The 69665-nt window shown below is 33.1% G+C and overlaps 8 protein-coding genes and 1 non-coding gene across 15 annotated transcripts in view; 4 read left to right on the top strand and 5 right to left on the bottom strand.

Moving 5' to 3' along the window:
- LOC112736401 (probable 2-carboxy-D-arabinitol-1-phosphatase) overlaps nt 1-2882 on the top strand; it is a 3118-nt gene extending 236 nt beyond the window's left edge. The window contains exons 1-9 of one of the 2 annotated variants that reach the window (XM_025785840.2): nt 1-261; nt 593-698; nt 818-1034; nt 1140-1258; nt 1397-1495; nt 1709-1762; nt 1831-1929; nt 2081-2188; nt 2347-2882. The exon at nt 1-261 is cut by the window's left edge and continues 236 nt beyond it. In XM_025785840.2, coding sequence (XP_025641625.1) covers nt 1-261; nt 593-698; nt 818-1034; nt 1140-1258; nt 1397-1495; nt 1709-1762; nt 1831-1929; nt 2081-2188; nt 2347-2718 — 1435 coding nt within the window. In that variant the 3' untranslated portion in view covers nt 2719-2882. Of the gene's footprint in view, nt 305-483; nt 699-817; nt 1035-1139; nt 1259-1396; nt 1496-1708; nt 1763-1830; nt 1930-2080; nt 2189-2346 lie in introns of both variants that reach the window. The other variant, XM_072211017.1, reaches the window with a different exon arrangement.
- Nucleotides 2883-12510: 9628 nt separating this feature from the next.
- Nucleotides 12511-14327, top strand: LOC112736400 (uncharacterized). Its single transcript, XM_025785837.3, has 2 exons — nt 12511-13241; nt 13332-14327. The coding sequence occupies exons 1-2, from the start codon at nt 12992-12994 to the stop codon at nt 14087-14089; spliced, it is 1008 nt and encodes a 335-aa protein (XP_025641622.1). The 5' UTR covers nt 12511-12991; the 3' UTR covers nt 14090-14327.
- A 5656-nt stretch (nt 14328-19983) lies between these two features.
- On the bottom strand, nt 19984-20716 carry LOC112736399 (uncharacterized). Its single transcript, XR_011869286.1, has 3 exons — nt 20580-20716; nt 20109-20248; nt 19984-20002 (listed from the first exon to the last, which is right to left on the bottom strand). It is a non-coding gene; the product is annotated as an uncharacterized protein (transcript).
- Nucleotides 20717-24005: 3289 nt separating this feature from the next.
- On the bottom strand, nt 24006-27447 carry LOC112736396 (tRNA dimethylallyltransferase 2). Of its 2 annotated transcripts, none has more exons than XR_003168753.3 (10): nt 27136-27447; nt 26974-27053; nt 26818-26886; nt 26444-26516; nt 26229-26350; nt 25957-26031; nt 25237-25647; nt 24856-24931; nt 24599-24778; nt 24006-24243 (listed from the first exon to the last, which is right to left on the bottom strand). XR_003168753.3 is itself a non-coding variant. In XM_025785834.2 (10 exons), the coding sequence occupies exons 1-10, from the start codon at nt 27350-27352 to the stop codon at nt 24094-24096; spliced, it is 1437 nt and encodes a 478-aa protein (XP_025641619.1). In that variant the 5' UTR covers nt 27353-27447; the 3' UTR covers nt 24006-24093. The 2 variants fall into 2 exon arrangements, 1 of the variants encoding a protein (XP_025641619.1); XM_025785834.2 differs by having other exon boundaries at nt 24599-24762.
- Nucleotides 27448-28927: 1480 nt separating this feature from the next.
- LOC112736394 (uncharacterized) lies at nt 28928-31641 on the bottom strand. The gene is made up of 4 exons (XM_025785831.3): nt 30383-31641; nt 30033-30143; nt 29332-29412; nt 28928-29203 (listed from the first exon to the last, which is right to left on the bottom strand). The coding sequence occupies exons 1-4, from the start codon at nt 30638-30640 to the stop codon at nt 29129-29131; spliced, it is 525 nt and encodes a 174-aa protein (XP_025641616.1). The 5' UTR covers nt 30641-31641; the 3' UTR covers nt 28928-29128.
- Nucleotides 31642-32563: 922 nt separating this feature from the next.
- LOC112736395 (uncharacterized) lies at nt 32564-34005 on the bottom strand. 2 transcript variants are annotated; one of them, XM_025785833.3, is made up of 3 exons: nt 33858-34005; nt 32968-33124; nt 32564-32823 (listed from the first exon to the last, which is right to left on the bottom strand). In XM_025785833.3, exons 2-3 carry the CDS (start codon nt 33121-33123, stop codon nt 32776-32778), a joined length of 204 nt encoding a protein of 67 aa, XP_025641618.1. In that variant the 5' UTR covers nt 33124; nt 33858-34005; the 3' UTR covers nt 32564-32775. The 2 variants fall into 2 exon arrangements, with proteins under 2 accessions (XP_025641618.1, XP_025641617.1); XM_025785832.3 differs by having other exon boundaries at nt 33850-33985.
- Nucleotides 34006-40125: 6120 nt separating this feature from the next.
- LOC112736393 (histone deacetylase 9) lies at nt 40126-44686 on the top strand. Of its 2 annotated transcripts, none has more exons than XM_025785829.2 (14): nt 40126-40414; nt 40691-40803; nt 40923-41040; nt 41558-41632; nt 41725-41944; nt 42349-42412; nt 42577-42669; nt 42748-42856; nt 43004-43053; nt 43135-43225; nt 43347-43417; nt 43616-43714; nt 44253-44319; nt 44405-44686. In XM_025785829.2, the coding sequence occupies exons 1-14, from the start codon at nt 40378-40380 to the stop codon at nt 44485-44487; spliced, it is 1290 nt and encodes a 429-aa protein (XP_025641614.1). In that variant the 5' UTR covers nt 40126-40377; the 3' UTR covers nt 44488-44686. The 2 variants fall into 2 exon arrangements, with proteins under 2 accessions (XP_025641614.1, XP_025641615.1); XM_025785830.3 differs by having other exon boundaries at nt 40186-40414; nt 40994-41040.
- A 648-nt stretch (nt 44687-45334) lies between these two features.
- On the bottom strand, nt 45335-47713 carry LOC112736392 (uncharacterized). The gene is made up of 5 exons (XM_025785828.3): nt 47236-47713; nt 46883-47018; nt 46365-46432; nt 46180-46266; nt 45335-45591 (listed from the first exon to the last, which is right to left on the bottom strand). Exons 1-5 carry the CDS (start codon nt 47704-47706, stop codon nt 45511-45513), a joined length of 843 nt encoding a protein of 280 aa, XP_025641613.2. The 5' UTR covers nt 47707-47713; the 3' UTR covers nt 45335-45510.
- A 165-nt stretch (nt 47714-47878) lies between these two features.
- LOC112736391 (DNA polymerase epsilon catalytic subunit A) lies at nt 47879-69111 on the top strand. Of its 3 annotated transcripts, none has more exons than XR_003168752.3 (49): nt 47879-48185; nt 48404-48469; nt 48572-48631; nt 48791-48886; nt 49192-49352; nt 49512-49600; nt 49688-49905; nt 50428-50514; nt 50679-50813; nt 51584-51706; nt 52411-52494; nt 53210-53374; nt 53467-53643; nt 53940-54053; nt 54295-54399; nt 54934-55052; nt 55148-55289; nt 55359-55453; nt 55707-55812; nt 55910-55989; nt 56097-56273; nt 57235-57322; nt 57493-57573; nt 57661-57804; nt 58169-58264; nt 58418-58618; nt 58713-58767; nt 58855-58997; nt 59080-59549; nt 60132-60261; nt 60353-60550; nt 60689-60763; nt 60861-61051; nt 61219-61399; nt 62273-62337; nt 63193-63325; nt 63519-63620; nt 63888-63971; nt 64248-64322; nt 64846-64905; nt 64997-65259; nt 65335-65383; nt 65692-65818; nt 66219-66285; nt 66489-66584; nt 66749-66919; nt 67016-67228; nt 67549-67655; nt 68578-69111. XR_003168752.3 is itself a non-coding variant. In XM_025785826.3 (49 exons), exons 1-49 carry the CDS (start codon nt 48024-48026, stop codon nt 68939-68941), a joined length of 6624 nt encoding a protein of 2207 aa, XP_025641611.1. In that variant the 5' UTR covers nt 47879-48023; the 3' UTR covers nt 68942-69111. The 3 variants fall into 3 exon arrangements, 1 of the variants encoding a protein (XP_025641611.1); XR_011869282.1 differs by having other exon boundaries at nt 65658-65818; nt 66489-66588; XM_025785826.3 differs by having other exon boundaries at nt 65658-65818.
- The last annotated feature ends 554 nt before the right edge of the window (nt 69112-69665 follow it).

The raw sequence follows: 69665 nt of genomic DNA, 5'->3' as shown, positions 1-69665 counted from the left end.
TCGATGCTCCTCCAGCGTGCAGGAGATACAGAAGCCTCCCGGAGAAGGGCTCAGCTCGGATCTCCGGGCATCGGAGCCTTTGCCTCCGTTAAAGGTAGCGAAGAGGGTTGTTCTGGTGAGGCACGGGCAGAGCACGTGGAATGCAGAGGGGAGGATCCAAGGGAGCTCTAACTTCTCTGTGCTCACCAAAAAGGGCGAGTCTCAGGCGGAGACTTCCCGCCAGATGCTCATTGATGACAACTTCGACGCATGCTTTGCAAGGTATCACTTAGTTACGGTTACGGATTCCTTCAATTTGTTACAGGTTAGTTCAGATTCTGTAGTTAGTTCATATAGTTATTACTAGCCACTGAAGTAGTGGTTGATTCCTGACAAAGTTGTATGCATATAAATATAGTGAAGTCGACTTTTGAGCATTGAATTTTTTTATAGGTGATCTCTGAGTAAACTTAAGATTTGTTTTTTGGTCCTCAATTTTTTCAGCTCACTTGATATTGGATGTATTTCTCAACATGAAATGTGAACAATTTAGCAATCGTCATTTGCTTGAGAGCTGTGATAAAAGGTTTAGAGTGGTTTTTGGTTTTTGTAGTCCTTTGGAACGGTCCAAGAGAACAGCGGAGATCATTTGGGGAGGACGTAAAGAATCAATAATTCCCGAGTATGAATTGAGGGAGATTGACTTGTACTCATTTCAAGTATGGTTTAGAATAATATAATTTAGTCATGAAAAACATATTCAATTATTCATTATCTGATTGTTATTTAGTCCATTGTAGATTGATCTAGGTCAGCTTGTGTTGTTATTGTGATCCAGGGTCTGTTGAAGAATGAGGGGAAAGAGAGATATGGTTCTGCTTATCGTCAATGGCAGCTGGATGCTGCGAATTTCATCATCGATGGTCATTATCCGGTGAGAGAGCTATGGGAACGTGCTAGGAACTGCTGGACTAAAATCTTAGCACATGATAGCAGGTCCGTTCTTGTGGTTGCTCACAATGCCGTTAATCAGGCTCTTGTTGCTACAGCAATTGGTACCTGTTTTTCTCCTTCTAAGAAAATTTTGATGATGGAAAAAAAAGGAATCTTATCAACTGGAACATTGTTCTCACCTTTTCTCCTTTGTTCCAAACAATTAGGTTTAGGGGTGGAGTATTTTAGATGTTTACTTCAGAGCAATTGTGGTGTAAGTGTGCTGGATTTCATTCCCAGGCCTGAGGGCGGATCTCCGGACATTTGCCTCGATCGCTTAAATCAGGTATGTCCGAGTCTTGACTGGCTTTGGTTGTGGTTGTGGTTGTGGACTTGTGACAAAGCTTTAAATTAGAGAAAATGTGAATTTCCTCACATTTGAGATTGTATTTAGGATTGTTATCAAACTATTTTATTAATGCAGACCCCTGGTTCACCAGTGGCTGGTGGAAAATCTGGAGGCAGAGATACAAATAAGCGGATCATACTTGTTTGTAATGGATCTACGCAGGGAAATACGGAGGTATGAACCATAGGCTAAAATTTATCTTGATAGAGGTAGCTGGCCAAATGTTATCAGTGAATATCCCAAAACTTTGATTTTTGTATTTGTTCCAATTTCTATGAAAGCTGCAGGTGATATGCAGAGGAATAAACTTTAAAACTTTGCAATAAACTTTATTTTAAGTACGTTTTTCATGTCAGGTTTTGTAACAAACTAGCTTATTTTGAACAGAATAGTTTTCCCTTTGCTGGTGATCAACCAATGAACATGCTTGGTGTTATACAGGTACTATATTTAATCATCAGAACTAGGTGTTAAAAAGTTATTTGTCTGACCTTTCAAATATTTAACAGTCCCAGAAATCTGCAGAGCTACTTCTTGATTTGAAAGTGAGTTCCATAATTAGCAGTCCTAACAAGGCTTGTTTTGAGACTGCCATGACCATCTCCAAGGTATGCTACGGTTATTTCCTGTTTAAATTGATTTATTGAAAGTATATATATCTGCTTATGAACCGACTTTAGTTATAAGATGTATATTGCATTGCATTCCTGAACTAGTCCATCTCGATTTCCATTATTAATTCGTTTGATACAACTTTAGGTACAAGAAGCTGCAGATTGCTTGGGTGCTGACTGTGTGCCACGCTATGTTGAGTTGAAGCAAATCGGTAACCTAGATGTTGAAACAATCTTTCAGCAATCCAAAATGGTAAGCAATAAAAACCTCACCAAAATACCAAGTGTTTGAACTAGCAAAGTATTTTACCAAATGTATGGTACTGATGGTTGCTTCTAATCTTGATGTACATAATTAATAACTATGCTTCATTATCGGTATGTTCTGTCTAAAGTTTTCCTTTATTGCAGGATTTATCCAATTTTCCCCCAATTCAGCCTGGATGGTTAAATAGGATTGATGATGGGTTGAGAACAACATTATGGGATCAATCTGGAAAGGCATGGCAATCCTTGTTGGATGAAATATCCGATGAATCGAGCGAAGGAGTCTTGGTAGCGGTTGCTCATCCAGCAATCCACATAGCACTAATGGGGCACTGCCTTAACTTGACCAAGGAATGGTTAGGGTCATTTCATCTAGACGAAGGGAGTGTTAGTGTCCTTGACTTCCCTGATGGCCCTAAAGGAAGAGGTGTCATAAGGTGCATAAATTATACTGCACATTTGGGGAGATGGTCCATCCCTATTACAAGATCAACAGAAGATGGTGAAGAGTTTTAACTCTATAATATTGCAAATGTATCATTCCATTTATCAAGCTGAAGTGACCCCATGTCCCTAGCATCCAAATTTTCAAGCATTATCATGGTGGTTAAATATTCAAAATAATGTAAAGACTCTTCACCATCTCCAAACAGGAAATAATATTTAAGCGTTTGCAGTGATGGACCTAGAAAAATTTAGCTATTGGGGCAAAAATATAATAAAATTTAGGTATAGATATTTTTTTTGGCTTTCCACGATATCCAACAAGATAAGGACCAATCCGTCGTGAATTTGAGTTCCATTTAAGAGTCTGCAATTGGTCGACAATGAGTTGCTACACATACGAGACAGAATTCAAACTTCCAATACTTACTTAAGTAGATGACTAAGCTGATCACTTGATCAATCCAAATTGGTTTAGATATATTTAAAATTTTAAATTAAAACTATCTATACATATTAATAAGAACTAGAAATATATACACAATCACTTATTATAATGTTTAAAATAATAAAAATATAATTTCACACACAGTATAATATTCAAAATAATGAAAAAAAAATTATAATATGACTAAATATTATTTTTCTATATATATTCTTAAACAATTATTTTACTTTTTAGTATCTCATATTTAATTGTCAAATCTACTTTTTATAGTTTTTATGGTATAAATAATTTTTTTAACCAAAATAATTACAGTATATTAATATATAGATAATATTTGTTTGAAAAATCACTAATAATTTAAGTTATATTTAATTATCAATTAATTAACTAATATAATGAAATTAATTATCACTATTTTTTTAGTTTATTTATTTATTTTTATACTAAATCAAATTTAAAGATATAATTATTATGTGTTAAGTTTAACAAAATATTTTTTTAACATACAACATGAAAAAATTATTTTTATATTTAATTTTAGGACAAACATAATATAACAAGGTATATATATATATATGCACTATTTTATAAAAAGAAAATTGATTGATTAAAAATAGTACATATGTTTTGAATAAAAAGAATACCATATCTGAAGAATTATATTTGAGCTTTTGTCTGCAAAATATTAGTACAAAAGTTTGCACGATGAGTGCTCAGCTCAGTGTTCCAGGTCAAAACAAACTGCTATTTTGTTTTTGGTGCTGAAAACATACGGCTGTTGGATTAAATCCAGAAACTTGAAAAGGAGCTCAAAATAAAAATTTGCATAATGACTTGAAATCTGCAAAGATACTAAGCATTAACAAGGTGAAGAATAATATAATCCCATAGTTGAAGACTTGAAGAACTTGATGGCACTGTTTTCCCCCTTTTATTTTAAGATATGATATTGTTGCTCTTTTATGGTGGAATAGTTATATTAGCAATTCCATGCACTCTTTTAAAGTAAAGCTGATAAGGCATCTGACCATCTTATCCACTAGCTCTTCATCTGTTTATCCCAGCACTAAATTTATCATGTACTATACACAGTGCTACAGCAATTAGATGGTGAGCATGGATCTTCGATTAATTAAATTTCTAATAATAAGGTTTGGACTTTGGATAATAGGGGTAGCCATAGGATTTACTAACCAACCATTTATATAAAATAATGGAATTATTTGCCATTGATGCTGCATGTGAGTGTGGCAGAGTAGACATGATGCGCAAATTGCGCATCTCCTATTATTATTATTAGACGTGAAACATCTTCATTTACTTACGCTACAATTGTTCTTTCAATTTTAACTGCTAAACTTAGAATTTCAGAGGAATTCACTTCAACTATATATATGGTTGGCAAGTTCACACAAACTCAGTGATCAAGCATATCTATCATTTGATCTATCCCATCACACGGAACTGGTTCTTGAACTTGCCGACATTGTCAGCTTCTTATTACATGTAGATTTTTTATTTCTTTTTGTGCTGACACAATAATTTGTACAAGATATATCAATTCAAACTCAAAATTTAAATTTTCTTTCTAATGCTGAAATTGGACTCTTCAACAAACTTCCAAGAAGCCATGCCAAATCTCGTGTCATAGTTTTAAAGATTATGTTTCTTAAATTTTCATATTTATAGATTATGTTAGTGCATATAGCAGTTTTCTACTCGTCTACTTTGTAAGAGATTGAATTAAAAGACCAAGTAGTCGTTGTATTGTACATGCTATGCGGTGTGCTTTTGCTTTTAATTATTTGTAAAGTTTTTTAATTCAAACTTATTTAAATTTTATGAGTTTATTTGAATTTTGAGTAAAGTATCGTTTTTGTCCCAACGTTTGGAATAAATCTTATTTGTGTCCCTAACGTTTAAATCGTCCTATTTGTATCCCTAACTTTTGTAAAAGTTATTCAATGTTATCTTGCCGTCAATTACACATCATGAACGCTTTAGTTTGAGTTTTAAAAATCTCTTCTTGAAGTTAGAATACAAATGTCTGGAATTGATGATCCACTCCAAAAAATAGCTCTATCAAAAGTTGAAACTAATTCCTAAAACATTTACATAATTCATTTTTCTAGGGATATAATTGAATCTAAACACAAATAGTGGGTATAATATTAAAATCAAACATATCCAAATGAGACCTAATTGAGAATAAATACATCCAAGTGAGAATAATTGAAAAATATAATCTGATTTATTAGTATAATTGATAGTAGGATAACATTGAATCACTTTTATAAACGTTAAGGATACAAATAGGACAAACAATTTAAACGTTAGAGACACAAATAAGACTTACTCTAAACGTTGGGACAAAAACGATACTTTACTCTTAAATTTTTTAGTTTAACAATTTAGTAATTACAGTTAAGAAAATACATATAATAAAGAAAATAGAAAAATTAGTTTAAGAGATTCAGGTCAATTGACTTTATATATATAATTTTTGTATTACCATATATCTTTACTCTATCTATTCCTTTGTCTGGACTTAATATTTTAGGAAAAGAAAATTTAAAAGACAAAAAGAAATTATTTGTCAGTCCTTAGTTGGCTATAAGGTCAAAAGCCTTATGTATATCCATAAATAATGAATACAGCAAAATCTCTTGTCAGGATCACCAATTGCAAGCAGGATTAGAATAATGTAATTGTCAAATAGCCATATGTGCCCATATGCAAACAAACATGCATTAAATTTAATAAAAATAAATAATCAAAAGAAATTGCTCTGCCTTCTTTTGTTCACCCACATCCATTTAATTTAATTGTTTATTTATTAATCACATGTTTTCTCTCTGAGAAATCATATTCATAAGCGCTGTTGGCTATAGTATCCAAATTATGTCGGTAATATCCTTCTGACAAGCGTATAATAGAAGAATGAGATCAAGAAAAACTTAGCAGTTAGCATTATTATTGACAGCATAAATAAAGAGTTAGTTTCCTTCAAGTTTTACTTTAATATATATTCCACATACACTAATGATTAGACAAAAATGATTGGTATATATGATCGGTAAGAAATCTTATATTCTAAAAGGATGAGAGTTTGGTTTTAATTATTAGTAGTAGTATGTGAGTTATTCTGGTAAATAACAGGCAAATATATTTGTAAAGTTTTATGTAGTAATTGTTTTGGGATAAAAGTATAAAGATTTTGAAAGTACAGCTTTACCCTAATAATAAAATTGCCAACCTATTATTTATATAGATGATATTATATTTACAAATTTTTTTAATCAAATTTAATTAAGTTGGTACAAATTCAAAAAAAAAGTGTGTATATATTATTTTTTTTTTTGTATTTTTTCAGCATATAAATTTTTATTGAAGAATACACAAATTTATTGACATAACACATAAATTTTTGCACAAAATATAAATTTATCAATATAGCATAAAAATTTTCACACATAATATTAAAACTTTTGCACATAGTACATAATTTTTTGTTACAAATGTGATTTGTTGGTCAGATTAGTCAATATTTTAGACATGTAATTCTTTAAAAATTTTGTGCAGTGCATAAATATTTATGTGTTGTGCGTAAAAAAATTTTATATCATACACCAAAATTTTTTAATATATTTTGTTGGTTGGATCTTGAATATCAATATTTTAAACATATACTCTTTTAAAAAATTTTGTTTTGTGCACCAAAATTTTTATATTATATACTAAATTTTTTGAACTGTGTATTAAGGTTTTTGTATTATGCCTATTTTTTTAGTTGGATGTCAATATATTTAGGTATGTGATCTGTTAAAAAATTATGGATTGTGTATCAAAATTTTTATGCTCTAATTTTTTGAATATATATAGAAGAAGAAAAGACGACGAAGATGATGATAATAACAGATGATAAAAAAGAAAAAAAGAAATTAAATAAAAAAAGACGTTGAAGAAGAAAAAAAAGACGAAAATAATACGTTGAAGAATAATAATTAAAAAAAAAAGGAAAAACATGCTATGACTTAGTTAAATAAATTTAAGAAAACTTTAACGCCTAAGCTTTATTGAATTTATATATACTTCAATGAAAGAAAAAAGCAGGCATCATATATATAGACAGGTAGATTAATAATACTATAGCTAGTTTCATGTACTATGGATATTGTTGGCCACCTGCGACCAAAACCTTCGTCTCATAAATTAAAAGAATGTGGTCCATATAGCAATAGTGGTGACATTAAATACTATGCATATTTATAATCTAAGTTCATTTAAATGGAATATTAATACTGAATTCATTGGTAGTCGTCTAGGATTGTTAGTTACATTAATTCAACAACCATACATATCAAAATAAACACGAAACTGGATTATTCAATCTTTTAGGCTGCGTTTGTTTTCGAGAACAGAATAGGACAAAACATTGAGGACAGGATAAGACAAGACACTGATGGACAGAGACATAAAATTTTGTGTTTTTATATTTTGTTTGGTGATAGACTAGAACAAATTATAAAAATTTAATTTATTTTTATTTTTTTATTAAAAAATTTGTGATGAAAAATATAATAATAAAATATATAATTATAAAAAATTAACAAAAATAAAGAAAGAAAAAATAAAAAATAAGTTGTGTCCCTTGTTAGTGTTTCCGTGTCCTTCCTGTCAGGATGAACACAAAATACACTAATTCAGTGTCTCTGGACACACGGTCTCTGTCCATGTCTCCTTTGTCGATCAAACACAATTTTGTGTCTCTGTAAACAAACGCAGTATTAGTTCTCTACCATCTCAAAACAAAAATGTTTGGTAATCAAATAAAATCAGCAAAAAACAGTCATAACTTGTCTTATTTAACATTCATTAATTATTGTGATAATTAATTAATATTAAATAAGGCAAGTTCTGTTTTTTTTTTCTACCTAGCATCAATTACTTCCACAATTATTTGTGGTTTTGAAATTTTAGTAGTAATTAAATATTACTACTAACTTTTTTAGTGTCAAATTTGTCTAACTTTTTATTTGAAGTAGTTTGAATTGAACAACATAGGCCCCTTATTAAAAACAAAACAATTAATAAAAAGTAGAAAAAGAAAGAAAAGATTAATTATTATTGATTGTGAGGATGATCTATCTATCTAGCTGGCTGGCTGGTCCAACATGTGATATTTCACATTCTCGCGGTAGTACCAAGCTTCCTTCAACTTTCATCAACAAAAGGATTCTAAAACTCTCATGGCCACATCAAAAAAGAATTTAACCAACCTTTTTTTTTTCTCTTTCAGTAAAAGATAATATGCTCCCAGTTTTTGTTGTGGAGAATTTCTTGGGTATTACATAAGGCCAAGACACAAAGAGTTTCACTTTTCAGTTGGATTCCATTCTACCCTTTTGAATTGTCACCCTCACTTTCCGTTTCAATTCTAATCCATTAGAACTAATCAGTTTTGTTCTCTACACCAAGAGGATGGAAAATAACATTCAAAAGATGAATAAATTAAAGTGAAGGGACTGGGGTCTATATCATACAAGTTAAAGTTGTTTTTGTAACGGTATAAATTTATGTGACATTCTTGAGTTTTCATATTGATATTATAAGATAGGTTAATATGATATATATAATTAAAATTTTAAGATCATAGTACGTTAAGTTAATCATGGTAGATGTATTTGATTTGATTGCGGTTTAGGTCCCAGTCCCTACCATGGATCTTTAGTCTCTATCGATAATATATTAGTTGCTAGCTAGTTGCACCACCACGAACTTTCGTAATATGAAAAGGGTGAAGGAATGAATAATTCATGGTTATTGATGAAGTGAAAAACATATACATGTGTTTGTTTGCCATCAGCTACAGCTATTAGCTTAGCTATGAAATTATGAAATTCTTATATGTTATTGATTATGCATGGTTTTTTGTTTTTATTAATTTAATTTGAGAGAAACATGTTACTACTTGGGAAGGAATAAGGAATCTAATTTATTCCACTTTGTTTGGGGAAAGTTAAAAACTGTCAATTATATTGAAATGAAACGAAAAGAAGAGTTGTTAGCATATGCCTTCTTTTACACTCCAGGAAGTTTCACAAGCAGCATGCATTCATATTCACTTTTTTCTTTTTTTTATTTATATGTGGTTTTTCTTTTTATTTCTACCTCTTCTTAATTTTTTTTCTTAAAATAAAAAAAAAATCAATTTTCTTGTACATAGGAGCACCGACTAATTTCAATGTTCAACCTCAAGTTGGTTTTTAATAGTGCAAATATAATTAAAACATAACCACACAATATTATTATTAGCCACTTACCCCTCCTCTTTGTCTCTAATTAGTTTTATAACTAGTGTGATTATTGGTACTAGATGCAGTTACGTTTAGCATAAGCAAGGGTGAGAAATGAATAATGAGGAAGGAGCATGCATGCCCCATCAAGTGGACCATAAGTCCTTAGTTTATGGGGTCCATGACCCAAACAATATGCCCTCATACACTGCTTTGTACCTCAAAAAGAGAAAGCATTCAATCAATAATAATAATAATAATGATAACACCTTGTGTGCTGCTCTTTCATCACCATCTTCTTCTCTCTCTGGATTATTTTTTATTTTCCCCTCTAATTAATTTAACGTACCACTCCTCTCTAACAAAAAATATTGTTAAGTAAGATGAAATTTCATTATTACTTAATTAATTCAGTCTTGCCAATAAAATTGTCTAGTACTCAATTTTATTTATGCGAAGAAGTCATGATGTTGGATCTATATATATATATGGTTTTGGTTGGAGAAACTACTTAAAATAGGGAGAAAGAGGGGGACTTGGATCTGTTGACCTAAGCTTTTAATTAATAATTCATGCATGGGCATGTCTTGTTCCAAATGCTTTTCTTTTATTTTTCTTTATCTTTTTCTCTACAACTGCAACCACATGATTTTTCTTTTTATGTATTAAAGAGTGTAACGAGAGCAGACCGGAAACCAATTAAAATAGTCACACCTCTTTAGAATGCATCACATTAAATATTGAGGAGTGTTAGGGGTCAATAAAGAAATAAAATGAGAATAGTAAATACCCTTGGAATGAAATTATTTATTAATTTATAATGAGTGAAATATGCTCCCATTACTAGCTATTATATGAGTTTGCATTGGGAGGAGGGGGGAGTTAGCAAATTTATTTTGTGGGACCAATATTCAGTATCACATATTCATGGCTTCCCTATTGCATTGTGTTGGTGGTTATTACAAGAAAGAGGTAAAGTTTTTTTAGCCACCAGAAAGAAAGAAAAGGGGATGACAAATCTATATACCCTATCACATTTTTAGCTTCAATTCAATGGTCCCATAATGAAATATCAACAAATTTGAGAGAGTTTTATCCACGGTTGATGACTTGAGGGGCCCCTAGTAATGGCAAATTTAGCATATCTAACTTCAATATCTCTTTTTTTCTAGTTTCTTCATTCTTCACCAAACAAGTATAGAAGTTTAGGCTTGAAGTGATGGTGTGAGCTAGACTCACACTTGGAAGCACAAAGAGTTTTAATCACATTTGGACGTACAAAGAGTGGTGTTATACTTATCCTCAAAACACTTGTTTTTTATTTATTTTATTTTATTCTGAATTTTGGTATTAATAAGAAACGTCCACAAATACCCAACAAACTAATAATTGTAGTTACGTACACAAGAAATACTTATAATAGTTGTCATTCAAAATTCCATATTGAAAAAAGAATAATGATATGGTATCATACAAACCTTCCGAAATATTTTTTTTAAATATTGAATGAAGTAAAGAGTATATATATTTAAGAGTCCGTGCTATACATTTAAATATTTTTATTAATTAAATTTAATTAAGTTGACCTAAATTTAATAAAATTGCTTTTAGACATGTGCATAAAATCAGACACATTTTTTTTTTTTTTGTAAAAAATAGCACTGAAATTTTATAATCATGACATAAAAATTTTTTAAATTTTGACACTAAATTTTTTTAAAAATAACACATAAAACAGTGTTATAGTTTTTTTTTTTATTTTTTTTTTGAAAGAAAAAGAAGACAATAACGACGTTAAAGAAGAATTGTGCAGAAAAAATAACATATAAAACAAAATATTGTAATTATTTTTTATTTTTTTAGAAGAAGAAGACAATAACAATGACTACCTTAAAAACTAATTGTTTAGAAGAAGAAGAATGAAAAAGAAAAAGAAGAAGTAGAATGCCAAAAAAGAACAAATGATAATGATGATCATGACGAGAACTATGACAGTAATAAAAGAGAAAGGAAAAAAAGAAGAAAAAAAAATTTACAAAAAAAATTATGCATATGTAAATTTGATTTTGTTGGATTTGGTTAAAAAAAAGAATTGATTGCCTAGTATTTTTAATATCTTAGAATTTTAATAAATAATGATTTTTCTACTTAATAATTAAAATTATGTTTACAGAAATGTCTCTTTAAATAATTAATTGTTTCTCATAAAAATAAGAAGGAAAGTAGATTGAGTAGTAAAAAGGTAAGAAATAAAAAGGATTTTTTTTTCTTTTTAATTGCGTTTTCCCTTTTAAGTTGTATTATTCCCTTTTTTTTTTTTTTCAAATCTTGGCCACTAACCAAAGCACCTAATCACTAATGATACTGGTGATTAAAGTTTCTCTTCAATTGCGGCTCTTAATACTGCAAAACCTAATGTAACACATATTAAAGCCAAAAGTAGAACATTTATATGGTATTACATATAGTGATAATTCAAAATATAAAAATGTAGTGTGTACAAAAAGAATTTATCGAATGAGTTACGATAAATTTATTTATATAGACTGTATTATTTTACATGTTTTTAATATGTATTTAATATATATTTTATATTATTTTAGTGACATATAAGATAACTAATGTAAATTGATTATATTATATGTGTATTAAAATTAATTATTAGTATAAAATATATATTAAAGGAAAAGTATATAGAACCAACTCTAAATCAGCTAAAAATAGAACAACTTAATTAATTTTAAATATAGTAATTAGTTTTATTTATTTATGATTTAAAATATTGGTTATTAAATATTTCACCACATTCAAATTAGGAAGAGATACGTTCAGTATCATTGCAACGTGAATAACGAAAACTGATTCAATTAACTTTTGTCTCTTTACCCTTTTTCCCTCTCCAAACACCTAAAACATCATAAATCAAAAAATAGATTCAGAACCATCCAATTTATAAAAAAAAGAAACATCCTAATGTCTAGCATAAACACCATTCACATAGAGATTTTGGATTCATCCAGAAGTATTTGGCTAATTTTTGGCTGATACTCTCTTCTTCCCTAACATTGTTATATATTAAAATATAAATATAAATTAATATGTTAATAATTAATTTTAATGAAAATTTTGATATACAAATAGTATTACAAGGAGGATCAAACTTTTTAGGCATCCCTTTTTGCTTTTGCTTCCCTTTCTTTTACATTTTTAAAATTGTAGTATTAACTGGCATAACACAACAATCTCCTAATCTTTTTCCCTTTCCATAAATAAATGAATAATAAGATGCAGAGTGATGGACACAAGGGAGAGAAAGAGATAGGAGAGAGAGAGTTTGTGTCATGTTAAATGGCATTAGACCTGTCAGGACCAAATAAAATAAAATAAAATAAAAAAAACCATTTCATAACCACCTTCTTCTAATTCACCTTCCTCTGAGTTCCCCCCAAGGCACTTAGAAAGAAAAAAAACGAGAAATGTACCTTTGATCTCACTTTCATGGTTCTTAGTGCTCATGATTCCTTCACAGAATCCAAAAAACAAGAAAGACCCATAATTTGCTTCACAAAAAAGTTCAGATCTTTGTGCCTTCCCACACAGTATGAGGGACATAGTATCTTGTTTCAGTGAAAACGCAGTGAATGTGTCTAATTACACTTCATGTTCTTCAAGCTACGCATCAATCAACAACCCTTGCATCATTAACCAAACAACACTTTCTTCTTCATCACCTTCAATCCAAAACTCAGTTTCCAGTGTCTACAAATTGGTCCTCTCCACCTTGAAGCAGCTCTTGTTCACTGTCACATGGTGCAGAAGCCACTCCAACCAAGGACTCACCATAAGCTTCGGTAATCATCTATTCATACACATACAAAATTGTTGTATTTATCTTTTTTTTTTTTTCATTTAGTAATTATATTTGTATTTGTGTAAGATAGGTAGTAATGAGGTTCATGACCCTTCATCAGCACCACCAACGTTTAGGCTCAACACAAATTCAAGGTTCTTTAGGAAGAAGAAAGGAAGCAAATTGATTGAGTTATGTGATGAATCATCATCGAAGATTGAAGTGTTTTGGGACCTGTCAAATGCAAGATATGAATCTGGGCCTGAACCAGTTGAAGGTTTCTATTTGGTGATCGTTGTTGACTCAGAAGTAGGCCTAGTCCTCGGCGGCGACGCGGCGGAGGAATTCACCTCAAAAAAGCTCAAATCGAACTCCATGGTAACGAAAACATCGCTGCTATCAAGGAGAGAGCATTGTTCAGGGACAACACAGTACACAACAAAGGCTCAATTCTGTGAAACTGGAACATTTCATGATGTGTTGATAAGGTGCACCATGGAGAATGAAGAAGGGGTGCACAGTAAGAATCACCACCACCACCATCCTCACCCTCACCCTGTTCTCTCTGTTTGCATTGATAAGAAGACAGTGATCCGCGTGAAGAGGCTTCAGTGGAATTTCAGAGGAAACCAAACAATTTTTGTTGATGGGTTGCTTGTGGATTTGCTTTGGGATGTTCATGATTGGTTCTTCAATCCGAATGCAAATGCAGGTTCTGGTTATGCAGTGTTTATGTTCAGAACAAGAAGTGGCTTAGATAGCAGGTTGTGGTTAGAAGAGAAGACACCACACAAAGATAAAGACAGAATTGAATTCTCCTTGTTGATCTATGCCTGTAAGACCTCATAAGCTAAGGCAAAAACACTAAATTATTTCTTCATCCTAATTAGAACTTTTTTTTTTGTTTCTTTTCATTTTTGTTAGTCGGATCCTATTATCAGAAATTCGACTAATGCAATTCAAAAATTGGAGTCACTTTTTAGTACAGGTTTTTAATTTGAAATCTCATCACTTGACTTACCCGGTGATGTTGGATTTTTTGTTTGTTTAACCTTGTTAATTTTTATCAAGTTCTTCTTAGTTCTTACTTCTTAGTGAGTTGTTTGAAAAGGAAAAAGAGGAACTTGCTTTAACTCTAGTTTTGCCTTTCAATCTTAAAAGGGTACACAGTCATTAATGTTTTCATGGGAAAGAGGAAGACAACAGTTTTAAGAGTTACAGAAAATTTAGTTAGTGTTTATGACAACAGAACTCAGAACAGTTGGCTATTATTCTGCAGTAAGTCTTCTGTTTGTCTATATTTGTTTTCCCTTCTGACATGTGAGATAATGATTCCCTTGAATGTTGCAAGATATTAGAGTTCTGTCATTGGAGAAAAATGTCCAAATTCTTAATATTATTTTACTTTTTTACCTCTGTTTTTAAGAAAAAGAGAATGCATAATGTAGCTTTATTTGGGGATCATGACATGATGAATATCTATGAAGATTTGTCAAAAAATTTAAAAACACCATGATGAACAATATCTTGACCATGTAGTTTGCAATTTTGTTTGTAACTATCTGTAATGTTCACCTTAAAAAGATAGAGTGATTTTTTTAATTTTTTTTCCTTTTTAAATAATTACTGTCCACTAAAGAAGCCAAGTACAAGACAGGTATAAATTATAGAAAAACTTTTAAGTGTACTGATATACTGGTGTTTCAGTAATTTTTAACCGTTGATTTTAATTATAAAAAATATAAATAATATATATGATTAAGATCAACGGTTAAAAATTAGTGAAACATTAGTGTAGCAGTATACTTGAAAACTTTCCGAAATTATAATGCATTGTCATTGGCTTGTGATATGAATATATAGTTGAAGTACCATAATCAAAGGCCATCCATAAGGTAAATTAGAGGGCCTTTACGCTTACCATGATATGATATGAATAAATTTAGAAGCAAAAACAATAAGCTAAGGTTTGGTCTTTTTGGGGGGTGTCATTTTCACATTGAGATCATTGAAACGAAACTCCAACAAATTAAAATAATAGTCTTGTCTTTAGTGGCGTGGTGGAACCTTTGATTACTTATGAATTATGATGGCCCTATTCCTTTGTCCTCAGATACCTTGACATGTGTTTATGACTCTCCGGTCCCTTCAATTCTCTTCTCAATCTCAATTATTACTACTCACTTTTTGTGCTGACATGGTAAAATACGGGTAAATTAACCATTATGCACGTTAAAATAAAACACTTAATTTAACTAAATTGGATTAATTTACTGATTAACTTACTAGTCCGCTTAATTATGTGTTGAGATTCGAATCCTGCTTTGTGCATGCAACAGTCTATTGCTAGCAACAAACTTTTAAACGGAATTTCAATCTACGACAGATTAATCCTTAATCTATCGAATTGGGAGATACCGTAAAAAACCAATGAAACACTTAGATGAGTGCATCTATAGTATTTCTCACCTAAGAGAATGCTTCCATTATGCTTTGTAATTACAAGTTAAGAACTATATATAGAATGCAAGTAATAATGAAAATGCCAGAAATTAAACAAGTCTTGCATCTTAGTGCATATATTTCTTTAGTATTTATGTTTTGGTTGGTGGATGTTTGTTTCCGTGAGTTGAGAAAATTTGTATATGTTCTTAAGAAGAGCGTGTACGCTAATTAAGTTGGGTGAATGATTTTGATAATTTTGATTGTATAGGTAAAGTAGTGAAGCATGCACATTGCATCATTATTAGTGTTTGCTATATTTTTCAAATGTTGATTTTTTAGCTACTCCACTAGACTTAGAAGAAAATCTATTTAAGTTAGGTTTGTTATCACCTTTAAGTTGAAAAGGATCCGCAATATTACTCAAATCACGTGGCTCTATGATTTACAATTAAAATAATTTCCTTTTCTTAGCCTGGGCCTAATTATGGATATAGTATCTCAATAAAAATAATGGAGGAAGTAAATCCAGCAAGTTTTGCGAGTTATTTGTTTCTAACTTGATTTGTTAGTAGTAATATTTTATTTTATAAGTTTAAAGTAATTTCGACCGAATTTTGTGCTTATTATAAGCAGTAGTTGAAGTAGTTGGTATTTGAATTTGAACTCGTATGACATGACAAAAATATGATAAAGTTTAACAGTGACGTGCATACAATCATTTGGATTGACTTGAATCATGTTTCACGTTGTCTTTTCTTATCAATTCGTCAAAATCATAGGTGCCAATTAATGTTGATTAACTATACTCAAGTCTTGCTTTAATTTTAAATTAGCGGAATGTATTTGTTAAATGATATATATGAAATCAATGAATGTTGAATTGTGGTCAACTGGGAAATGAATGTTGTATGATTGAAAACTTAAATTGACATTGTTTTTTAGAGCGATGGATTATGGAAATTATGGGAAGAAGAAGAAGAAGCATTTGTGAGAGAGTACGGAAGAGGATGAATGCGTGCGTCCAGCTCAAATTAGATGGCATGTGAAGGTGATGCGAGATTTTCAGTCTATTAATGATGCCAATAATAGAGCATGGAGTGTGTCTTAATTTTCACACTCTAGAGGAGATTCAAATTTTTGACATTTATTTAGGTTCATTTTTTTTTTGTTATCTACGGTATCCCCCAACTCGACAGATCAAGGACAAATCCGTAGAGTCTGCTGCTGGCCAATGGGTTGCTGCATGCACAAGGCGGGATTCAAACCCCCAACACTTGTTTAAGTGAACGAGTGAGCTAACCACTCGACCAACCCAAGTTGGTTAACCTAATTTCATTTTTATTGGCTAATATAATACACTCTTGCTTTTGCTTGGGCCAAATAGGGATATGAAAAAAGAGTGATGGGGGTAATGGATCAAAGCCCAAGCCCCAAGCAACTTATGATATGATATGAATGCTTTAATGCAAAATGTTGACCAAGGGATATTCAATGATGTTTCTCATGGTACGATGCACATTTCATTCAAAGTGCTGTTGAAGCACTTACAACTTACAAGGACCTTAAATGACCACCACATGCTTGTTGAAATGAATGAACATCTTTTTAAGCCAAACATGGTGGAAGCACCTTCAAGGCTTGGTCACTTTTTCCTTGCAAGATGCAACAACTCTATCAGAGATGCTGCGGCAGCAAGAGACACTGCTAATAAAGGATTACAAATAACAATTTGATCCCCTTTTTTCCCGGTACTTGTCATGTCCTTGCTGCATTTATGTAAAGGATAGGCTTACTTCAAAGATTACATGTTTCAATTAGATAATGGCATCATTTATGCCACGTATTATCGTCTAACTGAAAAAAGGATCAATGTGATGCATGATGAAGAGAGGAAGTGGCACTCGAGCTGTTATTATGGTTTTAAACTGCAGTTGCAGGTAATAGAAGCCCTCCTAGTCACCCTTAAATTCTGTTATGTACTAGTTACATTCAATAGATGAGATTAAAGTATCATATAGCAAATAATTATATAAGAACAGAGCACTCCAACCTAACTACCTAAGTACTCCCTACTCACTCCTTACATATAATCTTGGTTAGACATACCATAAGAAGAAAGCTACTAAACCAATGAGAGAAAGCTAACTAGCAAAGCCAAATAAACGGTACCAGTAAATGTTATGGATCCAACCTCGGATATGACCTTGTCTTCTGCAAAATCATATAGCACCAATAAATGAATCAAAATTAAGAATATTTGGACATGGGAAAGATCATTCAAGGTAGGACTTACTGCATTCTTTTGCATGGCATAAACAATTCAACCCGGCACCGCAGGTGTCATTAGGCTTTTGGCACCCCTTACAAATATCTGGCACATGAGTGTTGAAAGATATCCTTGCTCCAAACTTCAATTCTCCATGATCTTCACCATGTGAAGAACTTTTATGTGCCCAGGTATAATGGGAGCAGTTCAAATTTCGAGGATGAAAACCCAGACCCACTTTCTTAAGGTCTTCAATAACTAAGCATGAATAAGGACTTTTCTCATGCTCTTCAGCACCTCCACATTTATATATGTGTGTGCAGTTTTTCAAGAGTGGCAAAAAGGGGTATCTTGTGATTGAACAATTGAAGAGAATAAGTGAGTTAGGTTCTGGTGGAGAAGGTAAACCTGCTGTGACAGCCAGAGGAGAAAGGTATTGGAGAGAAGAAGTACAAGGTGAGTGAGAGATAGTTAGTAAGCTACCATTTAAATCAACTGAAGAAACTTGGAAAAGGCCAAGGGAAGTTTTGAAGTAGAGGTTCTGAGATCTGCACAAGATGATGCTACTTAACATTGAAGGACTGGGATTCAAGAAAGGTGTTTGAGCTCTTCTGATATTACCACAGTAGTAGTCTTTCTTATCATGGTTGGCTATAGAAGAACCTAACATGACACTGCATAATACTAGAAAACAACGAAGAAGGTGTAGTTCCTTGGATGCCTTCATGTTCATGTTCATGTAAAAATTGTTTTCTTGATTCTTATGAAATTATGTAGTGTTGAGTTCTTTCTAGATAGGTAGGCATAAAGTTTAGAACTAGAGAAGCTCTGATATCATGTTTTGGATTATAGTGTACAAAATTTCTTGTAAAATAATAAAAAAGCTACTTAATTTTCTTGGCCTTCACTAATCATGCTCTAATACCTAAAAGCATACTCAAAACACAATCTAATAATAATTTTTGTCTTCTTTTGCGGCAAATCAAAACACTGAACTCCCAATTTGCTACTTCCAAATTGCTTTCCAAGTGGCAGAATGGTTTGGTTTAATGGCTTTGCTTTTCCTTCTTTTGTTTGTACCAGAAATAAAGGTTACACTGCTTTGGTATATCTTTGGCCAACAAAGTTAAATTCTTTTTTCTTTGTTATTTGCCATTCCTTGACATGAAGTGGAACTTTTGAGGTCATATCCTTCATAAAGTAGTGTTAATTATTTCAAATCAGGTCATGCATGATTCAATTTCTTTAACCATTGATAATCATTTCTTGCCTTCCTAGTGTTGCTTTTATGTTTAGGCTTTTTTAGCCACCCCACAGTGAATGATTGTCCTGACCAAAATTTGTTATGGTATTCTCTTTTAATTTATCAGCAATGATTTAGATACTTAAATGGTTATATGATAATTGCAGTTCAATTAACACTATTTTGAATTGCAATCATTCAACATCTATGCAGAATGTCATTTTTTTAATAATTATCTAGTCAAGAACTGAAAAGTGGAAGATGCAATTTGAGGCCTCCTCTCTCTAGAAAAATAAAAAGAGAATTAGTTTGTGTGTCGATTGATTTACTTTTTACTAGTTTCTCTGTTACAATAATATGTTTGTGTGTGTGTGATTGATTTACTTTTTATTCATGGACAATGGAGGCCTAGAAAAAGTGCCGGAACAACATCAGAAGGTAGTGGAAATTGGAAGAGAATCATTGTTATTATCAAGTACTAACTCCTTCAAATTTACCATCAAGTTAAAACAGAAGGGAAATGAAAAAAGAGCTTATCATTAAGCATACACTTCCAAGGCTGAGACTCTAAAAACTGCTTGAAAAACCTTCATTCTTGAGGATCATATCATATGCTTATGCTTTGACAATGGTAGGTGGGAAATCCAGCACTAAAATATTCTCAACAGCAGGTGAGAATAATTTGGAAAACTCAACATGATTTGGGTGACTCTGAAATGCATCAAACTCCTCTTTCCCATTGAAAGTCATCAAGAAAGCATGAGTGAAGCCTTGTCTCAGAAAATCAGGTCCTCCGATATCTTTTCCCCTTTTAAGACAAACACAAAATTACATGAGAATTCTATGCTCTCTATGATACCGAAAGGATTATACATAGGCATCATAAAAATCTTCAGAAAAAGTAAAAACCATACCATTGGAAGGACTTAACATGCTCAATCCCTGAGACCATTTTCACCAACCCTTCAGTGAGTTCTTCAACTGCTACACCATCCTTGAACTTCACAACAACATAGTGATTGAATCCCCCCATCATGTCTCTGCAACACCACACCTATGAAGCAAAACCAGTCACAAGTAGCCAAATATATAGATATGCAAAAAAAGGATTATTTCTTTTGGTACCTTTGTCCTTTTTCTATATTCAAATCCAGTGATGTAATAACTAGTTTTATAAGTCTTGATATAAAATATCAAAGTTAGTTAATAAGATATGCAGCTAATATTTTATCACAATTTGGTCGTCAACCATCACAGTTCCAAATTTTTGTCCAGTGTCAGATTCTAGTGACTCATTTCACCATTTTTTTTGTATCAATCAGTGAACATAAAATCTTTTAGGAGACAACATCTCCTACTGAATTCATATATGTCTATAGACCCACCATTTGAGCAACTTCTTCTGCCAATCACACAGTAAAATTTGTCATGCTTCAATCCTTTGCACATGAATATGGCAGTGACCCTTCCATGTCTTTTTCCCATCTATCAAGTTTCCAGACATACACAGAACATTATGATAATATAAGGCCAAAGCCTATTGCTTCATATATTAGCTTTCTTCTCTATTTGCTTGCATGAGGAAATTATTGGACTTGTAATATATATTTATCATGACATGAGAAACGGGGAATCGAAAAAAAAAAAGATTATATTAATTAAAATGTGCATTTTTCTTATTTATTATACAATGAGATGACATAAGCATAATGTCATGGAAATAATAATTTGAGTTCTCCATCCATCACATGATGTAACGTATTTAACTACTTATATTATTTAACGAAGTATAGAAGTATTTAAAAACATAAAAACTTGGCCTCACCAGCTACAACCTATAAGGGTCTTTGTCAGGTGAATAAGTTAAACTATAATGATGTCTGAGTTATCTTCATATATTATACAATACTGTAATGATTGAGAATTTTCAAAAACTAAAAGTCAAAATAAAAAGATAGTGCATGATGTAAATATATAAATTAAAAGAGTTAATTACTTTAAGCTTTAAAACAGCTTTACTTAGACATCAGTTCAAAAAGAAAAAGAAGAAATGAAATATAGCTTTAGAGTTTAGACAACTTTCATTTTTAACCAACAAAGCAGCATGGTAACAAAAGTAAATTAAAGGAGTATACAAAGCTTGAAGCCTTCAACCAACCATGTATTAATGATCAACCATTTTTTATTTCTCATAATTTTCTTCAGAAAAGTTGCCTAGCTACTAAGTAATTAAAGTCCCGTTTCCAATATCAGTATTGAATAACTAATGATTGTTTTAAGATAATGAAACTGGTAATAATAATATGTCTTAATCAGTAACTATATGTGATGTATAATATATATTGAGCAAAAAGACATTTATGACCATGCATTATTTGTGCTGACTGTTGACGGAGCTAGATAGCTAGGCTAACGCCTAAAGACAACGAAAACAAAACTAGTCTTATAGAATTAAAGGGGAATGCATCCTTTCAATTTTTTTTAACAATTGAGGGAGTAAAGTGTGATCTTCTACCATTAATTTTATAAGTGGGACAAAAAATAAATATAAGAAAAAAAATAATGAAGGATTAGAAATTACATTTTACACTCTCAATTTTTTTTTTAATAATTGAGAGAATCTATTCTCGAATTAAAGTAATTAAATTAACCTTAGAGTGTACAGAGTAACCAACCCTAAGCAAACAAGCAATAGCCAATGGCCCCCTTTAGGTTCATTTCCAACAACACTATATATAATGAGTTTAGATATTATAGTTTTACTAAATTTGTAATTAGATTTTTATTATTTTTAATTAAATTTTTATATTGTTTTTAATTTTGTAATTAATTTTTTTATATAAAAAACGTTAATTTATTTCTTCTAAAAAAATATAATAAAAGATTTCATTCGAATTTTAATTGTGAATATCTTTAATTAATGGATTAATATTCAGTTAACTCTAATATTTTTTATATTAAAAATAATTTAATTATAAAATTAAAAATAATATAAAAATTTAACTAAAAAAAATGTTGTAAAAATTTAATTATAATTTAATAAAAATATAAAGAGTAACATAGTAATTAAAGTTATATAATGCATATGGCATGTGATGTGCCTACTAGAAATTTAAAATCCCCAAATATATCAGCAATAAGAATAATAATTGATGTAGCAAATGGTAAGCAATTTAGTATGTCCAGAGATTGAAGTGTATTTGAGAAGAAGCAGTGTGATGTTCATGTTGATGATCCCAATCCATTGCCCTAATCATAGATGGAGGGGTTATAAGCAAACCCTCAGCCATGCTATCCAAAAAAACTGGCATATTATACAATGCCTCCTCATCAAAGAACATTCTTCTTCTTGACACGTCATCATCAAATTCATGTGCATTGATCTTCAAACAAGATGAATAATCCACAATATTTGAAACTGCTTCTCTAATATGTGAAGGTGAAGATGAAGTTGGAAGAGGAAGAACAAAGGGTAGGTGAGTCAGGGAAATTGAAGATTGCGGGATCGGATATATTTAGTGCATGGTATATATATATATGTATGCACTATATATTAAAGATTGTTTGGATATTTATGTATGTATGTATGTATGTGGAAAAATATGACAATTAACGCGTAGAAGCATATAGTAAATGTATACACAACATATAAGGCACGTTCCACACACACATAAAAGTGATAAAACGGAAGCTAACCTATTTTGGTCATGTGTCTTAATTCATGGAGCTGGAGATAAATTAAACCCGCACGTCACAGCAAAACACAACTTATATTTAATTATACCCAAACTCTATTGATTTACTCGTAAACATATCCTGTACAAAATCAGTATAAATAAAAAATTAGCTACTAATTGATTATTTGTATAAAATATATAAAATAATACATGCAAAAATATCACAGAACTTACTGTTCAAATCCGTACTTTTACAAAAATGATTTTTTAAATTCAACTCGACTTCGAAAATCATATCACAAGTTTTTCGAATTGTATATAAATTAATTTTAGAATAGCTTAAGAAAAGTTCAGCACTTCTTCTAGAATGTATGTCACCTTTTTAAAATGGTTAAATCTGTCTATGACTACACCTTTTGTTCCTCTGCCTATCATTAGATTAGTTACTTAGTATGTCATGAATTAATCAAATTTAAACAGGTGTGTCGTAGCATTCTCCCTTTTCACATATCTACATAGAAATATCTCATTTTCTTCGTAAACTCAGAAATATTTAATGAACTAAAGTACCTTCATTAAACACGTGCGATAGAGGAGAGAGGAGAGAGGGAAGGAGAAAAATGGTTTATGAGAGAAAGTGAAATGTATAAAATAAATAAATGGACAAAAAGAAAGAGATAAAGTATTTTATCACCTAATTTAAAAAATGGAAGGGACCAGAGAAGTGAGAGGTCGGTCATTCACATTGCAACAAACAAAATAATTAAGGAGTCCCCTCGTGCCTCATCCAACCACACATCACACGTAATATATACCAAACTTTTGCTTTTAATTATTTTTCACGAGTATTGTTAACTTGTAAGTAGATTAGAAACAACATGGAAAATCATAATAATTCGAGTTCACAAGAAGGTGTTGAAAGACTGGTACAGTGGTACCCTCAGTAATCAATATTTCGAACATACACGTGCTGCGTATCATTTTGTTTATGAAAACAATGAAGGATATAAGTAAACAAGAACCACACATCTCAATATCTCATTCCTAGGTGATTATGAACGAAATCAATGAGAGACGTGTGTATTTTCTTTTGGATTTTTGTGATGGTCTTGACAAATGAAACAAAAAGAAACATACTGAAATGCTATTAGTCATTCAGTGGTAATATTACTGTGAAATATGTTTCATAACTGGAGCAGGTTGCAAATTACAATACATAAAACTATTTGCATTCATAGTAATCAAACGTTTTGTCTAAGGTACCAAGACTTTGTGCCTTGCTCTTGAGACTAGAAATACGTTTCCTGTGGCCACGACCCTTTTTGTGTTGTTCCCATTCATGTAATCCTCTTAGCACCCTGTCTCCACAGGCCTGCCAAAAAGCAAGTACATCATCAAGAAGCAAACTTTTATGAACCACAAAAATTAGATATTGCAAGCAGCACCTGCAAGTGCTTCAAAAGTGGCACATTGCACGTCACTAGTTACATGTTTAACTTATACTGCAATACTTTCGGCATCCAAACATGGATTTTCTGGTAGCTTAATAGTTTAAAACGAACTGTTTCCCCAAAAAGCTTTTCTGTAAGTAAATGTTTGAAATTTGTGGTATACACCAAGAATACAAAAGCAACATAAAACTGAAATATAAAAAGTAAGCAAACAATGCAGTTTTCAAGAAATTAAAATTAAAACTTGCTAGCCGGATTCTAAAAAGCATAACAGACCTTGCATATGTATCGAGTCCAGAGGTCCCTTTGATTAATTTTCACGTTGGTGTCATTTGACATGCCACAAGTAGATGACAAGCTTCCATTCTCACACAAGAAGGAACTAACTACCTTTGTAGCTGACTCAACCACTTGGTCAGTCCATACATCCTCTGATTTGCCTAAACAAAAAGTGACCTAATCAATACTTTAAAATGTTATTTTATGGCAATAAACAAAGAAAAGATAGAGGGAATATTATTAACGCAGCATACTTGATATTGACTCTGTGGAATCAACAAAATGTATGTTCCAACCAAATAGTGTTTGCAGTCTATTGAGCATCCTCTTCTGCAATGATCATAGCTGCTTTATCAATCTCAGGCTTCAAAATTCAATTTTCTTTTAATTCCAGTCATATCAATGTAGAAAGGCAAAGACAAATGTCACATACGAAACATTTGAAATTTGATCCATTATATCAATTTATCTTGAATGAACATTGTTTCTGGCCACAATATGCATTAAATTTAGATGGAACCAAGTACCGACAAGAAAGAAAAATCAACAGCAGCTTTACTAGGCCTATATATATATATTCCTGTCAAGAATGCTTGTTTAAGTAAGTCACAGAAAAAATAATAATATATATTTACCTGTCGTCGAACAAGTCTCCGGGTATTAACCTTCACTTTTTCTATTGCTTCTTCTAAAAGAATTATGGTATTAGTATCAGAGGAAGATTTCAACCACCCCATCAGGTTACCATCAAACAATTTCAAACCCTTTTCTATTCTGGAACCGTTTAACAGTTCCTTCTCTCTTTTATAGATGTCTTCAACAAGGCAACTTCTAAGAAGTGGCTCAAATTCTCGGACACCAATGGCTTGCCGCAATCCTCTAGTATAATCTGCATTCACGTTGTAAACATCATAGACTTCATTGAGTAATCCAGCATCCATCATACAGTCTACCCTCTGCTCAACATATTTGTCCAGCACAGGGAGAGATGCATCCACACATATAAAACAGCAATCATATTTTAAGTTATCAACTTGACCCCACTTCTGCCCTGCCACAAGCAATACTGATATTATTTACAAGAAAACAATGAAAGAATAAAAATATGTATTGCAACAAAAACCATCACCAATTAAGTGTCCTTTTTCCACTTCATGTCTAACACCAACTGACCAGTAGAAATAGAACAAAAAGGTATGATATGAGAAATGGGTGACTATGGAATTGTTGGGTAATCAACCAAGATGACTATAAATCGAGAAACGGCATTATATGTCATAATAATATAGACGAAGTAAGGGATATGTCATATATGAATTGCAATCAACCAATGAGTGTCAAAGAAGATGACAAACCTCTGCTGCTTTTCCTTGGAATACTTTGCTAGGAACAACACCAGTACGTGAATACAAATTAATATATTGATTGATCTGAAATCACCAAATAAACATAGTGTAGCAGTGTTATGAGCAGTGAGGCAATCCATAAGAATTTATGAAGTTAAAAAATGTACTGAACAGGAATTTTCAAGGATTGCGTACAAAACATAAAAAACCATGGAAAAGTTGAATGTGTAACTGCACTGTAAAAATAAACTGGCCCATATACACTGATATTACAATCCAACCTTTCTATGGTTATTTGGATGGATTCTATTTGCAGCAACTGGATCGATCTCTTTAAGCAGGTCATAACCATTACTTGAATTGTCATTATCGGCGGGGAAACTCATATCAGACCGTGTGGCACCTGAAAAATTACAGATATAGTATCCTAAGAAAATATGGAACTGAATGGGAAAAGAAAAAAGAAAATATTTTAGGACACTGAATATCAAAATACCAGATGGATCACCATAACAGCCTTCGTTCATATAATCTGCCAAATCGTCTAGGAGAAATGGACTCACAAGAGCCTGAAGAAGATAACAGACAAGAGTGTAAAAATATGATACAAAATGTGGAACTCGCTAACTTGAATACACAAGCATTAGTGGAATATAATTTATTTTTCCTACTCAACTCTAATTGATAATTTCAAACTTACTATCTTGCCAGAGCAATGAGCTGGTAAATTTAGACCACAATGGTCGCATACTTAGATAATCACACATAAAATATGCAATATGCACAACATGACACATAAAGATACAAATACAATCATGTAACTCAATTCAATAACTATAAGATTTTTTTTTTTTTTTTTGAATGCCAAACCTGGATATAGTAATTTGTACCCCCAACTATAACAGGCAAGTGATTGCGAGCTAGTATTTCATCTATGATCTGAAAATTAATTAAAAAATGCATGAATATTCATTCTTAACTTCAGAGTCAGCTTAGAAACAGTTACAAACAACAGCGAAAACTTACCGGAATAGCAGAATCCCTAAACACTTTAGCTGTAAATTCAACGTTTGGGTTTACGGTACCTAAGAGATGGTGCGGCACCCCTAAAACAAAACAGAAAAGAGAAGGAAGTTTCAGGAGAGAGAGAGAGAGAGAGAGAGAGAGAGAGAGAGAGTATGGGAGGACCTTTGTGTTGGGAGAGAGGGAGTTTGTTGGTGAGGACGTCGAGACCACAGTAGACTTGCATGGAGTCGGCGTTGATGACTTCAATGGGAAAGTGTGAGGCCAGATCGACGGCGAGCTTGGACTTGCCGGAGGCGGTGGGGCCCGTAATAACAACCACCTTGGGCTTCTTTGTTCCGCCATCGATAGGGTTTGAAGTTTCACTGTCTCTGTTATTCATCGATCGTAATTCGTAACCTCACAAGTAACAACCCTTTCGCCCCTCAAACTTCAAACTTCGTGGCTCACCACTTGCTTCATTCATTCTTTGAACTCAAGTTTCAAGCACCTCCTATGTTTACTACTTTACTTTTTTTTTTTACTTTGCTTCCGAGTTTATTTTAACACGTCAAACAAAAAAGCCCAAAATGTTGAAGCCCAATAAACTCGTAAACTTTACCCAATATATGTACCAACTCAATTGAATTGGGCTTATGTATAAATCAGTGGCACTTAATCTAACCCCTTTTTGTTTTTAAGATTAGTTAAGATAACAGATTTTTTAATAAGTCGGGTTGGTGTAGTAGTTAATTCAAAAGTCTACTTAAACAAGTGTCCAGGTCTAAAAAAAAAAAAACAAGTGTCCGAGAGTTTTAATGTGCAACTTAGGGCTTGTTTGGATGAGCTTCTAAAAAAATATCTTTTTTCGAGTTATCTTTTTTAAAAGATTTTATGAAAAAGTAAAAGTAATTTTATGTTTGGGTATCTCATGCAAAAAGGTCTTTTTATCTATCAATTATGTTTGGATATAACAATATAAAAGTACTTTTTGTTTATTTATTACATGAAAAATATATTTTTTAAGGAAAAAATATCTTTTAAAAAAAGATGTAAATTACAGCTTCTCAAAAAAGATGTTTTTCTGATTTTTCTAGTGCTTTTACTTTTACTACTCGAAATTTGCCAAACACGCTAAAAAATAAAAAAAAATATTTTTTCATTGAAAAAATTTTTTTTTATCAAAATAATAGCACCCAAACAAGCACTTAGTATAAGATATACTCTTATCTAACCAGAAAAGCATAGCAGAATGTCCTAAAACTAAAGGGAAAGTCTAGGGACCAGCAGTTTTGTTGAATTTTGGCCAATATGTAACCAGCACAGAAAGGTGAGTCATTGGATGAAATCTCACACCATTAAATTATCATTGATAGCTATTTGATGGCTACTAATCACAAAAGTTGCTGGCCCTAGCATTGCTCAAAACTAAATTAGTTTCGCTACTGCTTGGATAACTTCAAATGTTAATTTCTTGGCAAAATTTTTTCTTTCGATATGTTAAATGAATTTCTAAAGTATAAACAAAGATAAAATGAACTTTGTAGATGGTGTCCTCTAAAGAGTTCAATTGTTTTCCAAACTTGTATTTTACAGCTAATCCTTCGACTTGTCCATGTTGAAAAGAATGTTTGAACATTGGAAAGTAGTATGTTTCTTTCTCAAAGATGTTTTGTTAACTGCAGGGGAAATACTTTTTAAATATTCAAAGTATTATATTCCATTTTGACATTTATTTCATTATTCTTAAATTTTGGTATAAACCCTGTTTCAACATTTAAATGATATAAACATCAGTGTAAACACAAAATATTATAAGTTAGGTGTAACTTTTTCAAGGATATCACAACTGTCTCAATATTTACAATAGTAATGTATTGCTGACACTAATTAGGTAAGTTGAATGAATGGATGGATTAGTTTAATTGCATCTTTCTAGTGTTCAATTTGTATTTGATGACAGAATCAGCACACCTCATAATAAAAAGACAAGAACTTTTTGCAGCAATTCAGAATTCAAGAGTCTAATTCACACATTTTCATGGACAATATTTCCTAATTTTTTGTCAGCAAAATAACAAACGAAATCACAAAATATGGCACATTGAAGGAGTAAAAATAATGATTCTAGTCAAAAGCACACTGAAGTAAATACAAAAAGGTTATATTAATTAGCATCTCAATGGAGGCTATCTACGTTTTTGCTTAGCTCTTCAAGCTTCTTCATCCTCAACTTCTCACTTTCAGTCACCAGCTGAAAGGAAAAAGGAAAAAAGAATGAGAATGTAAGTTACTTAGATCAAATTATCCTGTTTTCTTTTACTTAGTGACAAATATTGATTCCTTTTTATAATAGTAGAAAATATAAATAGAACTTCTAACCTCCATCAATTTTGTAACTAGTTGAGTCTTTTCTCTGTTTTTCTCATTGAAAGCTTCAAGGGCATCCTTGTATTCTCTCTCCTGTGACCCCAAAAAATATTCAAAAGGAAAAGAGTAAACAAATAAATTAAGAGTTTCATTGTTATATAAAAGTGTAACAAGGTTTTTTAAATTATTATTATTATTCAATTCAATTAAACAATTTTACTAGTAGAATAATACACATAATTGTATAGTCATAATGAATAATGATGGTAAAGAAGCTTGCTTGCATGGAGATTTTGGAATCTCCCACTGAACCAATTCTATCATTTTCTACGTGGATATTTGAACACAATTATTATGAATTATCACCATAACCACTGAAATAATCATGTTCATTTGCCTCCCAATTGATAAGACAAGATGGGGCCAAGAAAGCAACATGAGGCCACTTGAATAAAGCAGCAAAATATGGTCAATTTGATTAAACTCTATACCCAATGCTTAAGTGGTTTTGTATTAAAAGCTGTGTAACTATTGTTATGTGGATCACTTTGCCTCCTTGAACCAAATCCTATGGCTTAAGTAAAGATTTTTAGAAAAAAGTAGCAAACATTAAGAACTTGTTCGGTAACTTTCATAAAATATAACATATTTAGAAATTATGTCTTTTTGTAATTTGTTTGAAAATGTAGTTGAACAACATGAAACTATGTCACCTTTTTTTGGCAGGTCTGACCCAGTGGCTTTAACTCTTTGTTAATAATGTCTATCCTCTTGCGAATTACTGCAACATCTTTCCTCAATGGATCTGTGAGAGACTCAAGCTCCTGAAACAATGATCATATGCAGTTTCTGAAGCAGTTACTGCTTTAACATTGATGAAACAGACCTTGTTCCATTTTAGAAACACTTGTCTGTACTTGTTTCAGAACAAGCACATGGCACAACACTTTGCATTTTAAATAAACATGTTCTATCACACACACTAATATGCATAATTTCAAACTAAGCAAACACAAAATTAAGAGCAAAACCAATTAAAGAATGCATGTATCAAAGGACTTACTTCTCTAATCTCAGCCAAGCGCTTTGTTTCTTCTTCAACTTTTCCCAGATAAGTATGAACCTTATCCCTCACCTCCATTTTCTTCCTTTCAATCTCTTCTTCCTTGGCTCGAAACATCGCCAAGGCTGATCTCGACATCTCCTCTTCCCTCTCATCCCCTGTTGGACTCTGGCTAGAGTTGATCATCCCCGAGTTCCTAGCTCGCTGCTGCGCATTCAGTGGCTGCTGTTCATAAGACTGTTTTGGTGTTGATGCCATTGCTGCACCACAAAGCCACAGCACTCACTCCTTTCCCTCTTCTTTCTTATTTCTCTTTTCTTTGGAATAATAACTCTCTTTCTCTTTGCCTTGTGTGTGCTTATAAGCAACACTTGCTTTTAAGGCTATGCTTATTTTACTAACAAAACCATAGAATAAGCCCAAACAAATGGAAAGTGCCTAGTGACAAAACTATATGTTATGAATAGTTAATTAACACTGAATTTAAATTTCTCTGCCAACTTTACTCAAAAATAGCACCATCAAAATTCTAGTATTGAGTTTAAAAGGGTTTTATACATTGAAATTGAAAGTATAAACAATGTTAAATCTTTGCCTAGACTTTATTACCATTTTGTTTTATTTATTTAACTGAAGACTTAGTGAAGAATAATCTTGATGAGCATTCTTTGGTTAGGTAGCTATTTTCTTAAGTTGGTATATTGGCTAATTCAGCTAACTACTGCTTCCACAATGGTATCTATAGTTTTTATGTATGGACCAGAACTTTTTGCCAAAGACACATGAGTACATGACATATATGTATAGTTATATTACCTGCCACCATGCCTTAGTCCAGCTAATCAGATCCTATGGTTGACATAAATATGGCAATTGCTTATTGTTTTTGTTTAGTTGGAAATACAGTATAAATATAGGTGAATTTGTTTGAAAGTTTTCGAAAGGAATATTGTAATTATAATATATAAGGTGTTGTTTTCTTTAAGATAGAAAGGTGCTTGGAGAAGAAGTTTTGGTTGAGGAGTGGACAGAAAGAGTAGAGACTTAGAAAACAAGATAGAGTAGGAGAATTGGCAGCACCTAGCTTGCTAGCTAATGAGGTTGCCTTTATGACAAATCATTGATTGCCCATATGCCTGCATTTTTTTTAGAACACAAAGTTTTTGATACCCTTCACAGCTTGGCTATGCAAGAAAGGAACCTCCAACTTGTGTTCCAAATTATTGGTCTTTTGCATTGTTGGACCAAGCATTATTGACTCCACAATGAGCATAGGTGTGACAACACAAAAAGGGTTATCACAGAATCAAATTCAATTTTACTTTGTGATTAATTTTGAATACTTTTGTCAAAGTATTAATTCATGATTGAATATTGTATAGTGCTATTTTTTATACACTGACAATCTATAAAAATCAAATTCATTTACATGTGTTTCCCTCTTATTGATTTTTGCTTGAAGAAAAGCATTTGGGGTTGTTTAACATTAATTTTAACAAGTTTTCATAACCTTAATGATTTTAAGTAGGGACAAAGACAACACACGAAAATGTATGAGTTAGCAGACGATTTTCAAAACTGACATATCATCCTTTTTGGTTACTAACTGTTAATTAGCAATCACCAAAGGTTCATGTTGGAGAATGTATATTGATAATTAGTATCTTTGAGCTAATGATACACTTGAATACTTGTATTTAGCAGGAAAGAAAAAGATTAATCTAGTTTTGCCAATCATAGTGCGTCCATTCAAAGATCAGCAAAGGTATGCTCATTGTGGAATTGAATATTATACGCCAAAAAGATTAGTGTTTTGCAGCTGAGTGGTTGCAGGTGTTGACTGTCAAGCATCACCAACCACTGGAGCCTAGAGAGTACGTTGTACTAATGTCATTTCTACTCTCAGCCTCTCATAACATCTACACCATTAAGAGAATTAATCCATTTGTCAACTATAAACGAGAACGTAATCTATTCAGCTGTCAAATAACACATTCCAGTCCTAGACATGCTAGATTGCTAGCCCATTGTCACCATTGCACATTAGAGCTTTGGAACCAAACCATAACTGGTCTATCCACCACACCAACGGCAAATGCAAAATGGAAATGTTTAGGTAGTAATAACATGAGCAGATCATGACAGAACTAGTATTAAGTTATTAACCCAGAATCCAAAAAATTGTAATCTGAATAATCAATTGATTATATCAAACAAAGAGAAACATTTTCATTTGAGTTATAAACCTTTAATAGTGATCAGAGTATGCAACTAAGCAATTTATTAAGAGAACAATCATGAATGCAAAGAAAATCACTGGTCCATTTTGACCAAAAAATTCTTTAATGTTTGTGCGGCAAAACACCCCACTTCCTCAATCATAATTTGCAAAGTCATGCTTTCTTCCCAATTCCATGTGACATATTATAGATCCCTCGTCCCTGAAAAGTTGTCATAGAACAATGTCTATTAATAATCTTGCAACAAACAAAATAGAGAGTTAAAGCAACACAAACAACTTCAACTCTGAACAAATCAGACTGATAAATATGATATGGTGAATTCTGGTCGCAAAGCAAACTTACAATCATGAAAATTGAAGTTCCTGCCAGAAAAAGCGGTATTGCAACAGATGTAATCTTATCATATGGTCCTTTCAAGTGTGTGTACTTGTGAACATTCTGGTAATATTTTTGCTGCTCGAAAAGCTTTTCACGTGGTCTAAATGGTGCTTCCGACATCCTGCACAAGGCGAATGTTTACGTTAACTACACGTAAACAAAAGGGGCAGAATAAAGAAGAAAACATGGCACCATGAAATGGAGTGGAACAACATAGAATTCATATCATGATCTGAAAATGTCACCCCTACCAAACAAAGAATAAAATTTTCAATCACTCTCCATGTGTCTCACAACCATAACAGAATCTAGAGAAACGCTTGCAATAATGCCCTAATAAGAGGAATATAACAAATTGGGGATAAAACAAACATGACAAAATAAATACAATAAATGTATAAACGAGGAAGCATATTTTGATGATATTGAGCTACAAAATGATCCACCATAATCGATGATTTCATGAACAAAAGAGGGCATTTCAAAATGAACAATACAACAACAAACGTAAGTTCATTAACCTAGCCCCGATCTCATGTAACATCCAGAGTCAAATTGCATAGGGAAAATAACAACTTTACTTAATAATTCAGCAAAACACAGCACAAATGGAATGCCCCAAAGAAAAACCAGATCATAATCAAATACAGAACAATGTTTTGACAATGAATCAATGTACTAAAAGGGGGGAAAGCAAACGTTTTAGATGCAACGGATGGATACAAATTAAAATAAAATCGAATAAAAACAGAGATTCGGGATAGAAAATATTAGACTAATTTAATTATATATTTTAATATTGAGAACAGAAGAAAATTGAAAGCAATGAGATCTGGAATAGGTTACATGCTTACTCTGAGTGAAGGCAAGGTGTGATTAGGGATTGAGATTGATGCAGAGAAAATGGAGGAGAAACAACTTCAAAATGCGGGAGGGGTGAGAGAAGTGAAAAAGTGGAACTTTTTTTATTATAGTGGCTCCGTTGATCTTTCTGCTATAATCCTTTTGACCCGATCCGAACATGAATTATTAATTTAACTTTTTATTTTTTTAAATACAACAAAAAAAATATTTTTTATTATTTTAACAACTTATTAGGAGTTAGGATAAATTTATCCAATTTTTGTAAAACTATCTCAAATAAATTAATTTTATTATGAAAAAAAAGTGGTGTAATGCAAAGATATAGAACAATGTTGAGATATAGAGATATGTGGACTAGCAATGTAATAGGGTTATAAAATGCAGATTGAGTTTGGCAGAAATGTTATATTTTTTTTTTTAGAGTAACACGTGTCATGATGAATATAATAAGAGACCCAATTAGAAATTAATTTTGTTACAAAAAGAAAAGCAGTATATTGCAAAGAAATTGGATAATGGTGGGATATGTGGCTATTTTTTTTTATAAAAAAAAATATTGGTATTTTTGTTGAAAATAGATTTATTTGGTGTAATTATATGTGGATAGATTTTGTAGGTGGAGAGTCAACATGTAGGATATTACAACACACAAGATGCGTGTTAGGCATGTGTCATCAGTGTTATCAGAATCAGACCGACCCACCAGGTCGGACCGAAAACCGTCACCGGTAATAAAGCTAGTTCAAGGTGAGCCAGCTGAATGGACACGGAAAAGAATCGGCAAGATCCGGTTTGAACCAGCCGAATTTGACGAAAACTGGCGAACTGTCAAGTTTGAAAAAATCTGGACCGGTTTCGGACTTTTTTTTTTCCCCTTCAAATGAAACGACGTCGTTTCCATTATTAAAAAAAAATGAAAGGCTGAAAGCCTGAAACCCTAACTCGATTCCCAATTCCCACACATAAAGTCCCAAACTTCAAATGGCTGAGACTGAGAGAGACCCGTTCAAGTTCAGTCCTTCTCGTACCACTCGACAGTCCCGACCATAGCCAGCTCCACCTCCACCGAATGGTGCGGCGTCGTCGACTACTGCTACTCAAAGTCGTCGTCTCGGTGGCCCTTGTGTAGCTCGGCTCATCGCCTCTTGTCCTGTGCCGCTGTATGTCCGTCGCCGTCCTCTTTTTGCTGGTCCAGTCATCCAATCATCCCTGTCGTCGGCATCGTACTTCTTCTTTGGTCTCCTTCTTCTTTGCCAGCTGTGCGTCAGCCATAAGGTATGTATTTTTATTTTTTTAAGTTATTGGTATTTAAATTTTTCAATAATTTAATACTTTTGTTAGAATTAATTGATTACTGATGTTGATTATCCATGTTGACTATATTTAATTGATTATAAATTTATAACTTGTTGATTTTTGTTATATTTTTATTCTATATGTTTTATTTATGTGGGATCGGATTTATCGGTTGAACCAATGATCCACCGGTTGAACCAATGATTTAGTAGTCTGATCGGTTCTATTACTGGTTCGATTCTAACAACTATACGTGTCATCATTCTGACAACATGCAGGATCTATATTCGACTCGTGTCATCATCCTAACAACAAGCAGGATGCATGTTGGACAACTTTTTTATACTTCTACAATATTGTAATACACTTTAAATATCAATATTCAACCAAAACACTATTTTTTATCTCCATATTAAAAATAATTTATGAAAATATGTAAATATATGGATTATCAATGTGACAGAATTATAAAATGCAACTTGAATTTGACAGAAAGATTATTTACATTTTGCATATGCAAAAGCTCTCAAATAACAAACACCTAGCTCGTTATAGACATATAAAAGATAAGACCAAATATAATTTTATTTTATTTTTTTAAATTTTTTTCTGAAAAAACTTACATTTTGCATGTGCTGACATATAAGTGATAATGGATTTGGAAAACACAATTTGTGTGTTTTTTTTTGTTTTTTTTTTTTTTGAGAATGAAACGTGTCATGATTAGTAGAATGAGAGACTCAATTAAAAATTAATTTTATTATAGAAAGAAAACTAGTGTAATGCAAATATATTGGATAATAGTAGGATATGCATATATGTGGACTTTTAGTATGTCATAGAGCTGCAATTTGCAGGTGAGAGAGTACTCACGACATATCACTCGTTGTAGGTATGCTGAAGATAAAATATTGCTCATTCTTTTTAAAATATGACTTCTATTTAATCACATTGATCATTTGTAGCTCCACAAATATCATGATCATGATATATAGAATAATAAGAAAAAATAAAAATTTATATACAAATGTCACGCCCTCATTTATATGTGGTATAATTTTACTGTTTTAGTATACTTCTAAACTTGTAGTACCTTTTATTATTTCTAAAAATTTCAATCTCACTCTCTTAAAATTTAACACCACTAATAATTATTAAAGCCTCACAAAAATAAAAGAAAAAGATGACAATGATATTTATACTTAAAACTTACACAAATCAATTTATTAGAAGACAAAGCAGAAGCAAATTATAACCTGAGTTTTTCTTAAAAGAATCCTAAAAACTTAACTTGCATTTTACAAAGAATAAAAATAAAATAGAAAGAACACAAAATTTAACTTATCCTTTTTGGGCAACAAAAACAAAAACGGGCCTGCTACACATACAATCAAAAAGGCCCTACAAGTTTTACAAGTTTCCAGCCCACACTTCATTCACACGCGCACTCATCTTTCTTTAAATGGAACGTAAACTACACGCGCCCCACTCAACGGTTGCTCTTCGCAAAATAGCGTTCCTTAATGACGCACTATTCCACTTCTCCAAGTCCTTCGAAGAAAACACAAACCGTCCGTTTTCGAGCAACATTCCAACACAACATAGGACTCGTCGTGAAGATTAGAACTCTTCATCAACACAACATAGAACTCTCGATCAACAATCTCCAGAAAAAACGAAGTTATAATACTCAAGGTACGTTACGTTACTATTTTACTCATATTGTATATTTTTCACATTTCGAAAACGAAGAACTAGGTTTTACTGTTCTTCTACATTCTTCTAGGTTTTACTGTTATTCTTGTTCTAGGTCTCATTTTACAGTTTTTAATGTTCTACTTGTTCTAGGTTTTACTGTTATTCTTGCATCTAGGTTATTCTGTTCTTCTTAGTTGTTCTAGGTGTTACTGTTCTTGTTGTTCTAGTTCTTCTGGTAACTGATTTTTGGGAGTATATTGCGTGATTTGGTGGATGTTTACTGAGTATTTTGTTGGGTGTATATTTCTGAACTGATATACTGTAATATAGTCAACAGTTGCAACTGTTCTAATATTTGCTTGTCCATGGGTGTATATTGCTTGACCTTGTATATTAATGCATGTTTGAGTGATATCTGACTGATATTTATGGGTGTATCTGACTCATATCTATGGGTGTATCTTACTGATATCTATGGGTGTATTTTTCATTTCAGAAAAAATGGCAGGCAGAAACCAAGCTGAAAAAATGTAAGAACAAATATATGTCTTAGATGAAATCAGTTTTATATAATAGAAATATATCTGACTATAATTTTGCTTTGTTTACAGCAAATCAAAGACCTTAAGCGTGCAACACATTTGTTAAGTGAGAAATTCAGAAACATGAGCGAGGAGAAGAAAACAATTGTTAGGGATTTGAGATTTGGTGGCCTGATGCACATCCCGCCGCTAAGGGTGCATCACCAAATTGTCAGATAGATTCTAAGGATATTGACACTGATTAATGTAAATGTTATATAGTCCTGTAACAAATTGAACACATGCTGTAAAAATTTTTCAATTATAATCCAGTTTATTGTAAAATTTCTTTCAATAATTAAACTCTCTCTGCTGTATTCAAAATGTATGAATTACAGGTACTATAATATGAAGGAAAACATCAAACTAAATATACACCCATAACTTGCCATTTTTTACACCCAAAGAAAGTTGAATATACACCCAAAAATCTATCCCCCTTATGCTTTATCCCTAAAACCTTGAACCCTAAACACTTAAAACCTAAACCTTAACCCCTAACCCGTAAACCCTAAAACCATAATACCTAAAACCCTTAAACTGTTGTAAAAAAAAAACAAACAGTATTTTATAACATAAAAACAAGATTCTGAAGTATATATATGTATATATATGTAAAATGTGAAATACAAGAAAATTCAGAAATACACCTAAAAGAACACTGCTTTTACACCCAAAAGAAGGCATGCTCTCGTTCTTTTGTGTGCTTCTCATCCCTGCCCAGAAGTGGTGATCCAGATAGATTGGATATATGACGGTCTTCATAGAGATCTGCATAATACACCCAAACACAGACTATAAATACACCTGAAAAAAATTAAATTTACACCTCTACTGCATATTTTAAACAAACATTACCTGAAAGCCACTTGTTGTCCACAAGACCAAAATTCAGCAGAAAATCATTCCAATTCCTATCAAATGAGTCTTTAAGCACACCCACGCTTCTCGCACTTCTCTCGTAATGTAATTCCTCACATTCTTTTCAATGAAATTTAACTCGCGATGACCCCCGGCAGCCACAACAAATGATTGGTAAGTTTTGCTTGGTCTAATACCAGCCTCCTCGTTATTCTCTATTGTACGACGAATGGACATGCTTAGTTCCCTGTGCTGTTTGAGATATTTTAGATTTCCATTTTCCCTTTCTGCTACATGTAATCAATTGATTCTTAATCTCGTTTTCCTTCCTATTTGTGCTCCGAACTCTTGTAGAAAAACCTGCAGCCTTGGTGTAGTTCCTGTAAAATTTTCCAGCATCTTCAAGGGTGGTAAAGGTCATTCCAGCCTTCGGAACAAACTAGTCATCAACAACAGAGAGAGGCTGCAAAATACACCATGTCAAAAACTAAAAATACACCCAATCATTGCTGATATAATATACCCGAACCGCAACAACTCAACTAAAATAACAAAAAAAATCACAAACTGTAAATACACAGGCTGCAAAATACACCATGTCAAAAACAAAAAATACATCCAATCATGTCTGATCTAATACACTCGAACGACAACAACTCAACTAAAATAACAAAAAAAGCCATAAACTGTAAATACACCCACACTTCTCCCAAAAATACACCCAAAAAAGTTCTGAACTACACCCGAGCGTCTGCTATAAATTCCAGATAATTAATCAAAACTAATACATTACATTGAATCTACAGATTCATGTTAACGTGTTAGTTTCACAGTCAATGTTCACAATTATTCAGCTACACAATGCTATTCAAATGATTGCAACAAAATTCAAAGTAATCGTATGTAAATCAAACCTCAAGAACTACGTTAGATTCAAATTCATAATCCACTTCGCCCTGATTCAGCTGACAATCTGAGGTTGAATCATCCATTATCTTCAAAACGAGTTCAAACTTTGATTTCAGAAACCAGAAAATCGAAAAGAAAACGAAGCTGGAGTTACAGATAGAGGAACTAACGTCAATGACGAAGAACAAACCAATGAGAAAGGAGGAGAAAAGAACGATCGAAGGAGGAGAAGAAGGAGGAGAAAAGAACAAGCAAATCTGGAAATAAGGAGAACGAAGAAGGAAACAAATCTTTTAAATTTGGTAGTTATATATACGGGAGATCTTATATAGCGCTGTGTAGCAGCGCGTTTTTTGGGTTTACTCCTTAATGAACTTGTAAAACATACAAGCCCTAATGACTTGTATGTAGAGCTTTTCTGAAACAAAAAAATGTTAGAAATATATGAGTTTTACGTTTTTTCACATACATATAATTATCCCATATAAATCTCTTCCAAGGTGTATCACTAACATTTTTTATTGTTGATATTGGATTGATAATAAAATATTTTTAAGAAATAAATTATTAGAATATTAATCTTAAATGTGATATCGTTTAATTTGAGATAAAGAAATTAGATCTTTTAATTTTTAAGAGATATAAAAAATTAAACTATTCGATTTATAAAGTACAAAAATCAATCCCTCTCATTTATAAAATTAAATAGTTTGATTTATTTTGAAAAAATTGAAAAATTTGAAATATAATAATTAGACATTTTAATTTATGAACTTTCTATAATTTAAAAAATATAAAAAATTATAATATTTAATTATATCACTCAACTTATTTTCATGAAAAAAAAAAGCCGAATTACCAAATGCTTTTGCATATCAATGAAAAAAAAAAAAAAAACTCTTCATAGCCAAGTTATTTCAGTGCTGTAGTTCAAAAAGTGGGGACTATAAGTTATAGGTAAACGTAAAACGACGACGCATTATATACAGCTTTCTCCAGTTCGGTTTGTTTCAGCTCAGCAAGCGAGAGATACAACAGAAGTGAAACTCTGATTTCGATAGCAATGGCGTTCGCAGCATAGTAATATTAAAAATCTATAATTCCATATAATATTGTCATTCCTCTCAAATTCATTCTTCAAAACGCTCTCTGCAACCAGAACGACATGCGCTCCAAGGACAGAATAGCTTATTTCTACGACGGTGCCATTTCCTCACTTCCCAACTCCACAAACTTATAATTCACCTGCTTCGTCTCTGCTTTTTCTTTTTATTGCTTGCCCTGATTATTGTTTGGTGGAATTGAATTCGCCAAACTCTGATTAGGATTATTTTTTGTTGCAACGACGCGATTTTCTAATCCATCGCATGACGAAACCCTAACTTTCTCGTGTGTAGTCCCCCCCCCCAAAAAAAAAAAAGGCCATGTTTGGTTGTGTGTTTATAAGGAAATTGATTGCTTAAAATTTAATATTGCAGGGGATGTTGGTAGTGTTTACTTCGGGCCAAACCATCCGATGAAGCCTCACAGGCTATGCATGACTCACCATCTTGTTCTCTCATACGAACTTCACAAGAAGATGGAAATTTATGTTAGTTACATACACTTTCTGTTACAAATTTTATATGTATTTGGGGTTATTGTTACCTCATCTGTTCAATATTGTGTGCTTCATTGCGTAAACAATGATTTCCTCAATGTATGATGCAGCGCCCACATAAAGCATATCCTGTTGAGCTTGCCCAGTTTCATTCAGCTGACTATGTTGAGTTTTTGCACAGGATTACACCTGACACTCAGCCTTTGTTCTCCACAGAATTGGCAAAATGTATGTCTTTCCATATTAATATACTATCTAGTTCGAGTGCGTATTTATTTAATTTTTTTAATTAAACTAATGCGGGGAACAGTAAATGAATTTCTTGTTGCTTGTTGAATTAGACATGAGAGAGCAGCCGCGGTAGAAGTAGTAGGTTTATTGATTTGTAGCAAGTGTTAAAAAGTCAAGTTTTAGAACTAGGCTGACATATTTGGGGATAGCCTCTTTCATATTGTTACCATTTTCTTTATTTCTCTCTTCTTTTTTATTTTATTGTTCTATCATACTACAGTGTTGCCTGATCCCTGAAGTAGACCTACATGTGGGGAAACAGCTTAGCTTTTTGTGTTGTTATTGTTGTCGTCGTCATTGTTGTTGCTGCTCTATATTTTATACCTACCAGACTTGCAAATGAGCTTATGCCTTAGTTTGCTGCTTTAGAGAAATAGGGACGGTGGCGGTGTTGTTGTTGAGTGGCATATACCAAAAAAATTAACAAGTTTCTTCTATGTTATTCATCTTTCAGATAATCTTGGAGAAGACTGTCCTGTATTTGACAACTTGTTTGAATTTTGTCAGATTTATGCTGGAGGAACTATAGGTAACATGTTTGTACTCGTGATTGTCTTCATTTTTTGTCCTGGCTTTTTTTGTTGTATAAAAAATGATTGACAAGTTGACATCTACCTGCAGATGCTGCCCGTCGACTAAACAATCAATTGTGTGATATAGCTATAAACTGGGCAGGTGGGTTACACCATGCTAAGAAATGCGAGGCATCTGGATTTTGCTACATCAATGACTTAGTTTTAGGTATCTTGGAGCTTCTCAAACATCATGCCCGAGTTCTGTATATTGATATAGATGTCCACCATGGTGATGGTGTAGAAGAAGCCTTCTACTTCACTGACAGGTTAGCTATTTATGTATATCTTTGCAAATTTGATTATTTGATAGTTATACATGAGGATATTATTATCAAGAAACGTAAAGTTGTCAAGGCAATATTTATGTTAATTAGTGAGCCGAATTTACGTTTCTTGGTAAATACTGGCCAGCCTTCTCGTGTTTTCTTTAAGTTTGTCTTTGGACTGTAGCTGTAGACAATCTTTAATCTTATGATGGCTATAAATATTATACACTTATCTTTACTCTTATGTTGGCTATAGACAAGCATGTATTCATGAATCTTGATACAAGCTTCATATTATGGTCATGACTAGCACACTTCTCAATAAGCTTGGCCTTATGTGGAATGTGAATTTTCTGCTTGGGGTTTTTCTATTTTTTGTTGAATGGTCGATTTTTTAATGACAGGGTGATGACTGTCAGTTTTCACAAGTATGGAGATATGTTCTTTCCAGGTACTGGTGATGCTAAGGTAATTTTCTTTACTCTCTATTTTTTGTAAGTTGTCTGGTTTCAGGCACCACTTGACAGTGACACATTGCTAGTTGCATATTTGTTAAAATTGAATATTTTATTCTTTGAAACATTCTGAAGCTCTATTTTTGAATGATTTGAACTGATATTACTGTATTGAAGGAAATAGGAGAAAAAGAAGGCAAGTATTATGCCATAAATGTCCCATTCAAGGATGGAATAGATGACCCTAGCTTCACTCGACTTTTCAAGACTGTAAGTCTCTCTCGCTCTGTGCATTATTTCTTACTTGATTGCATTTAATCTGAAACTCTGGAAATTTCTATGCTGTAGATTATCTCTAAAGTAGTGGAAACATATCAACCTGGTGCAATAGTTCTCCAGTGTGGAGCTGATTCACTTGCTGGAGATCGCCTGGGCTGCTTCAATCTCTCTATTGATGGTGCATATCTCCCAGTAAATTTTCTTTTCTGTTGAAAGTGTCATTGCTGGGTTTTTGTGTTGGCTCATCTATACAAATGCTAGTACCCATCCAATTATTTGGTGGCTTGGCTTGATTGAAAGATTAACTTTTGATGCTTCTTTACAGGTCATGCTGAATGTGTCAGATTCGTAAAGAGATTCAATTTGCCCTTGCTGGTGGGTTTATATCATTTTATGTTTGCCTTAAATTCACTTATTATTTTGATTCACATATACATGAGTGGACTTCTGTCACAGGTCACTGGAGGTGGGGGATACACAAAAGAAAATGTTGCTCGGTGTTGGGCTGTCGAAACTGGAGTTCTCCTTGATACGGAGCTTCCTAATGGTACACTTAATCAGCCTTATCCTGCTCTTAAATTGATACAGCTTGTAAACGTATTTATTTAAATTTATTTATTCACTGTAAAACTGTTGATGTAGAGTTACCTGCTTGATCTGACATGCAGAGATCCCAGATAATGATTATATTAAATATTTTGCACCAGACTTTTCCTTGAAGATTCCTAGTGGGCACATCGTATGTGTTTCTCAACCTTTGATTAATATTTAATCTGTATTTTTTCATTGACTTTGGTTGCACTGTCTCTGTTTGCCACATGACATTGCCAATTTACATACCAATTTAATTTGGACTTATGTGCATATGGTGTGCAGTAAAATGTTTTTTTGGAATACAACTGGTTGTTCTTATTATCTTTTGCTTTGAAATGAACAGGAAAACTTAAATAGCAAGTCATATCTCAGCACCATAAAAATGCAAGTCTTGGAAAATCTTCGTTGCATCCAACATGCGCCAAGTGTACAACTGCAGGAGGTATATTTCCCCCTGAAACAGGAACATTCATCTAGTTGAGAGCTAATTTTCTTGAAAAATATTTCATTTCTTTTCTGTTGGTTGTCTTATGATTTTACATGCAGTGTTCTTATGAACGTGGTTATAAATCAATTAATTTTTCTCGGGATTGAGGGTTAGTGTTCAAGTAATTGAAATAAATAAGTCCTTCTTATAGGCTGTTCTAATTTATTTTCCCAAGATCCACTAGTAGATTGGGGAGAATGGAATGCACGAGTTGGGTGGAAGTCGATTATACATATTAACTGATACAGTAAATATGGCTAGGCTAATCCACATTTAAATTACCTACGACACTAATCTAATACAAAGGTTTATGCATGCGTGTAAACTTGGAATATCTAGTCAATCCTTGATGTTGGAGGCACTCTTTATTTTGTTTGAATTTTTTGGTTTGGATGCAAACTTGTGACTTGCTCCTTACCTAAATTAGTAATATTTATTTGCTTGTTTATTTAAATTTTTTTTTTCAAAAATGCAAATGATTTGTGTTGCACAGGTTCCACCTGACTTCTACATTCCTGATTTTGATGAAGACGAGCAGAACCCAGATGAACGCATTGATCGTAAGCAGAAAAATATATTCCTATTCCCTCACGAGTTGGTGGCAAATCATTTGTTTATTGATTTTGATAATTTATCTTTTTCCAGAACACACACAAGACAAACACATACAGCGTGATGATGAATACTATGAAGGTGACAATGATAATGATCACATGGATATTTCATGAAGATGGGCTGAGCTATGTGGTTCCCCGTTTTTTGGTAGAGTGACAACTTCACTAGACAAGGAAAATGTAATTAGATAGAAACACCCTAGTTGTATCAACGAAGCAGTATAGTTGAACTTACCCAAATCATTGATTTTCTTTTGGGTAAAGTATACTTTTTGTTCTTAAAGTTAGTTAAAAATTTTAAAAATACTCATAAGTTTCATTCTGTTTTGATTTTATTTCAAAATTTTTTTATTTGCATCAAATATATTTTTAGTGACTAATTTTTAAAAAAATTATGACTAATTCAACAATTTCACAAGAAAAAATTTCAACACTAGCAAATCAGATATAATTATCATGTATTATTGTTAAATTTATCTTAAATTAATTTAGTTGTTAAGAGTATATTTGAAATAAATTGAAAATTTTGAAATAAAATTATAACAATAAAATTTAAGAGTATAATTGTAATTGAAATTTATAAATTTTTTTTGGCGAAGGCCTATTTTTATGGAGTGGGCATGTTCCACACACGTGTATGATTCATTATGATAACTGATAAGTATCAAGAATTGAACAAGCTTGGTATTCGAAAGAACTCGAGGATTACGTATCATTGACAATAATATTGCAATTTAGCTAGCTTACTTAGGATTGGAAGTCAATACAAGAAGTTGGTATCTTCCCTAACTTGAGAAATGCTAACATTCGGTGCTAGCTTTAGTATCAAGTGCAAGATAAATGTTGGGTGCAATGCAGCAAATGCAGATAAGAACTAGTATCTGTCCCTTGGAAGGACTTGGAACAATATAATTTTTTTCTGCTATAATATCGTGTCGGGTGTTCATTCTGGTGCACAAGATGAACAAAAGAATCGTATATATTTTATGCGTGACAATGGGTTTACATTCATTGAAATTGGGGGGTTAGGAAAAAAGGCACTAACTAAAACCACCAAAATAAATGGTAATTTTGACAATGATATAAAAACAAACATGTTTTTCACCAAAACTGGACCTATTGACCACGTAAAACGTATTAGGATTGTCGTACATGTTCATTTTCAGCCAAAATATTTTCCAGCAATGATCCGCAAGCATCTTCAAGCAAATCTAATACCTGCAATGACACATAATAATGATATAAAAGCAGAGCATTAACCAAGGGTAAATATTTTCTTACAACAGTACCTGTTTCGTTAAGTGGATTTCCAATATGACCAAACAATAATTATATGTGAAAAGGAAAAAAAAATGTATTATTTCCTGAATAAAAAGTATAGCTCACTGCTCTTACTTTAAGAAATCTTAATAATAGTTATAAGAAAGATGCATGTAGAAAATTGACCCATACCAAAATGTTCTAAGCACAAAGGATAAAACAATTTACACTTAATGAGGAAACTCTAGTTAGAAAATAACAAATGAAAGATAACCATATGACACTGGAAAGAATGTCTCAACTCTCAAGGCACCAACCGTAGAAGAAATATATTTAATTAGGCTTGATTGAACAAAATAAGAGTATTCACAATATAATTTCAGCTCTCAAACCAATTTAACTAGACATGACAGTATAATGCTTGGTCTTCTTTCTCAATCATTTAGTTGAGTTTACCAAACAATTCATTGTTATTTTCTAACTAGAGTTTCCTCATTAAGTTAATATAAATGGATCAGATGGCAATGAATAGCAGAACATGAATACCTTCTCAAACCCTTGCGGTCCACCATAATAAGGATCCGGGACTTCACTTTCATCATGCTTCTTACAATAGGAGCACATCAACTTAACCTGTATCATCATATTCGCACTAAATAAACCAAAAGTTGACAGAAGAAACAATATGAATACGAATTCCCCAAAGACAAGTGAAATTTCATAGTACCAACCTTTTTATGTGCATCATCTGGTAACTTATATCTGGCTCTCCAACTATTGAAAGACTCCAATATGTCCTCTGAGCAAAGAACAAACCCCATTACTATGTATAGCCGAAAAACAAACACGAAAACATAAAAGGTGGACTGCAGTAACATGTCACGTCTGGATGTCACATTTAACATCACAATGTTGCATCATAATGAAACATGCTGATAAATTAGAAGCTAGAACTTGAATTGACCAATTGATGTATATGTAGAAAATGTAATGTTAAGTAATCCAAACATAGTGAGACATAATACTAAGAGAGAATTGGCTTCAATCACAGTTCACTTCCACAATCCAAATGGAAATTACTAACCTATGTACTCCCTCCATTTCTTTTTATGTCACGATGAAAAATTTGAAATATTATTAGATGTTGAATCAATGTAGCTGGATAAAGTACCAATTTTCAAGAACGGGCACTATACTAGATTACCAACACTGTATCAGATGCCATTATCTAATAGGCCAAGCTACCTACCTCTGTTTTGCATGTCCATGGCTAGAATAAGATCAAAATCAACGAAATCAGATGGCTTGATCGGTCTCGAAATTGAAGTTATCTGAATCCCACGCTTCTTTGATGCTTCCCTCATCCTCGGATCCGCTTCATTCCCCTTCGAGATCAATAAACATTCCCAAATATTAATTTTTCTCTCTTTATCTTAAAATATATATATATTTTTTCTCATACATGAAGAATTCACAACATAAAGTAACGACAGCTAAAACAAAAGTATAGTGAAATGCCATAATATTTTTTCACTGTATCACCCTCGCGAATCTATCCTATAGTACACTAAAATATAGATTTGTTTTAGAAGTTTAACCTACCTCGTGATAATCGATGGTGCCACAAGAATCGATGTTGAACTTTGAATCGAGACCCCTTTTCTTAACCAAGTCCTGGAATACTCCTTCCGCAGCTGGGCTTCTGCATATGTTGCCGAGGCACACAAACAGCACAGAGAATCGCTCTCTCTGTGTTGGGGATGACGTGGAAGATGCCATTGATGCTCGAATCACCCAACGACGATAATTATTATTCACACATCGACGGTTGATTCCGCAGAGAATGGAGGAAGATCGAAAGGGAAAGGTTTTTGTTGTGATGGAGAGGGTAAAGTTTGGAACTTGAATGAGAGAAACGAGGAATGAGGATTTTGGGGTAAGGGTGCGAACTTGGGAACAGTGGCAAAACCGTAAATTTGTGAGATTCCCATCCTTGCTGTACACTGTCCTCATATTTTTCGGTTTTCTCTCCTCCTTCTTCTTCTTCTCTTCCTTCAACTCCACCATTACCATAACAATAATAACTGAACCAATACTGGATTGGGCCGATCAATTAGATTGGATCAAACTGATTGGGCTCAACCTGGCCCACCATATGGCCCAATTTGCAAACAGCTCGGAGTATGATTGTTGGGCTTGTTATTTAGTGGGGGTATTTATGTCATTTTGTCACTATCTCTCCCACGGGAAAAAGCGCGGGAAAACGCACACTAGTTCTAGCTTCAGCCTCTACCTAAGATCAGAGAACAGGATTTTCTTCCTTCGTTTTGCTCTTCAACTTCACATAACTTCCCAACTTCGCCAGAAAACTCGCCGATCTCCTGCCACCAATGAACGGCGATGCCCGGAGACGCGACCGGAGGGACAACCCCAAGAGGTCGAAGAAGCAGAAGCTGATTTGCAGTGCAGAGGAAGAACTTGAGGCCAGATTAGGGTTCGATCTCTTCTCTGAGGGCGAAAAGCGTCTTGGATGGTTGCTCAATTTTGCATCTGTAAGCCACTTCATTTTCCTTTGTTCGTTTTTTTTTTCCCCGTTGCTTCAAATGTGTGGTTTTGTTGCTACCATCACCGATTTTCCACTACCTCATATTGGTTACACTTGACTTTCTTGTTTTTATTTTCACTAACGATTTTATGCAGTTGCAGCAAGTTGGTTTTTCTCTAAGATGCTATTCCAAGGGACTGATAGTTGCTTTACTATATTTTGCAGTCTTCTTGTGAGGATGAAGAGACCCACAAAGTCTACAGTTGCGTCGATCTTTACTTTGTTACACAGGTATTGCCGTATTGCTTGTATAAAATGCTTCTCCTGATTCTCTTTCCACGCAAATAGTAATCTGGTTAGGTAAATTGTTCACTGAACGGAGTATGCTTGCAGGATGGATCTTCCTTCAAGACTAAATACAGATTTCGTCCTTATTTCTACGCAGCTACAAAGGTGAGCAAGCACAATCGCATGCATGATTGTACAGACTGCAAATTATCAGGGTTTAATCATGTGTATATGTGTTCATCAATTATCATGCTCATTGCTTTCAACTTCTGCTAATAAGCATCATGATGTTGGTGCCATTTATGGTTTGCATAACTGTAATAGAATAAAATGGAGATGGATGTTGAAGCATACCTGAGGCGCCGTTATGAAACTCAGATTGCAGACATTGAAATTATAGAGAAAGAAGACCTGGATCTTGTAAGCAATTTATGCATCTCTCATCTGCTTCAGTTTAATCAACTTTACAAATCTGCATTTCACATTATTTTTTTATGATCTGTTTTCTTGAATTTTAATTATTTCCGTAGTCTTAAAGGTCAAGTCAATGACATAGCCAGCCTTAGTATCTTGCTACTGTTTGTGAATTTTACAGTGTTTTCTGAAAAAGAAATCTAGCATTTATGTTTCTTTGAACTATTCATTTTGGCTTTAGTTCAATATTACTATGCTTGCTTTGTTTCTCCTCATAAACAAATTCTGATTTAATTCCATTACTCTCCCAGAAAAATCATTTGTCTGGCTTAAGAAAACCTTATCTAAAGCTATCATTTGATACCGTGCAACAATTGATGACTGTAAAGAGTGACCTGATGCATGTTGTTGAAAGAAATCAGGCAAAGTCTGATGCTGCAGAAGCCTATGAGTCCATATTGACTGAAAGAAGGTATATTGAAGTTTAATGAGACATGGAATTGTTGGACTGAATTATCATACCTGACTTCCTTTAACCATGCAATGATATATTTTAACATTGATTGGTTTTTCAAAGATAACTTCTCTTTTGTTATCTTGTCTGATCCTTTACTTGTTTCTTGCATGACAGAGAACAAAAACCACAGGACTTTATAGATTGCATAATTGATCTCCGTGAATATGATGTTCCTTATCATGTTCGCTTTGCCATTGACAATGGTACTTTTTTTATAGTTATTCCAATGATTTAATATATATAATTGGTATTATTAGTTACTATGACACTCAAATTCACATGTGACCCAGATATACGCTCTGGCCAGTGGTATGATGTTTGCGTGTCCAGTACTGGGGTTACACTTGAGAAGAGAACAGATCTTCTGCAGCGTGCCGAAGTTCGTGTTTGTGCATTTGACATTGAGACCACAAAACTTCCACTCAAATTTCCTGATGCTGACTATGATTTGATTATGATGATTTCATACATGGTAGATGGACAAGGGTATTTAATCACAAATAGAGAGGTAAATCTAAATTAGTTACACTGATGTTTGATCAATCTCTCTCTTACTGTTGTTCATATATTATTACGAAGCAAATCACTGAAAACATGTTTCATCAAAAACCTCTTATCAGCAGTCTCATAATAAATATTTTTTTATTTCTCTTTCTTCTCTTAACAGATTCTTGTTATTTAGATTATTAATCTGCAAATGGTTTGTGTTCCCAAGCATCCTGTATTTTAGATTTTTAGGTGCACATCAGGTTGATTAGTTTGCATCGAACTATTGAATATAATGTGGGTCTTTGATTCTATATTTGAGATATATAACTAGAGGTTAGAGTAAATAGCATAGGCATATCCAATGAATCATACACGATCTGGCAAGTTGAATTAGAGTAAACTATATAACCCTTGTGCACCAACTGTAGGTGTTAATTGATCCAGAAGTTGTGCATCCATCGAATGTATCAGAAAGATTGAACTGTTATCTTGCTGATAGCCATAACAAATTGTTATATAATTATGGTGCTTTGATTTGCAGTGTGTTGGTGATGACATAGAGGATTTAGAGTACACTCCTAAACCAGAGTTTGAAGGCTGTTTTAAGGTTACAAATGTTCAAAATGAGGTAAAGGTTTACATCAATTCATGAATAATGTGTTATTTTACGTCATTTGCTTACTAATTACTTAAAATCTTTCCCTTATGTTTTATTATGATGCTTTCTATTTTGTTCAGGTTTATCATCATCTGTTTTCCTTTTCATACGAATGAATTTTATTGCTCTTGCAGATTGAACTTCTTAGATTATGGTTTTCTCACATGCAAGAGGTGAAACCTGGTATTTATGTGACGTATAATGGTGATTTTTTTGATTGGCCATTCCTTGAGAAAAGGGCAGAACATCATGGGTTCAAAATGAGTGAGGTATGTCACAAGTTTCTTTTTGACAGTACTATAATTTATGCCAATTGTTGTTAATAGCTCACCTTGGAGAATGATTCTTGCTTCTTGTAGTCTTTGAGGCAATTTTTTTGCTTTTGACTGCAATAGTTATGACTTTCTTATTTATGCCATAGTTAATAAACGGATTTTTTTCCCCATCTTGGAAGTTCTGGGAGAAGAAGTGTTGTTTAATGGCTTCTAGTTCATATCTTATTCTGAAGAATATTATTTTAGAGGTTAAATTACTTTTCAAGGTCTTTGTAGTTTCAATTAAATTTTAATTAGATGCTTATAGTTTGAAACTTCATATCTAATTTTTGTATTGTATATTTTCAAATAGTTCTCCATGGTTTAAACATTTCTAATCAAGTGCCTATGCTATACAAACATTTTTCAAATATATCCCTCTAGTTTAAAAATGTGATCAAGTGTTTCTATTTTGGATGAGAAATTGCTGTTTTCTGCTAAAAAGTTTATTGTATAGGGACTTGATCACAACATTTTGAAAGATAAGGACCTAATTGAAAAATATTTACGTAGTATACCATTTAATGAGAGATGTATAAATTATAGGAATCAGTTTCAATTTTTTTTTGTACAATACTAAATTACAAACTTTAAATTATAGGAAGCTAATTGAAAGTTGAGTGAGCTATAGAGTATGCAGAATAATTAAATCTATTTCAGATGATTTCTCATTCAAACTTGTTAATAGAATATTTCTTTTTCAACTTTATTATTTAATCTTGCAGGAATTGGGGTTTCAGTGTGACAAGAATCAAGGGGAATGTCGTGCTAAATATGCTTGTCATTTAGATTGTTTTGCTTGGGTTAAACGGGACAGTTATCTCCCTCAAGGAAGCCAAGGCCTAAAGGTAAAAAGTTTGTATTCCTAAGTTCTCAATCTTTTTGCATATTATTTTGTCCTTTTTAGTAAATTAGTAATATTTTTAAGAGTTCAATTTTGATGTAGTAAGAAAGCTTTATTACACTATCTTTCAATTAAATTCTTCCATGTACTTTTCTAGTTAACCATATTTTTTGCTGTGTTCGCAATTGGATAATGGTCTAATCAGTTTTCAGCATTAATACATGTTTAATATGAAAGTTTTAGGTTCACATTGATTTTATCTTTGAAATTTGAAAGATCTAACTTCTCTCCACCGGCTATAATCTCATGAATACTGAATAATGCTAATGGCAGTTTTCATTGAAGACCTTATTTAAGTTGAAGTCCTCTCAAATGGAATCATCAATGACTTCACAGTAAATTAGTAGGCTGGAAATTTACGATTAATTCTCGACTACTAGATAAGAGAATTATAAATAGTTTTGTCTAGTTACTGATGGAGGATGTGCTATTTACATACAAGAACAATAATGCCTTGTCCGACTTGGTGGGGTTGGCTATCAATTTGAATAATGTAATTTATTTAACTTATTAGCTACTTAATCTAAGTTTTATATTTGTCAAATGTGAAAATGAATGGTTATTTTTACATTGAATTGAACTGTCAGCTTCCTAGAATTTTTATCCTTTTTTGCCTGACTTCTTATTTTTTCCCCTAAATTTATTTAGGCTGTTACAAAAGCAAAGTTGGGTTATGATCCCTTGGAGGTGAACCCTGAGGATATGGTTTGCTTTGCAAAGGAAAAGCCTCAGGTATGATTGGTTTTGATACTGACTAATGTCTTTTTTGCCTCTTTGCAGACTGTAATGATTGTGAACAAACTAGATGTTCACTTGGTTGCCTTGTCCCAACTGTTTAATTTCCATTGAAGGAAGTGTAGTATAATTGTGATCTTTTTTATTTAAGATAGATAAATGTTATTATTTGGCTAATAAAAATGTAAGACAGTAGGTTTTGAATTAGAATTAGTTTTCTGTGTTTTGTTCAAAGGGGGACTTCTATAATATGCTAATTTTCTAGGAGAAACAAAGCTCTTCTTATTTCTTGGGTCTTTTGGATTCTGGTGAATATCTGAACCGTGGGGTTTGCATATCTTTATACCAAATTCATGGATGTGTAGTATACCGATTGTTGCCTGTTTAACTGTGAGATCTACATTATCAAGAAAAGATGGATGGGAAGTTTCTTAAGTGCCGTGCCATTTTTTTTCCATGTTCAAAGCAACTGTGCAGTCTTAGTTCTAGTTGGAAGGGATTATTATTTTTTGTCCCTGTTTTTTAATGGTATGCCATAGTTTGTGATTGGAGTTCTCAATCTGAAAATTTATGCTTCCGGCTTGTCCTGAAATATATTGATAATTTTATTGATTTAAGTTTTGTTAATTTTAATCGTTATTGCCAATGATGGCTTCCTGATTTCTCTTTTTATTCATTTATTTATTTTGTTTGTTTTGAATTGTTACTGCAGACAATGGCTTCCTATTCCGTTTCTGATGCAGTGGCAACTTATTACTTATATACAACTTATGTTCATCCCTTTATTTTCTCCCTTGCTACTATTATACCCATGTCACCAGATGAAGTCTTGCGCAAAGGCAGTGGGACCCTCTGTGAAATGTTGCTCATGGTTCAGGTGGGCTCTTATGCACATGTTCAGTGAAATTGATTTTTTTTTTCCATTTCCTGGTTACTTGTTTCCCTTTTAATTATTTGCATCTGTTTCAGGCATACAAAGCGAATGTTATATCTCCTAACAAACACCAATCCGACCCAGAGAAGTTTTATAACAATCATCTTCTTGAGAGTGAGACATACATAGGTGGCCATGTAGAATGCCTAGAAAGTGGTGTTTTCAGGTCTGATATTCCAACTAGTTTTACACTAGAGTCATCTGCCTATGAGGTTTGTTGTTTACTACATTTTTAATTATTGATTCTTGACTATTTACTCCTTTCTGTATTATACATGCCATTCAATAAGAATTTTCATATCTAGATGTTATTTATTCCCTGCATGGTTATTTTCTCACTCCCTGCAAAATAGGGAAAGTGGATTGATTTGTGAGGCCAGAGATGCAAACATTAAAAACCATTTTTATCTACTCAGTTCTGGTTATTTGTAATGTATGTGCGTGTATCTATATTATCATGTTAGTTCTGCAGATTTGTTTCACTAACTGCTGACTGGTGGTGTTCCAGCAATTGATCAACAATCTTGATAGAGATCTACAGTATGCTATAAGAGTAGAGGGTAAAATGGATTTGGAATCTGTCTCTAATTATGATGAAGTAAAGAATGCCATCATGGAAAAGGTACTAACTGTGGTTTTTAACAGGCCAAAAATTTTCATTACTACTTACTGTCCTGTAATGATGTCTAAAGTTGTAATTGTTTGGTTTCTAATATTTTCAAAAACAGTTATGTCATTCAATGCCATCATGGTGGCTAATAATTAGTTTATTTCTTGAATATGTTGTAAGCCTGAAAATTAAAATATTTATTTTTGACACCAATAAAAAGATTATCATGACCAGTTTCTCCCTGTCAATGCAGCTTTCAAAATTACGAGATGTTCCAATACGTGAAGAATGCCCCCTCATTTATCATCTAGATGTAGCTGCTATGTATCCAAACATAATTTTGACAAATCGACTTCAGGTATGCGTTCCACAATATTATAATAATACTCGGTAGCTGGAAATGCAATTATACGAGCTTTTTTAACTCAGAAGTACGTCTTTATCCACTATAACTTGAAGAATTTAAGCTATGAGAGGAAAACAGAATGAAATAATTATGTTTGTCTTTTTGAGGTCTTATGTACTCGTGAGACTTCCTGTGCATAATAATGCATATAGATAAGTTTGGTAATTCTCGAATATCAACATTTTCTCCAATTTTACTTGGTTGGATTTCTTAAAAAATTGATAGTAGGAGGAACCTGCAGAAGTGGCCATGCATCTCACCACAATGTCACAATGATTTCTTAGCTTTTTCTGGCCAGATTCATGTGGATTATCACTTCTGTTAGAAATGATATCTTCTTGATTCTATCAACTTCCAAGTAAAAATTTGGAAGAAAATTTAAGAATGTTTGTGCTGCTTATGCTGTGTTATTGGGATTTATCTTTCTAAAATCTGAAGTTATGATGCATGCTGGTGCCTTATGTGACGTCTCTTTCCTATTTGTAGCCACCGTCAATTGTTTCAGATGAGGTTTGCACTGCATGTGATTTCAACCGTCCTGGAAAGACATGTCTACGCAAACTTGAGTGGGTTTGGCGTGGAGAAACATTCATGGCAAAGAAAAGGTGTGCCTCTCTTTTTGGTTAATGCTTGCTATCATTAGCATATTGCAGATTTATTTGTGCATAACTGACTGAAATATCTATTTGAAATCTTTCAGTGACTATTATCATATAAAGAAGCAGATTGAGTCCGATTTTGTTGATGGTGCTAACGTGAGGTTATCAAAATCTTTTCTTGACCTGCCCAAGGCAGAGCAACAATTAAGGCTGAAAGACCGTTTAAAGAAATACTGCCAGAAGGTTGGTATTGTTTTTTTAACAACTTTGTTTCATAATAAAGGTCATACTTAATCAAGATGGCATTCACAGGCATACAAGCGTGTTCTTAACAAACCAGTTACAGAACTCCGTGAAGCAGGAATCTGCATGCGTGAAAATCCATTTTATGTTGACACTGTTCGCAGGTGAGTTAAGATAATTGTATATCGATTGAGTAGTAAGTTAACCTTTACAGTATTTAGTTGATGATAGATAATATGCCCTTATGGTGTATAATCTGCAGAACATATTTGTTAATATAAGTTCATAAATTTAATATTGTCACATTAAACTTCAACTTCAAACATAATCTCCTCAATTTTCCTTGCTCCATTGGTTGGTTGCTTTCTGTTATAACTTCTAAACCTTGGTTTTGTGCTATCTGGTTCATGGTTCAAGTTTCCGAGATAGAAGATATGAATATAAAGGCCTTAATAAGGTTTGGAAGGGAAAACTTTCAGAAGCCAAGGGCAGTGGAAATCCTATGAAGATCCAGGAAGCACAAGTATGGATTATATTTATAGGCTTGTTCATGGTCAGGTTAATATGGTCAATACATTTTTATGTTAGGTTTCATTTTGTTTGATTATTTTGTGATCCAGGACATGGTTGTGCTTTATGATTCATTGCAACTTGCTCACAAGTGTATACTTAATTCCTTTTATGGATATGTTATGCGCAAGTGAGTATATTGATCTCTGTTTTTTGAAAATTTCATACACGGGATCTATTCAATAAGATCTATTATTCTTCTTTTAATCATCTTGTGTATCTATATTTATTTTATAGGGGTGCTAGATGGTACTCCATGGAAATGGCTGGAGTAGTCACATATACAGGAGCAAAAATAATTCAGAATGCCCGCTTGCTGGTAGAAAAAATAGGGAAACCACTTGAACTAGATACTGATGGTATCTGGTGTGCACTTCCTGGGTCTTTTCCAGAAAATTTTACTTTTAAAACAAAGTATGTTTTATTCATGATTTGTGTGGTTATTTATTTAAATGACTATAACCGTACTTGAAATATAATATACCTGTAACCTTTGGTTCTGCTTTCTGTTTTTAGAGTACTTAGGACTGCACTAACGATTTCTATCTTTTCACCTTGGTCTTGGATGTGCTCATAAAGCACATTCAAGATGGGTGCCATGGAGCATATAGTCCTATTAGGAGAATCAAGATAAAAAAAATAAATAAATGAATTACTAGAGTTGTGGAGACAAGCTTTGGATGTGTATGGCAACTCTAGAGGATTAAGCTATAGCATCCAAACTGAGTGGTCAAATTGGAGAGTGCTTTGGCTGTTATTTGCAATAGAAAAGTACGACTGAAGCTTAAGGGTAAAAATAAATCTTAACTGCATATTGACAATGTGTATGAGACTAGGTCTTGGGCTAGCATGGATGGAACGTTGCAATAAATGAATGGGTTGAGTAGACAAGATATAATAAGGAATGGATGCATTAGAAAGAGATTTGGGGTACTGCCACTTGTAGAACAGATGGTAGAATTAGGTGGTTTGAATATGTTTGATGAAATCTTGTAGCTAAAGGTAGGGGGGACCTAAAGAAAACCATATGCAAATCATTAAAAGAGACTTATTGGTTTAAACATGAACATGATTTTTGATAGAACATTATGCCATTATTAGATCCAGGAAGCTGATCCTGTTACTGGGACAAGGTTTAACTGTTCACTTGTTCTTGTTGAGGAATACTTCAGAAATTGTTAACTGTGCTAAAATTTGTAGGCCAGATTTCGGTGATTGTTTTTAGGGTGTAGGCAATTCATTCAGCTTCACCTTTTTAATCTTTACCCTTCTTTGTCTCTCTTCCAAAACTTAATTTTCTCTGCCTACTTTTGATGGTTTAGAATCTTGGTAGTTAGAATTCTGAAGAATCTTTTTCATACTTATTGCATTGTAGAGATTCGAAAAGGAAGTTGACAATCTCATACCCTTGTGTAATGCTAAATGTTGATGTGGCAATCAATAATACAAATGATCAGTACCAGGTAAGCTTGGAATTCTTTTATGTAAAAAGCAACTAAATTCGCAATATGCTACATGTGCTTCTTATATTTGGTGCTTTGCAGTTAATAGATTTGCAATCTACTGTTTTCTTTACTTTTATTTATTTTAAAAGTTAAGTACTTCATATGTTATATTTCCAATTTTCTGGTAGACACTCACAGATCCAATAAGGAAAACATATACTACCCGTAGCGAATGCTCTATAGAATTTGAGGTGGATGGACCATACAAGGTAAACTAGAACTGTAGTTTATGATTTGAATATTTTCCCGTGCTTCACTATTTGTGAATGACTTATATATGGTTTGCTTTGACGTAGGCAATGATTCTTCCTGCTTCCAAAGAAGAAGGAATTTTAATTAAAAAACGATATGCTGTTTTTAATGATGATGGAACCCTTGCAGAGCTTAAAGGTTTTGAGATCAAGCGAAGAGGTGAACTGAAACTAATAAAAGTTTTCCAGGTAATATTGGTTAAGATCGTTAGCTTCAAGCACAAAGCATCATAGTATTTAATATGGATAAATCATTAGGATTAAGGATATCTGTTCCTACTTTCTTCTTGATGGAACACATATTCAAGTGAAAGTTGAAAGTGGAAGACAAGTTATATTTATTTTGGCAATTTCTATTCAGCCATTTGCTTATTTCTTTCCTGATATTTTTTTTTTTTGAAAAATACAAATACTGTAACTTAGCTAATATCATTTCGAAACTTGGCAGCTGCCTATTCACTGACTTGGTTCATGTGATAATTTTGTGAAAGTTCTCTTTATGTTTAGAATGATTTTATGACTTTGTTTCTTCTTTAACACATTCTTGTCACAGGCTGAGCTATTTGACAAGTTTCTCCATGGCTCAACCTTAGATGAATGCTATTCAGCTGTTGCTGCTGTGGCAAATCGCTGGCTTGATCTTCTTGATGTATGCTAAAGATCCATGGTTTACTGTCTAATTTGATTTTTGTATTAAGAGCCTTGGGATTTGTTTGTTTAAATTAGTTTGTTGAGGATATATTTGGTCATGATTTGATATAACCTTTGTTTCCTTATTTTGTCATTGCTTTCTGACATACAGAACCAAGGGAAGGATATTACAGACAGTGAGTTGCTTGATTACATCTCAGAATCAAGTACCATGAGCAAGTCATTAGCTGATTACGGTGAGCAAAAATCTTGTGCTGTCACCACTGCCAAACGTCTTGCCGACTTTCTTGGTGATACAATGGTCAAAGATAAAGGTCTTCGATGTCAGTACATAGTAGCAAGTGAACCTAAGGTACAATAAAAAAAAAATTATCTCTTTTGCATCCACCCACAATATTTTGCTAGTTTATTGCTTAGTGATAAGGAAAAACTCATCGTCTCTGCAGGGAACACCTGTAAGCGAGCGTGCTATTCCTGTTGCAATATTTGAAACAAAAGCTGGTAAAATTTCTTGTTTTATGATTAACAAATAACAATTCTATTCTTCTTTGCATTTTAAACAAGGAAGCATTTGCATAATGTTTGCAGAAGTAATGAAGTACTATGTTCGAAGATGGTGCAAGGCCTCATCAGATGTTGGCATTCGGTCCATAGTTGACTGGTCCTACTACAAGCAGCGGCTTTCTTCAGCAATTCAAAAAATTGTCACAATTCCCGCTGCCATGCAAAAGGTTTTAAGTTTTCCTTTTGGCATATTGAAGTAATTGATTCTTGTATTTTTCGTATTTTCTCTGAGGAGTTTAATACTTACAGATTGCAAATCCTGTTCCTCGGGTAGCTCATCCGGATTGGTTGCATAAGAAAGTTCGTGAAAAAGAGGACAAGTTTCGTCAACGAAAATTAGTTGATGTCTTTAACTCATTTAAAAGGGATGATCGCTCAAAAAGGAATAGTGATTCTAATGGTGTCAGCCTTATGGCTGATGAAGAGACTGTGATTGACTTGGAGGATTTTGGAAACAAGGCCAGGAATTTGCCAATTGGTCCTAGACCAATTATACGGCATTATAAAGCTAATAATGAAGGGAATTCAATTAAGCTCAGTGGTCATGGAAATTCTGAGCAACAACATATTGATAATAGCAGCAAGGACGAGTCACTTTCACTTTTTCAACAAAAGGAAATATCATCTGAAATTGTAGACAGAAATGTTGATTATCAAGGATGGCTTGAAATAAAGAAGAGAAAGTGGAAAAGTATCCTGGAAAAGAGAAAAAAGCGAAGGTAAAGTTCTCATTGCAATCTTAGTATTGAAGTCCATTTATATCAATATCTATGATTATATTTTGGTGTGATTATTCTAAGATCAAGCACCAGAAGTCAATGATGGATTGTTTGGATCTTCTACCAAAAATGATTTGTTTTCTGTGTTGGGTTTATTGATGTTACCCACCACTATGATTGTGACAGTTAACTACGACAGCACAAATGAAAGCCCAAAAGGGGTCACAGCCAAATTGGGCAATTACTTGTCTTTGGATTTTGTTTGAAGAAAGTCTTATGTATATCTCTTCAGAATTTAGTAATTGCTAATATATCCTAAACTTTGGGGAAATGTAATTTGTATCATATGAATGCCTAAAAATTTTCTTATACTTAGCTCCAGCACCAGCAAAAGGGCCAATAAAAAATGTTTTCCACTGACTTCGCTGGTGAGCCCCTGTCATTCTTGTACCCTACCCATTGGCCACTTTGTAGGGGTTAACTCCTAAGTCCTGCTTAATATCTGAATGTTCATCTCTGGTTTTATTTTTGTGAGCTTCCCATTATTATTGATTGAGTAAGGAAGCGAGTTGACTTTTTCAGATTGGAGAATTCAAAGAAAGCTGATAGGATGAATGATGTTCCTGAACAAATGAATGGTACAACTGGTAGAACAAATGTCAGTTCATATTTTAGAACGAATGAAGTAGCCCTGAAGCAGTACCATTGGCAGGTAAGTGCAATTAAATTCTGTAAAGACCAATTGGTTTTAAAATAAGTATATGGTCTCTTGATTTCCTTATTCTAATTTTCCTGTGGTTCAGATAATACAACTACTTCAGAGCTCACAGATTGGCCAATTTTTTGCCTGGGTAGTTGTTGATGGGATTATGCTTAAGATTCCTGTTTCGGTTCCTAGAGTCTTTTACCTCAACTCAAGATCACCAGTTACTGAAGAATTTCTTGGCAAAAGCGTCAAGAAGACACTTCCTCATGGAAAGCAAAGTTATAATCTGTATGAGGTACTAGTGATTTTCTTGTATATATATATATATATATATATATATATATATATATATATTTTAAAAAAAACATTTTCTTCTTGTTCTTTTATTTTTCCTTCAAAGCAAGATATTAATTGTGCTTTGGAAATTTTGCAGGTTTCAATTGACGAAGTTCAATTTAAGGAAGCAAGCAAAAAACTTGCAGCTCTTCTAGCAGATCCTGATGTTGAGGTCCGCATATAGGACTAAGTGACTGTTGCAAATATGCAATTATATTCAAGTACTGAACTCAACTTAAAAGATTCCTCTTTTTTTATTTTTGGGTCAGGGAATATATGAAACTAAGGTGCCACTGGAGTTTAATGCTATAGTCCAGCTTGGTTGTGTATGTAAGGTGGACAAAAGTGCCAAACAAAGAAGTCTACAAGACTCATGGAATTTGAGTGAATTGCACATGAAGACCACAACCGAATGTTCTTATCTCGAACAATTGATATCCTTTTTTTACTTGTATCATAGGTAAGTGGAGATTCAATACTTACCAAGATATCTTCTCAACAATTTTCGTCACTCAACTGTTGGCTAAAAGCTGGATTATATTTTATTCAAAAATAAATTTCATGCATTTTCATTACTTTGCAAATGATAGTAGTGTTTATATTTAACATTTTTTTAATGGACTTCAGTATCTCTGAGGGACGGGCTATATACGTTGGATATTTTCCAGCATCAAAAGCAATAACAGTCGTGGTAGTTAATCCATATCAAAACAAGGATTTATCACTGGCTTATCTTGAAAGACAGTTTCACGATGCATGCCAAGCTTTGTCTATTCAGCCACCTCCCCGGAATAGCATTAGTTTTAAGGTAGATGAACAACACTTGTCTGATCATAATTTTGTTTCCTTTTAGTAGATCTTAATATCTAATATGTAGATGTTCCTTTGACTATTGCTTAAAATGGTGCTTCAATCCTTCAAAGATATAGGTGTCACCACTTCTTTTGGTGATAAAAGAATAATATTAATTTAAGACTAAGAATAATACAAGAAGATGGGCAGATAAAGGATTTCCTTATAAAGGCCACAAAAGAAAAGACTATGAATGAAGTGTCACTTTCCAATTATTCAATATTTCTAAGAGGGGAAGTCTACTAAAAAGATCATGAGCTTTACACCAAATAGATCCTAATACCTAATCTTATCCTATAAAACTTTCTTGTCTGAAAATCTGTCATTGAAGGTGTATAAATGGCTCTCCAACCAATTACTCAGAACAATGGCACACAATACATTGCTTCGTAGCTTTTGCCTCTTTCCTACTCTCAAAACCAGCAAACTTAATCTAGAAAATTTTATCTAAGGTCGGAGGGCACTCCCTCATTCACAAAAGTCATTAAATTAGTTGTTCTTTGTCAAACTAAGAAATGAATTCTAATTTTGGGACTAATTTGATGACATTTTGCTTGCTTGATGGTCTAAATTGATATTGATAATACTTTACAATGCTGAAGAATTAATTTGGTGCTGAAAATCTATTGAGGCGTAAAACAAGACACTTTGATTCATTGAGGGACTAAATTGCTGACATGAGTCTCTTAGGAACTGTGGTGTCGGCCCTTATATCTTTGGATGATGTTAATAGGAGTTAACTATTTCCATCTTTTGGCATTTCTCCATATAAGTGTATGAATACTTATCCATTTCCATGTTTTTTGTTATAATTATATCTTATGTTCAGGTGGACTATGTTTCACATGTCAAGGATGCTGAAACTTTGATGCAAAGAGCAATAAATGATCGCAGGTTTCTTCTCATATCTTATTTTAAAGAAAGAACCAGAATTAGGCTGCCTTTTTCAAATGAGACGATGCTTCCTTGTTCTCTAAATATTCCTTTAGCTGCTTAGTGCAAATAAAATTAACGGGATACAATGTAATTTTTTCTTTATGGAATGCATTATAATAGTATATAAGTATCTCAATTATAGTTGACCGCAGTGCCCAAAACTCTCAAGTGGGCAACCCTATTGATAAATCTCCTTTCCTTGACTGCCATCAGTTGATATTGACGTTTCTTTCTCCATTTGGTCTCTCAGAGTATAGTAATTAGTATCTGAACTCCGTACAAACTTTTTCTTTTCCCATAATCTGTTACGAAAATTCTGGAACAAGTCATTCTCAATTTCCTTCTAATATAATTTACATGCAAGTGAAGTCTTGCATCGGGACCATAAACCTAATATCCAATAATAAAAGCCATGACCTTAATTGAGCTTTGGTAACCAACAAGGAAGTTGGTTTGTGATAGAGCACATTATGATCTCAGGGGACTAGGTTTAGGGTTTGAAAGTTGGTGTGGTGGTATAACATTTGTGTCTACAATGTTATGTTAGTGTTACTAAATGTTAGTGCAGTGGTATAACATTTGTGTACAATTTATATTAATGTTTGAAAGAAGACTAAGAGTGATTAGTGTTTGAAATTTAGAGATGCTTAATTTCTTCTAGCTTAATAAGGTTTTGAAGCTATACTACGCTACCATAAAATTTATGATGTTTGTTGTATACGCCTCATTCATAAAATATCAAAATTCATTTTTTTCCACTACCTGTCTCTATACTGAATTATCTTTTGTCTTCTCTGATACTGTTTATCATAGGAATGAATATCATGGACCTATGGTTGCTATCATTGAATGCCCAAATGTTCAACTTTTGAAATTGGGTATTCGATCTCTAGATGATTTTCCATGCCTGAGTATTCCTTGTAATGCCCGTGATAGTCAATATCAGGTAAACTTGGTTCTTTTCATGGGTGTTTGCATTTAAAGCTCTTGTGTGTGTGTGTGTGTGTGTATATAAAATATTGGTTTAAAAGAAGTATTCAACAATGTCTTCACCAAGGTGGTTGTCTTAACTTGAATTCTTTTATCTTGCTACCTCTAATTTAGTTTCCAACATGTTAATTAATTTTGGCTCCTTGTAGATTCTTGGATGGCAACAAGTTGCTGGAAAAATTGGAATGCAACGTTGTGCTGCATCAGGCCAATGGCTAAATGAGAGAATTGCTCTCTCAAGATATGCCCATGTAAGCACTATAAATCCTTGGCATATTTGGAAAAGCTACAAAAGAAATAGATGATTCATTTTTATTGCTCACTGCCAGTTTAGGAATACTTAACCAATCTAAATTTGTTATTTAAGTCACAAGTAAAAACTCAATAAAACTTGATCCCATCGTTAACCTGCTGATTGGTTAATTGTTCTTCAAGTGGAAGTAAATTATTGAGAAGTTCTGTTTTGCAACTTTCACAATTGCATTTTGTTTTTATATGCATATGAATTTCTTTTGCAGGTACCACTTGGGAATTTTGAACTTGACTGGCTTATATTTACAGCAGATACCTTCTTCTCAAGAGCTTTGCGTGATAGTCAACAGGTTCCGATTTTAAGTTTATGTATATGAATGTTATCTGCAAACTGAAACTTCATGACTTACTGGTTCATCCTTGATTGTATTGTTTGATGTCCCTCCCTGCACTTGATGATTTCATAAATGTTTATGTCCAGATAGGTGTCCGTTGTTTGTGTTTCTTTAAAGGAAAATGTTATTCCCTCCCTCCCCCCCCCCCCCCTCCCCCTCTCCTTTTTCTCAAAAATTAATAACTAGGCATAGCCCCATTTATCTTATGAAATTTTATTCATACTTATATAGGTACTTTGGATATCGGATGGCGGTCTTCCTGATTTAGGTGGCATTAATGATGAAGAGACCTGTTTTCTTGACGAGGTAGGTCCATAGATATTTAACTTGTTAAAGCTTCAATGTTTTTTCTTCACTTTTTCCGAGATTTAACCTTGTGTTCTTCAGGGATCATTATGATTACTATTCAGGAAGAAACTTGTTTCCAAGTACCTCAGACACCTATTTTTCATTCCAGAATGAGACTTTGAATGTTGACTATACTACTACATTTTTTTTTCTTTTAATTTTTGCGGAGTGAGGGGAGGTGGGGGGGAGGGTGAAGTAACTGCTATTTATGATATAATAACCACTTGTATTCATTTTAATTTGTTAAATCTGCTATATTGTTGGGGGAGCATCTGCAAGTTTTAAAAACAACTTAAACAATGAATCAAGCAGCCACTCTCCATGACAAAATGATCAGGTTTCAATTGTGGTTACTTAAAAAGTTTGCTGGGAAAGATTGTACGTAGGAATAGTTTCTCCACGCTAATGCTGTGATTATTTGATTAATGAGCATGCTCATTTTGGTTTTTTTGAAATTGACTGCTGTGCTATCTGGATATAGGTCCACCAACCTGTTCTTACATATCCTGGAGCTTACAGAAAAGTTACTGTTGAGTTAAAGGTTTGATATTAACAGAGTTATGTTCACTAATTGATTGAAGTACATATAACTTGGTGACGTTTATAAATATTTTTATTTGTTTATGTTACAGATACACCACCTAGCTGTGGATGCCCTTTTAAAAAGCAACCAAGTCAATGAAATGGAAGGAGGCGCTTTATTAGGATTCGATAATGAATTTAATTCTGGAGCTAATCCCACTATTGATCAGAGTGGCTTTGATGAGGCTGCCTCATGTACACATGCCTTTCGAATCCTGAAACAATTGATTCAGCGGTGCCTTGCAGATGCAGTTACATCTCAAAACACATATGCGGATGCAATGTTGCAACATCTGTATCGATGGCTTTGCAGGTTTTTACTATGTTTACTTGTCTCCTGCTCTCCTCTTTTTTACACATAGCTACTAAATTCCTTCCCATATTGCAGCCCTCAGTCAAAACTTCACGATCCAGCTCTTCACCAGCTACTTCACAAGGTAACAACATTCATCTTCTTTTCCTCTTTATCTTAAAATTTTTAATCTTTCCAAAATGTATAGCCAACTTGACAGGGCAAATAAGAAGGTTTAGTGAATTGGATAACCCCTGAGATGTTACAACTTGTTCCCACCTTTAAAATAGGTTTTCCATTATTTTGGTTTTATGCTTGTTGGCCTTTTGTCAGTTCATTTCATTGTGACTTGAATATTTAAGTTTTAATCTCTTACTACTTTTTTCTTTATTATGTCTTTTTATTGCTTGGTATTATAGGTCATGCAAAAAGTGTTTGCAATGTTGTTGGCAGAGTTCCGCAAGTTGGGTGCAACAATTGTATTTGCAAACTTCTCAAAGATTATTATCGACACAGGGAAATATGATCTTGCTGCAGCCAAAGCTTACTGTGACAGTTTGTTAAGAACTATACAGTCTAGGTCTGTCTTGTAAAAGCCATAAGTTAAATATTTTTCTTCCCAGTCCTGTTATGGAGCCAACTTTCTCCGGCCAATAATCAGCCAACTTTCGTGGTGTTACGCATCCAAACTTCAAAAAATCTGGCGTCAAGGTGCTGGTTCTAGCACCATGGCATCACGACTGCACAAACAAAAGGAAACTTCTGGTGCCGCGACTTCCCAAACAAAAGAAAATTTTCCCACTGTCGCAGCACCAGTTCTAACACTGAGATGTTGGCTGAAAAATGTTGGGATAATCACATTTAAACCTATTTACTTTTAGGAGATTTTTGTTGACTTCTTTAAAAGTGAAAAGTCTACAATATTTTACTGAACAACAATATTGTCCACAAGCTCTTACTTTGTCTTGCTGATTTTGTAGAGACTTATTTGAATGGATTGAGTTGGAACCACTTCAGTTTTGGCGGTCATTGCTATTCATGGATCAGGTTTGATCATCATGCATTTTTGTTAATTGTTTAGTCCTCCCCCTAGGTTGTTGGTAATGCATCTAATTATTACTTGTGAATCATAATGTAATTTTGTGCAATTTGAAGTGCATGTAGTTGTGCAGTCTTGCAATCGTTTCACTCTTATGTTATTTAATTCAAATCAGCATCATTGCCTAGTTATTGTTCTTTTCCCCCTGTAGTATAACTATGGCGGAATACCAGCAAAATCAGATGAATCTCAAGTTGACATTATATCAAGCTGGAATATTGCTGAGTACTTGCCAAAGAAAATCCAGGCAAGTTGCCTTCCATGAATCTTACTTTAAATATAAGTTTGAAGGCAAAGAATTGCTACTATGAGAATTGATTTGTTGAATTCTAATTGGTTAGCCTTTAATATTGAAGCTATATTTGTATTCTTCATCTCTAATTTGTTTAGTTATATTATGTCTCCCTGTAGGATCATTTCATTGTCATTGTTTCTCAATTCTTGTATATTCCTTGGAGCTATGCACAAAAGCAAGCAGGAATCAGGGAATCAATGCTGAATGGTGATTCCTGCACCCCATCGATTAACATTGGAGCTGCAGAGGCTTTGGAATCAGAAATGATAGAATATATCAAAGAACAGGTAAAACAATTACAGAGCTTTGGGGAGTAGGGACTGAAGTCTGATATTTTGATTCAAAATATTAGTTGTTATATTATTTTGCCTTCTATTCCACAGATCAGCTCTTACTTCACAGACAATCTTTTGCGAATTGTTCGTGATATTGTTCTTCACATGAAAGGGGCAAGCAAATCAGAAGATGACCCAAGTACATCATCTGGCCTTCCTCAAATTGTGGGTGATCAACATAGAGGGGATGCATCCTTGGAATTTATCAAGCATGTCTGTGCTGTGTTGGCCCTCGACCAAAGTGTGCAGCATGATGTGTTGGTAATAATTGTTTTCCCGAGTTATATTTGTTAAAGGCCTGGTATTGTTAAATATACTTGCAGCAGTTATGCATTATATTGGAAGATTGTTAATATGTGATCAATAGGATGATTATGCATATTTCCTGAGTCCAAAGAAAAAAAAAGTTGGGGGGGGGGGGTGGCGCGGGGTGGGGAGGAGGAGAAAAGAAGATAAAGTTAAATTGATGTGCAGCTATCCATGTATAATGAATTTGGAATGGCTTCGTTTTCCATGGGCTGTTGATCTTTGTCTCTATGTTCTTGGTCTGCAAATTGATAGTCTCATTGTACCCTTCACAGGTCATGAGAAAGAATTTGTTAAAATATGTTCGTGTTAGAGAGTTTGCTCCAGAAGCTGAGTTTCGTGATCCATGTCATTCCTTCACCCTATCCAATGTCATTTGCAGGTAAAGAAGGAAATTAAATAAGAAATGTTTGCATAAATCATTTCCTGTGTATTTACTTACGAATGATCACAATAGGATGAAGTGTGGGTAACAAGATAATGAGGTGATAAGTCTCAAATACTAAATGAATAAACAAAAATGAATCATTTAGTCATCCTATCATTACTAAAAGAAACAGAAAAATCAAAGAAATACATAGATTTCTATTACGCAACAATACAATGTTTTTCCCGCAAGTTTTCAGAATATCAATAGATTTCTATCTCGTGTTTGTGTGGCTGCATATTATTCCCTCAGCACCTTATTATTTGTCACTCATTTTTCTTTGCATTATTTATTGTTGAAGTATCATTATGCTTTTAATTTATAAAAGTATTGAAAAATATTCTACTATTCTATCTCTTCGTTAGTGATTCTAAGTTTCTTAATGCAAAGTGATAAAAAAAAAAAAAGAATGAATGAAGTATTAATTAGTGTCCAAACTCCAAACTATTAAATTTGTCAAATGAAAATCATCATATAATTTGGTCACCATTCATTATAAATTTTTACGGGGTTCCATATAGTTTTATTATACTTTATCTTTCATTATTGATTTAAAAGGTAGGACATAGAGAAGACATGTGACATAAAAAGATAAAATGATTTCACACAAGGTCATGTGAAAATTTATCTTTAGAAGATCCATTTTTAGGAGTAAGTTGGTGGGTTGTGTAAATTTTTTTGCTCAAGGGTTTAATGCAAAGAGAGGAATTGAAGAAGTTAAAGTCATTTTTACGATTTTCTCATAACCTGATTCAGTTTGTCTTTATATATGTTAGTTCTAACCTTTTTTCTTTTCCTTTACGAAGAAATATCGATGCTTCCCTTATTCACATATATATAACTCTCTTTTGTTGTGTTCCCCCCTCCCTTGGGACAGCTATTGTAATGACTGCAGAGACTTGGACTTGTGCCGTGACTCGGCTTTATTGAATCAGGAGTGGCGTTGTGCGGTGCCACAGTGTGGGCAGCCTTATGACCGCGAGGTGATGGAGAATGCGCTTCTTCAGATCGTACGACAAAGAGAGCGGCTTTACCACCTTCAAGATCTGGTGTGCCTCAGGTGCAACCAGGTCAAAGCTGCACATTTGTCTGAGCAGTGTGCTTGTGCTGGCTCATTTAGGTGCAAGGAAGACGTTACTGAATTTCGCTCAAAGATGCAGGTTTTCTTCAACATAGCTTTTCGTCAGAAATTCCAACTTCTCCAGGAATGTACCTCTTGGATTTTAGAACTTAGATTGTAAATATTTCAACAAAACACCTAGGAACTAAATGTGCACAGGGATGTGCTCGGGTGGCACTGTTGTAACCAATTCTTTTATTCTTGTTACATGCATGCATGATGTGAAATGTGTATATGAAATGTTTATCGTCATCAATTTAGCTTAGAAGCGTATCAAGCTTCAGCCTTCAATGGAATCCTTTCAAACAATTGATATATGACGAAATTGTTTATATATCAAAGCGCAAATGACTAGTGTATAAAATGCAAAAGTTTCCTTTTTATTTTAAATGCCATATTATATTTGACGAATATAGCGGCATGCCACAGCAACCGATTTATTTTTAATAATAAAAGTAAATATATAAGTTTATCCACGTTACTTTTGAGTTATTTTTCTTTTTCTACTAATGTTATATCAGCAACATTATTTACTTGACAAAATTTTAGAATCAACCACTCAATTTTTGTCAAATCATCTATTATTTCTAAATAAAAAATAAATAAAATATACCAAAAACAATACAATAATTACTAACGACAATAATTAAAAATTAATAATGTCTAACCAAATTTGTAACTTACAAAGACATTAAATGCATATTTCTGTATTTATTATATCTTTTTTGCCAAATCATCTATTATTTTTAAATCAGAAAAAAAATAAAATATACAAAAAACAATACAATAATTACCAACGACAATAATTAGAAATTAAGTGTCTAACCAAATTTGTAACTTACAAA

The sequence above is a fragment of the Arachis hypogaea genome, chromosome 13 (assembly GCF_003086295.3).
Source record: "Arachis hypogaea cultivar Tifrunner chromosome 13, arahy.Tifrunner.gnm2.J5K5, whole genome shotgun sequence".
Taxonomy (NCBI): domain Eukaryota; kingdom Viridiplantae; phylum Streptophyta; class Magnoliopsida; order Fabales; family Fabaceae; genus Arachis; species Arachis hypogaea.
Note: the sequence above shows the minus strand (reverse complement) of the source record. Positions and strands in the feature narration are given on the sequence as shown.

Coding starts and splice junctions, on each gene's coding strand:
- LOC112736400 (XM_025785837.3), top strand. CDS start 12,992: ATGAGGGACATAGTATCTTGTTTCAGTGAAAACGCAGTGAATGTGTCT. Junction 13,242..13,331: donor AGGACTCACCATAAGCTTCG/GTAATCATCTAT, acceptor TGTGTAAGATAG/GTAGTAATGAGGTTCATGAC.
- LOC112736396 (XM_025785834.2), bottom strand. CDS start 27,352: ATGAATAACAGAGACAGTGAAACTTCAAACCCTATCGATGGCGGAACA. Junction 27,054..27,135: donor CCCTCTCTCCCAACACAAAG/GTCCTCCCATAC, acceptor GTTTTGTTTTAG/GGGTGCCGCACCATCTCTTA. Junction 25,648..25,956: donor TCCAAGGAAAAGCAGCAGAG/GTTTGTCATCTT, acceptor GTGGCAGGGCAG/AAGTGGGGTCAAGTTGATAA.
- LOC112736394 (XM_025785831.3), bottom strand. CDS start 30,640: ATGGCATCAACACCAAAACAGTCTTATGAACAGCAGCCACTGAATGCG. Junction 30,144..30,382: donor GCTTGGCTGAGATTAGAGAA/GTAAGTCCTTTG, acceptor TCATTGTTTCAG/GAGCTTGAGTCTCTCACAGA. Junction 29,413..30,032: donor GTCAGACCTGCCAAAAAAAG/GTGACATAGTTT, acceptor TTGGGGTCACAG/GAGAGAGAATACAAGGATGC.
- LOC112736395 (XM_025785832.3), bottom strand. Junction 32,824..32,967: donor GAACTTCAATTTTCATGATT/GTAAGTTTGCTT, acceptor ACAACTTTTCAG/GGACGAGGGATCTATAATAT.
- LOC112736393 (XM_025785829.2), top strand. CDS start 40,378: ATGCGCTCCAAGGACAGAATAGCTTATTTCTACGACG. Junction 42,413..42,576: donor CAGGTACTGGTGATGCTAAG/GTAATTTTCTTT, acceptor ACTGTATTGAAG/GAAATAGGAGAAAAAGAAGG. Junction 42,670..42,747: donor TCACTCGACTTTTCAAGACT/GTAAGTCTCTCT, acceptor TCTATGCTGTAG/ATTATCTCTAAAGTAGTGGA.
- LOC112736392 (XM_025785828.3), bottom strand. CDS start 47,706: ATGGTAATGGTGGAGTTGAAGGAAGAGAAGAAGAAGAAGGAGGAGAGA. Junction 47,019..47,235: donor GCACCATCGATTATCACGAG/GTAGGTTAAACT, acceptor TTGATCTCGAAG/GGGAATGAAGCGGATCCGAG. Junction 46,267..46,364: donor CAGATGATGCACATAAAAAG/GTTGGTACTATG, acceptor ATGATGATACAG/GTTAAGTTGATGTGCTCCTA.
- LOC112736391 (XM_025785826.3), top strand. CDS start 48,024: ATGAACGGCGATGCCCGGAGACGCGACCGGAGGGACAACCCCAAGAGG. Junction 50,515..50,678: donor TTACAAATGTTCAAAATGAG/GTAAAGGTTTAC, acceptor TTGCTCTTGCAG/ATTGAACTTCTTAGATTATG. Junction 65,260..65,334: donor CTGTATCGATGGCTTTGCAG/GTTTTTACTATG, acceptor CCCATATTGCAG/CCCTCAGTCAAAACTTCACG.